At 44.6% G+C, this 60948-nt stretch overlaps 1 protein-coding gene across 5 annotated transcripts; it reads left to right on the top strand.

Annotated features, from left to right (window-relative positions):
- Positions 1-10582: 10582 nt before the first annotated feature.
- Positions 10583-39081, top strand: Zmat3 (zinc finger matrin-type 3). 5 transcript variants are annotated; one of them, XM_036191208.1, is made up of 7 exons: positions 10583-10808; positions 12527-12635; positions 15028-15353; positions 34062-34181; positions 35814-35980; positions 36098-36198; positions 37781-39081. In XM_036191208.1, the coding sequence occupies exons 3-7, from the start codon at positions 15084-15086 to the stop codon at positions 37993-37995; spliced, it is 873 nt and encodes a 290-aa protein (XP_036047101.1). In that variant the 5' UTR covers positions 10583-10808; positions 12527-12635; positions 15028-15083; the 3' UTR covers positions 37996-39081. The 5 variants fall into 5 exon arrangements, with proteins under 5 accessions (XP_036047101.1, XP_036047104.1, XP_036047100.1 ...); XM_036191209.1 differs by lacking the exon at positions 10583-10808 and adding an exon at positions 10853-11151; XM_036191211.1 differs by lacking the exon at positions 12527-12635 and having other exon boundaries at positions 37784-39081.
- Positions 39082-60948: the final 21867 nt, after the last annotated feature.

The following is a 60948-nucleotide window of genomic DNA, read 5'->3' as shown; positions in this document are numbered from 1 at the left end:
GTTCATTGCAAAGTCATTGGTCTGGTTTAAGATTAGAACTTCAAGGCCAGCCTGAGCTACATAGAAAAATTGAGGCTACCCTAGTCAAATGAGATTCTGTCTCTGAAAACACACACATACACACACACACACACACACACACACACACACACACACACACACACACATACTGTTTGTCTCTTATACATTCACCTGCCATCTCTATCTGTCTGTCTGTTTGTCTGTCTATCATCTATCTACTTATCTATCTACTTACCTACCTGTTATCTACCTAAAACATGTTGAAGACAAACATTGTTGATATAGTTTTCCATGTTTGTTTAATACTTTGGATTACAGGAATATTTGTGAAGTCTTGTTTATTTTCAAACATCTTCACCAAGATATGTGAGCTTGTGTCAAATAGAGTAGTAACAAAAACAAAAATAAAATTTTGTGGTGTTTACCTCTTGTGTTTATTATATATGACTGCATCATTTACTAAGAATACCTCATTTAACTTTTTTGACATTCTATTTAGATCTTTTAACAGTTGCATTTTCCTGAAAATAGTAATGTTCAATAAAAAATGAAATTGGAGGGTTAAATGGAGAAAACGGATTCCAGCCTGGGGCTGCAGCTCAGCTGGTAGGTAGCTCACCTGCCCTGCAGGGACGTTGGGTAAAGTGGACGTGTGGCACATCCCTGGAAAGCACTCAGGAGACAGGAGCAAGAGGTCTACTACTCACAAGAGTTCAAGTCTAGCCTGGGATATATGACCCCTGTCTCAAAATAAAAACAAAAAAGAAAGACAGGAAAATTGATCCCAAGAGTAATGGATGATTTTAGACCTTTCAACTTACATGTGATTAAAAAAAAAAAAAAAGGTAAAATAGCTGGTCAGTGGTGGCACACACCTTTAAACCCAGAGCATGGGAAGCAGAGGCAGGCAGATCTCTGTGAGTCTGAGGCCATCCTGATCCACAGAGGGAGTTCCAGGACAGCCAGAGCTGTTACACAGAGAAACCCTGTCTCATAAAACCAAAACCCAACCAAACACAAAACCAAAAACTCAAGACCATAGTGATTTAGAGAGTAATCTGGGGGAGGAGAACCTTTTGGCTGGCAGATTAATTCAGGCTTTTGCAAAGTGCATGGGTGGAGCAGGAAGACAGTACACATAGGGATGTGAAACTGACCAGCAGTTGCTCAGTGCTTTGGTGACAGTGCAGATGGCTACTTGTGAGTATTTCAGGCAGATGTGTAAAGAGTAACTTTGATAGGGTCTTTTTGGTAACTACAAAAGCCTTTGTTGCCACAGTGGGAGAGCAGAAATAATTGAAAGCCACACTCAGGGCTTAGAGTCACCAAATTTCAAAGATAATCGCATGCTCATCTCAGGCAGAAATGCCCTGCCAGAAATGGGGTTTTGGGTGGAAAAGTGAAGTTATGACATGCCATGAGGGATTCTGTGGATAGCCGAAGGAATTTGGGTTCAGACTTGTCTCCAGGCTCCTGCTCTTGTAATCTATTCCTACATGGAAGGACCCTGCAGAGGTCACTTCCACGTGGACAAAAGAAGACCCCTCAGGATCTGTCTTTTGTTCCTTTCCTGGCTGTCAGGCCAGTAATTAAGGTCAAATTACAGAATAACTCCTCTGGACCATGATTGAAAGTGACAAGGGAAGAAAGATCACACACTGGAAGGAGCTAGGTCAAGGTCGTGATCAAGGTCTGTTGTAGAATATTATTTTAAGGTATGTTACATTTGTTTATGCTCTGGAACATTTGTTTAATGATGCAAAGACGTGTTGCAGTCCTTTATGTTGCATTTGTTTAACTCTGTGAAGCTGTGTTACTGTGCCTGTCTAAAACACCTGATTGGTCTAACAAACAAAACAGCCAAAAGAAAGGCAGGGAAAAGGATAGGCAGGGCTGGCCGCCAGAGAGAATGAGTAGAAGGAAAAATTTGGGAATGGAGGAGGAGCAAGAAAAGAAGAGAGGACACTAGGGGCCAGCCACCCAGCCCTACAGCCAGCCATGGAGTAAGATGTAGTAAGAGTGAAAGTAAGAAAAGGAAAACGCCCAGAGGCAAAAGGTAGATGGGACCATTTAAAGTTAAGAAAAGCTGGAAAGAAACAAGCCAAGCTAAGGCCAGGCATTTATAATTAATAATAAACCTCCCTGTGTGATTTATTTGAGAGCTGGATAGCAGACCCCCCCAAAAGAGTAAAAAGGTCCCCAAAAAGACCAAAAACAACCAACAGTGAAGGTCACCAGAGTTAAGGACAGGGTAAGCAAAAGCTTATTATTATGGTCTTGAGGTCAAGCTGAGTACTGCCTGGGCTCACTCCATACTGTGACATAGTAGCTTTCTGCTGAGTGTGGCAATACACTCTAATCCCAGCACCCTGGAAGCAGGTGCAGGCAGATCCCTGTGAATTTGAGGACAGCCTGGCTTATATTGTGAATTCCAGACCAGCTAAGACTACAGAGCAACCCTGTCTCAAAACACAAACAACAATAATGACAAAAGCAGCAGATTTGGGGCTTTGCCTTGCCCTGAGAGATCCCGTCTTACAAGTAGCTTTTGACACTGTTTTGAGAGCAAACATAGAAGCAGGATGACTCTGCACCTCACGTGCATGCAAACACCTCCATCTGTCTGCCTATCCATGAAGTACAGAGTCGATAGATAACTTGTATAGTAAGTGTGCCACCGTAAAAACTCATCAGGTTTGAACAGGATCATATATGCACATTGGGCATCAAAATGGCACTAGGGAAACCAGGCCTGAGAACTTGTAGAGCGCACGCTCCTGAGAAATGGTGCACTCCCTCAACCAAGCCTCATGATGAGTAGCACAAACCCACTGACAGTGACGACTGACAGGCAGAGGGCTCCCACTGCACAAATGCCTCAGCTCTATTTGGTTACCTCAGTGGACTTGGCTGACTCCGGTTGCTATCTGTCTGTCTGTCTGTTCGTTCATCTGTGTGGCCCTTATTCATCCTGCCCTTCATCTGTTTGGCCTCTGGGGCTTCACACCTCCTTTCTGCAGCTTAACTGGATCCTGTAGCCTGAATTCTATAGCAGAACTCCTGCAGATTCGTTATCTGATTTTTGCAGAGATCTGCTCCATTGCTTATCAGCCTTCTACTGCCTTTGGGCTAGGCCTCCTGGGACTCTTTGAATTCAGTCACAGCTTCTTTAACCCTTCACAGTCATTCTGTAATGTACATGTATACATATATTCATACAGACATGTTTACTGTGTGACATGTAATATATGGCCTGAGAGTTAATATTAGTAGTTAAGATTAGAACACATCCATGTTAGACACAGTCATCACTTTGGACCACACTTTGAAATTTTTTGTTTTTGTTTTTGAGACTCTCATATGTAGCCCAGGATGGCTTGCAACTCATTGTGTAGGTGATGGTGACCTGAACTCCTCCTGATCCTTCTGCCTCTACTTCCAAAGGGCTTTGTCTATAAGTTGTTTTAGTAAGGTGAATCTTTAGGATGAAGCTAAAAGCATTAGGCATATTTGGGAAGATTATCAGTTGGCAGACACCCCCCCACACACACACAGTGTGTGTGTGTGTGTGTGTGTGTGTGTGTGTGTGTGTATGAATGTATAACAAAAATGAAACCTGTATTTTTTGCCTATTAATGGACTGCCTTATATACTTTTGCATTTTCTGCATTGACAATAAACTGTCTGCTTTCCTGCTTTTATAAGACTTGACATATACTACATGGCATGGTGTCTTAGTCTGTTTTCTGGTCATATAGCAGAGTACCCAAAAATTTAGAAAGGAAAGAAGTTTATTTAACTCATGCTTCTGGAGGCTGGCAGTCCGAGATCAGGGGTTCTCCCTGGGGAGAGATCGCCATGTGGAGGAGTGGAAGGGGAGTGAACAGGGCCGAAGGAAAACCCAACAGGGTGGGGCTCATTTCGTGAGAACCTGTTACGCTGGTAACTGAGCCAGCCCTGTGAGAACTGCTTTTGTCCTCCTTCAGGACCCAGTCAGCCTTTTAAAGTTCCGCCTCAACACTCCCACAACAGCTGCAGAGTTTCAACACCAGTTTGGGATATACACTGTTTTCTAAGTTAAGGTGGGTAGCTTTAGAACACTAGCTGGATTTCTTGATTACAACCTGTGTCAAGAAATAAAACTCTGTTAGTGACCCAGAAGCCCCCCTTACTCCCTGTCCCAATCATTCCCTTACTGTACGACTGACAGTGACCATGGTCTCCATTCCTGTGGTAATGCACTTTTTCTTTTCATTATAGCATGTCAAATAGGTATGTGTGTTTGCACTTTATAATTAATTTAGTTTTGTCAGTCTTTAAAAATCATTTTTAAGATAAAAAAAAAATCTCATTTCCCTCAGTCTCTGTCCCTCCTTTTCTGTGTAAATTAGTGAGAAAACTAGGTCATTGTCCCACAATCTGGATTTTGCTGAGTATATGCCCATACACAGTATTTCTTTAACATTTAAAAAAAGTTATTATTTTGTATGTTTGGGTGTTTTGCCCACATGTATGTCTATGTACCATGTGTGTGCCTGGTGCCCCACAGAGGCTAGAAGATCCCCTGGAAATGAAGTTAAAGATAGGTCTGAGTTGCCATGTGGGTGTTGGCAATCGAACCCAGGTTCTCTGGAAGAGCAGCCATCTCTCTAGGCACCATAAATAGCATATCTTTGTTCTCTGCATTTCTTGTGCGTGCATGCAAATCAGAAGTCAACCCTCAATGTCGTTCCTCAGTCATTGGGACCTAGGGACCTAGGGCTCATTGATTCATTGGGGCTGAATGGCTAGAGAGCCCCAGAGATCTCCCTGTCTCTACTTCTCTAGTGCAGGGACAGCGAGCATGCTCCACTAAGATATTTTGGAGGTGCTGGAGTTTCAACTCACTACTTTATGCTTGGGCAGCAGGCACTTTACTCCCTGAGCCATTTCCCTAGTCCTGACTTCCTGACTTCTATCTTATCTTGCTTCTTATCCATCCGTCTGTCTGTCTATGTATGTATGTATGTATGTATGTATGTATGTATCTATCTATCTATCTATCTATCTATCTATCCACCTATCTTCTATGTATGTATGTATGTATGTATGTATGTATGTATGTATGTATGTATCTATCTATCTATCTATCTATCTATCTATCATCTATCTTCTTTTTCTTTTTTTGAGCTGAGGATCGAACCCAGGGCCTTGTGCTTGCTAGGCAAGCGCTCTACCACTGAGCTAAATCCCCAACCCTATCTATCTTCTATCTACCAATCTATCTATCTATCTGAGACAGGATCTCTTTACATAGCTGTTTTGGAACTCATTATGTTGACCAGGCCAGCCTTAAACTCACTCAGAGGCCTCTGTTTCCTAAATGCTAGGATTAAAAGTGTGTGCCACCATGCCTGGCTACATTCCTTGTACTCTTAGGTTGAATCTTCACAACTGACACTGCAGGGTGTGTTGGTGGGAGCCTTTTTTCTTTCCTCTCTTCTGTTTTCTTGTGGTGTTCACAGTGGTGATGACCACTATCAGAGGTCTTGGCTACTCCTCCCCTTCTGCTCAGGATCTTTTTCTTTTCTTCTAACCTATACATTTGGATTCCAGCTCCAGCATTTTCTCTACAGTTTGGAGAGCAAATCTGGGCTAATGAGTTTTTGGACAGGGCAAGCTCATCCACTGTACAAATCTGTGCTGAGAGTCCCGTCAGCTTCTTCAGTCTCAGCCTGACCACGCCACACAGTCTTTAGTCGTGATTGGGTTGTCTCCATCCTCAATTATATTCCGAGGCTGGGAGGATATATCAGTGTGGTCATTGGCTACAGGCTACGGCTTTGCTACCTACACGACCCAGCTTTTAATCAGAGGAGTGGAAGAAGGGGAAGTTTTCCTCTGCTGTTGACACTCTTCCACTATTGCCCTACATTTTTTTCTTTTCCCTTGGGGAAAATGTTATGAAGACACTTGAAGGACTGTTTTGCTTGAATTGAAACTTTTGGTATATCATGTTGCTATTACTGTAAAAGAAGAAGTGGGCCTAAGAGCAGCTAGAATATTTTGGGAGTCTTTCTCTGATGCGACAATGAAAAAGTAATATTGAAAGGCATTGTGTATTGTGTCTTGAGTATGAAAGTGAAGGTTCATGGGTCTCAAACTCCATGCAAACTTCCACACAAGACAGGGAATTGACCTGACATGCACCAATCCTTGGAGATGATAAAATGTTTCTTCTCTTCTGATTATGGGTCCACATGAAGATTCCTGGTGTAGACACCCTAAAAGTTCAAGCCAAGCCATCCAAAGTATGTTAGAATATATTACTGGTAAACAATCCAACACAGTAGATTTTTGCTGTGTATTGTTATATTTTGAGATCGAGTCTTGTGTAGCCCAGGCTGGCCTTGAACTGGCCGTGTAGATGATGATGACCTTGACTGCCTATGCCACTTCACCCCCTTTGTCTTTTTTAAAAAATTATTTTATGTGTATGCGTGCTTTGCCTGCACATATATAGTGTATCACATGCATGCTTGGTTCCTAAGGAGCCAGAGTAGGGCACTGGATCCTCTGGAACTGGAATTACAGATGGTTGGGCACCAGCAGGTGGGGATGGGAACTGGACCCTGGTCCTCTGCAGAAGCAGCAGGTGCTCTTAATGCTGAGTTGTCTCTCCAGATCCTTTATCTTTGTTTTAAGATGGGAGTTTTCTCCAGACAAATTGTTTCCTATATAATAGTTACATTAAGAGAGAACTTTTCAAGTGCAATTGTCAGACATTGTAATCCTATTAAATGGCAGAGGTACAGTAATTCCTTGTTCATTCATGCATTAGTTGAATAATATTTGTTAGTTAACTGTGGCCATGAATTAGACTGGTTGTGCAGTATCAGCTAACAATATTCAAGTATGTGAAATGATTTTTCTTCCTTTTCTCCTTCACCCTCTTGATATCTGAATTGGACATGGTGATGCATGTCTATAATTCCAGCACTCAGAAGGCTCAGGCCAGTTGGGTGATAGCACAACCATACCTCAAAGAAAAAAACTGAAATGGGTCTTAATGCTAAGGGCCCTCTTTTCCCATGGAGAAAACCTTACTGTAGAAAATTCCCCATGTGCTTCTCTTCCTCATAGGTCTCTTCTGCCCTCAAGACAGTTGTGGGTCAGGAATAACCACTTGCAAAGGACCTATCTCCTTTTGCTCCTCTGAGGAAGGCTTGTGGATGATTTGAGAGGGCCAGGGCAAGGTGGAAAGCAGGTGGCTAGGGGAGGCATTTTAGTGGCCTCAAAAGTTCACATCTGGCATGCTGCTTTGAGGTAACTGATCTGTATCTTCAGCTTTGTCCTTTTGCCACCGTGACCTGTAGGGTCATTGGTGATCTAGCGTCCCTTGCAGCTGCTGTGAGTGGGCTTTAAGGTGCAGGTACTAAAGAAATAACTAGTTTGGAGACATTTGGTTCTTCATGACCAAACACTAAGCTTGAGCTATGCTGCTTTCTCTGAGGGCTTATTGAGGTAGAAACCTCAGGACTTCAGCCACGTTTCACTTCTCCCTGATGTGCCAGCTCAGGTGCCCTGGGTGCAGATCTCCAGGTCTGCCTAGCAGTTCCACTACTTCTGTGTCTTTCCAGAGAACCTCAGGAACTTCTTGTTTGAGGGAGGGGAGTAGAAACGAGATCTTTCTCGGGGTTTATAATTATAACACCTCTAAGTGACAAGATTGACTGCCCATATTTGTGAAACAATTATTACCATTACTATTACTATGTGTGTTAGTGAACACAGACCTGTTGTGGAGGTCAGAGGGTAGTTTTGGGGAATCATTTCTCACCTTCCACTTTGAGGCAGGGTCTCTCTCTTTTCTCCTACTGTGCTGCATACTCCAGCCCAGCTGGTCTGAGAGCTGTTTCTGCTTCCCATCTCACCATCACAGAGCTGGGATTACAGATGCATGCCACTGTACCTGGCTTCTGTGTGAGTACCCCAGGGGTGGAACTCAGAACACCAGGCTTGGTGCATGCCACTGCACCTGGCTTCTGTGTGGGTACCCCAGGGATGGAACTCAGAACAGGCTTGATGGAAAGCGCTTTCCCCACTTTATCTTGCTGTCCCCAGATTATATTCTCATTTGGAACGATCCATCTCCATTGCCACCCATCACCATGCCAAATGCCTATGCAGGCAGAAATGGCCATATTGACTTGAAGTTTAGTGGCAGGAGTGACTTTGGCTATTGGGATCTGTGTGGACGGACCATAGCACATCAGGAGGCTGCGGCTACCGATAGTTTGTGACTGCTTCTTTTGCTTTCACTCATCGTGTGTGTGTGTGTGTGTGTGTGTGTGTGTGTGTGTGTGTGTGTGTGTGTAGTGGGTAGCCATCCCAGCATTGGCCTGGAAGTTCCAACCCCCATTGAGGCTTCGGTAATGGTCACGCCCACAAGGCAGGGCGGAGGAGGAAGCGGAAGACCCAGGATCGAGAGGAGGGCTCTCTCTTGGTTCTAGGACGCTGGCGCAGTCTGGCGGTGTTCTCTGGAGAACTCTGCTCGGTCTACCTCCTGCGTCCACGCCCTGCCTTGTGGGCGTGACCATTACCGAAGCCTCAGTTGGAACTTCCAGGCCAATGCTGGGATGGCTATCCACTACGTGTGGGCGCGCTGAAACTGGTAAAATTCAGTGATGCTCAACAAAGGCTCTGATTTATGGGGCCACTGTCTCTGCAATGAGAATTACATGTCTTTGGATTGCCTACCTTTTACTGGGCCAGGGAAGGAAATGCTTTAGCTGTCTGAGGTAAGTGTAAGGTCAGGGGTAGCAAACATGGAATATTGAGTGTACGTGCGTGTATGAGCTAGAGGATGAGGTCCCTACATTCAGTTTCTAGATTTTTATCCTGACATCAATATATGCATAAAACCATAAAATATAATCTGAAAACTCCCAAGACCTGTTTCATCCTGGACTCAAGGAGTTTAAGGCAGATGGTGTATATAATAAATTAAAAATGTAGCTGGGCAGTGGTGGCGCACGCCTTTGATCCCAGCACTCAGGAGGCAGAGACAGGTGGATCTTTGTGAGGCTAGCCTGGTCTACAAAGCGAGTTCCAGGAAAGGTGCAAAACTACACAGAGAAAACCTGTCTCGAAAAACCAAAAAAAAAAAGGTGAGGAATCATCAACATGGTGGGTTATCGTGCAGTGCATTGAGAACACCATGGGAGCTTGTGAGAGGAGTGGACAGGGAGAAGAAAGGCATTGGATGCTCAGGACAGGCGGAACTAAATCACAGGGGTAAAGTGAGATCATGGGCCTGGGGGAGACAGTACACAGACTGCCAATCTGATGGCATTTAAAACCATTTCTAGGCTTGTGGGTGGGAGTGTTTCTACATTAGATTAACTGAATGTGGGCGGCAGCATCTCATAGACAGGAAGCAGCTGAGCAGCTCCTCTGCCTTCCTGACTGTGGGCATGCATGACCAGCTGCACTCTCTTGCCCTCATGCCTTCCCTGCTGTGATGAACTGCATCCTCAAACCGTGAGCCAAAACTAACCTTTCTTTTCTTTAGTTGTCTTTGTTAGTCATTTTATCATAAGACAGGACGTGTAACTACTATGGGCCTATGAGTGGAAATGAGGATTAGGGCTGAGAAAGGTCAGCCAGGGCCCAGGCATGATCCCAGCTAACAAGTGTGACTGGTAAAGTCCTGGGACTGGTTGAGACCTTATAGGAAATGCATGTCTACTCTGTTATTTTAAAGACAATGAAGCCACTCGATATTTCCACATATACTGCTCATGCACTAGACACATCTGGATGGTGGGTTACTTTTCCCAATGGCTGGTGCACATTAGCTTGGTGTGTCTGCTGAACAGCCCTCGAATATTCAAAGCAAGTACTGAGTTGTTATTGGTATTGGATAGCGCATGCTCCAGCCACAGAGCCTTAATTTCCTGCATAAGTTGGCCCGCTACTAGGGCACATCTTACCATACCTCCTTGGCATTTTAGTTTATGATTACACAATAACCGCACACAGTGTAAAAGTACTTGATGCTGCGAAACCATACTCTGCTGATGGTAAATGGAAAAATCTGTGTCATGTCATCCAAGGAGAAAAACCCAGACACCATACAAGTAACCACATGCAGAATTAGAAGGTACTATGCCAGCAGGACCCTAGGGCTGCAATCCATCTTAGCGTCTCTCTTGAAGATGTCCCAGAGGCGTCTGCTGCCCGTCCGGTCCTGCAGGTGAGGTTGCCAGGGTCACGAGGCAGTATCCACTCCCAGCCTCGTGCAGGTGAGCGGAGGTCCTCTGTGCGGGTTCTGCAGCCCTGGGAGGCCTGGGCCGCGATGCTTCCCTACATCTCTGGGCGGAGGCGCAGGGAGTGTAGTTTCTGAGGTCCCAGACGAGAGCCTCCGCCCTCCTACTAGGCTGTGCCAGCCTTCTGCCCGCATCGCTTTCAGGGTAGGCTGGGGCAGCTCAGAGGAGCCATCTGTGCCGGGGCAGTGCACCCTCTCGCGTCGCCGTCCGGCACCTGCCCGGCGCCCCGGGTCTGCGGAGCCGCCGCTGCCTATGCACATGCGCAGTGGCGCCGCCGGGAGCCCTGCCTCCGCCTCCACCGCCGCCGCCGCCTCCCGGTTCCGCAGTCACTTCCTGCAGCTGTTTCCCGGTGGCTCCGCTCCGACCGACTTTTGACAGTCAACCTCCTGCAGCCGAGCGGCCGGGCGGCGGCGGTGAGCGCGGAAAGTGGTCGTGGAGCGGGCAGCTGCGCGCGGCGGCTGCGGCCTGCGGGTTCCGGTGAGTGCGGAGCGCGGGTCAGTCCGCGCGGCTGCGTCCGTGTGCGCGTGTCAGCCTCGCCCGCGGCGTCCGGCCGGCCACCGAGCCCGAGCCCGCAGCCGTTCTCGCAGCCGCTTCGGCGACTCGGTGCTCCCCGCCGGCATCGGCGCGGGACCCGAGTGCGTGTGTGCGCGCCCAGCCCAGGAATGGCATAGGCGGGGGCGATGCTGCAGGGGCGCAGCTTTGAGTCCTAGCAGCAGAGCCTGGGTCGCCACGGCCTCCTCCGGGTCTCAGCCTCCTTCTGGGATGTAGAACAGCCTCGGGGGGCTGCTTTTTCTGCCTGCCGCGTTGTGGTGACCTCTGAGTAAGGTTCCCTCTTCTCTTCTCTTGAATACCCAGGGAGAGCCTTCCCTACTTTACGCGGACACCGGGAACCTGTTCCTAGATTTTCTTCTTTTCCCTGGGTCCGTTTCTGCCAAGGGGAGGGCTGATTGCACTACAGCCTGAGAGGAGCAGGCCCAGCCCGGCCATGGAAACGTGTGCTGTGGTCTTTCATTTTCCTTAGACCGGTACATGGTGGACCTGTGATTTTTTTTTTTTTTTTTTTTTTTTCTTTAGTGTCTTCTTAGCTTCCTTCCAAATTAGGACATCAAGCCCTGTGCATCCTTCTTGTGTGCTATTGCTCGCGTCCAATCGGATGGATTTTAAGATCTGAGACGTATTTTTGTATCGGCTTCTAAATTAGTCTCTTAAATTAATGCAGCAGTTTGAACGGATCCGAGTGTTGCCGGTCTCTCTATTCAGTTTGTGCATTCACTGAAGCCTTGTTTTTATTTGTTTATTGCCCAAATGTAATACCTGTTGTGATTGTTGCCTATAGATTTTTTTTTTTTTGGAGAGGGGGTTAGCCTTATGTTGATTATTAAATATACCAGCAATTTTTTGAGGTCTCTACCCTTTCTTTGAACATTATGAAGACAAAATGTAGTAATGGGCAAGCCTGCACTGTAAACACCCCCACCCCACCCCCACCGGTGTTTTGCCCTGGAATTAGGCCTTTTGTGCCTCTGCCCTGCGGAGGGCCTTGCTTCTGCTCCAAAGCTGTTTGTCACAGTGGGGCAACGCTTGCTCGGGTTTCCTCAGGTGGGAGTAAAGCGTGCAAGAAACAAGCCCAGGCATGTCTTGGCTGTAGGCTGCTTCAGTTCCCTGTGTATTTTTGCTGATTTTCTTTATCCGGATGTTTTGGTACCCTGCGCTGCCCTTTCGCCATGACCTAACAGCATCGATGACCCACAGAATGTGTGTGATAAGTTAGTGAACGACACGGTCAGTTATGACTGCGCAGTTAAACTATTTTAAAAGATGGTTTTATTCCTTTAGTTTCCTTACCCACCTCCCCAGCATCCATAACCGTCATTGCTTTTTGGATGCCTTTTATTTAGTTGGGAGAAATAATACTGTTTCAGAAAAACTTATTGTTTAAATGTTCCGAATTTGTATCACTTTTCTTTGTGTTTCCAGAGATATGGGCAGTTGAATATTATACTTTTCTAGCTATTACGATTAATGAAAAGTACTGTTAAATTCTACGACTAACCATCTATTCATCTTGCTATTAACTTTATGACTTCCCAGTCAGTGGCTCCTTCTCACTGTGTGTTTACCAAATGTACTTTTACTTTTTAAAGAGTCATTTTAGTAAACCTGTTACCACCCTAGCCTACACCTCTTCATTCCAGACAGAAACCTCAGCAGCTGAAGACACCACATCCTATTGACCAAGAAGAGTTTTAACAAGAGGGAGAGTGGAGGAAAGTGTAGACTTTGAAATAAGGCTTCTAATTTTAGGTAATTAGAATCTGAAGAACTCGAAGGGTCTTTTCTGTGGTGGTCAGAACTAAAAGATGACATCTAATTGGGGAGCAGGAGGAATCAGGGATAAAGTTGAAGAGGGAGTGGGACATAGTGGGTGTTTTCTGAAGGAAACAGAATAGAGAGTGTTAGGAATCTCTGCTCTGGCCCCACACCTCCTATTCCAGACCCTGCTTTTCAGAAAGCCCACCAGGGGTCAGCTCCGCCACCAGAGATTCTCAAGACCAAGCTCACAGGGCATTTAAGCCAGGGTCCCTAGACCTGCCATGTTATTTTTCTCTCCTCCCCCTAGGATCATGGGGGTGGGGTCGAGGTGGTGGGGGTGGGGTGGAGGGGGGAGTGCTTTGCTCATTACTTTTGATTCAGCTTGATCTGATTTATTGCCATCATGGAGGAAGAACTCAGTATCTGGTATGGAAACTTCTCAGAGAGTGCCTTGGTTTCTTTTTTTGTTGCCAATGTAAAATATCCTGACAAAAGCCACTTAAGGGAGAAAGGGTTTGTTTATTTTGTCTTACAGTTTAAGGCATAGTTACCATGGTGGTGTAGCCTAGGCAGCAGGAGCCTGAGGTCACACTATCATGGTGGGGCAGTCTCATGGGGCCCACAGTTAGGAGAGCAATGTGAGTGCAGTTCTGTCTCCTTTTGAAGCCGTCCTGAACCATGCAGTGGTACTACCCACTTTTAGGATGGGTCTCCAGCTCAACCTAATTAAGAAAATCCCTTTAGGCATGCCCACAGCCAACCTAGTCTGGGTCACCTCTCATTGAGATGCCTTTTCTAGGCAATTCCAGATCCTGTCAAATTGACAAATGAAGTTATAACCATCACTGTGTACGTCATTATTTAGGAAGAAAGGGGAATGATACAAATGGCCTATATTTGTATCATTATAGGGCTTAGGACAGTGTGGTCCATTACTTGGTTGGATATTTTTCAGTCTGGATGCTTTATCTTGATTGGATGATTTACCTCCTGATGGAGAGAAGATATTTTTATTTTACAAGGGCCTCAGGACTAAGGCTGTATAGAGTCACAAGGCCTTTACACAATGCCCTGAGTAGGGTTGATGCCCTCTGTGCTCCCAAGGCTGGCCTGGGTATGGATTATTATGTTTTTGGCACCAAACAGGTGGTTGTATGCAATGGAGGACGTGGGCGTAGTGTTGCCAGATTATCCTTTCATTGCTAGATTCTGTGAAGCTTTTGATTTGTAAATATTGACAACTAATTCAACTTAAAAACAAAAGCAAAACAGCACACTGTGCCATCGGAGGGCCACAGGCTGTCAACTCCACCTTGCAGAGCTTAGCTGTTGTTGGCTGCTCAAGAGGAGCACCTCTCTTCCTAGATTTCACCCACCTTTCAATAGTTGTAGAAATGCCTTAAGCTCTGCTTGTGGCTGGGTGTGGCAGTGCAGGACTATCTTCTGGCTCTTGGGAGGTGGGGACAGGAAAGTCAAGAGTCAAAGTTCTGAGCATAGCATATTTGAGGCCATCCTGGGCTATGTGAGACCCTGTCTTTAAAAGATGATGGATGGTGATGTGGCTCAGTGGTAACGTGCTTGCTGTCCCTTAGGGGTGTGTGTGTGTGTGTGTGTGTATGTGTGTGTATATGTGTATGTGGTGTGTGTGTGTGTGTGTGTGTATGTGTGTGTGTATGTGTGTATGTGTGTGTGTGTGTGTGTGTGTGTATGTGTATGTGTGTGTATATGTGTATGTGGTGTGTGTGTGTATGTGTGTGTGTGTTTGTGTGTATATGTGTGTGTGTGTGTATGTGTGTGTGTGTGTGTGTGTGTGTGTGTGTGCAGGTGGAAGAAGAGCTCGTGCCTGGTGCACACACATAGTCACACACAGTGGAAACAAGACAGAATACCTAAAAGAAAAGAAAAGAGATTCTTAGAGGTGACAATCTTTCCTACTCTTTGACATCCTTTGGGTGGGAAGAGTTTCTTACATGGTGGGTTTTCTTTTTTTGCTTGTTTATTTGTTTGTTTTTGTCTAGTTATGCATATTACAATCAAGGGTATTTCAGCACTCCAGAGGGAAAGGGTTCGGATGACCTTTGATGTTGAATTCCAGCCATGTGACTTTTCAACTTAATTGGACATGGATGCAGTGCTGCTAATGCCTATGGCCAGAGGGATGGCATTTGGAACTGAGCCAAGCAAAATCAATGCAAATCTCTGAGCTATTCTCAGAGGATAACCTTATGTCAGTGGGGATAACCAGACAGGGAAAGTCTGCTAGGCTAAGGTTAAGGAGAGATGTCCCCAAAGGCGGGGTTAGAGAGGAGAAAGACTTGGGTGTCCTTTCTAGGTCGTATTGCTGAGATCTTGTTTTTTTTCATTTTCTTCCCTGGTTGTTTAGGTTTGAAGACTCCACCCCTCATCACCACTGGATTATGCCCGGGGCTTTCCTGCCTGATGATTCTCTTGCAGCAGGCCGGGCTTCCTCCACCTAAGCGGCCCTCGACCTCTCCTCCTATGTCAGTGGCTGCCAGGTCCACAAGGACCTTGCAGCTTCCACCACAGAAGCCTTTTGGGCAGGAGACATCCTTGCCTCTGGCAGGGGAAGAGGAATTAGCTAAGGGAGGGGAGCCAGACTCTGCCCTGGAGGAGCTGTGTAAGCCCCTCTTCTGCAAACTCTGCAATGTCACCTTGAACTCTGCTCAGCAAGCCCAGGCACACTATCAGGTAAGAGAAGAAAAAAAAGCAGCTGTCAGTGGGGTGAGCTTTCTGGGTGCTGTTTGGTTAGATGGTGTCAGTGGGGTAAATGTTCCCAGTGCTGTTTGGTTAAATGGTGTTAGTTGGATGAGTGTTTTGGGTTTTGGTTGGTTAGATCATGTTAGTGGGTGAGCATTTTGGGTGCTGTTTTGTTAGATGGTGTCTTAGGTTTCTATTGCTGTGAGGAGAAACCATGACCATGGCAAGTCTTATAAAGGAAAACATTTAACTGGGGGTGGCTTACAGTTCAGAGGTTTAGTCCATTATTGTCATGGTGGGAAGCATGTAGCATGCTGGTAGATATGGTGCTGGAGAGGTAGCTGAGAGTTCTACATCTGGATTAACAGGAAGCAGAAAGAGCAGTGCCACACTGGGACTGGCTTGAGCATCTGAGACCTCAAAGCCTGTCTGCAGTGACACACTTCTTTCAACAGAGCCACACCTACTCCAACCAGGCCACACCTCTTAATAGTGCCACTCCCTTTGAGCCTATGGGGGCCATTTTTATTCAAATCATCACAGATGGTGTCAGTTTGGTTGGGGGGGCACTGGTTGGTTAGATGGTGTCAATGGGGTGAACATTTTGGGCACTGTCTGTCCACAAGTTACCTGTGCAGCTATGACCAGTTGAGAGCGCAAAACTCAGAAGGGGCAGAGACTAGTTCCATGTTGCACACCGTGGGTTCTGCCCGTGGTTCCAAGGGGAAATGTACTATATTAGTTCAGTGCAAAATTATTCTGAAGTTTGGACAACTTGCATCAAGACCACCTACCACACAGCTCTTACACTTTTTACTTCAGACTTTTTCTGTGGCTCTTATTATAGCTGAGGCAAATACAGGTATCTTTTTATAAGAGAATAATATGGTACTCAATTACTGAGTCTTACCTTCATCAAAAACATACCTTAGTTTCCTTTAGTCTTCTGAGTGAACTGATACTGAATATTTAGGTTTAAATAATTTTATCTCTGTAGAATAGCTTGTGGAAAAGGCCATTATAAAGTATGTCATTGCCTAAGAATAAACGGGGAACTAGGAGAGGATGTAGGGTTTGTTTTTAAATTTTTATTTTAGTTTTAGGTATGTGTTTGTGTGTGTGTGTGCTGTGTGTTTACACATGTGTATGTTGGTGTCTGCAGCAGCCAGAAGAGGAGGTTGTTTCCTTGAAGGTGGAATTGCAGGTGTTATGAGCCACCTGATATGGGTGCTGGGAAGCACCCACCAGTCCTCTGCAAGAATTGCAAACACTCTTAACTGGGGAGCTATCTCTCTCCTCTAGTATTTCTTTTTATTTTGTACTGTTGTCTGTATACAATTTGATGTTTTTCCTTTTTGGAGAAAAGAGACCTGAAAACAGAAACCTTCAAATGGAGGATATCTCCTGGACCACTGTTGATTTAGTTTTTATTCCTGCTGAGACCACATGGCAGAAAGCTGTTAGCTATGAAGTATTTCTTCTCGCCTGAAACTGTACTTTTCTGTTGCGACCTCCACTGCCTTCAGGTGGACCTGACTGAGGTGATAGAGAGTGGAGAAAAGACAGGCACTGTTTGGAAAAGTTGGGCTCCAGTGGGCAGATTCTCTGATGGGAATGCATGAGAATGCAGTAGCCAGGAAACTCAGTGTTAGAGCAGGAACAAGGCGGAGGCAGGTTAGCTACCCCTGGGGTGGGGGGACTCCATAGGAGAGCAGTCTCAGGCTGCAGTCATCATTGTGATTATTTGTGCACACCCTGCAAACATGGGTGCTCACATTCAGAGGGCTAGGAAGGCCTTCTGCTCTGAGGCAGGCCTGGCCGAATTCATTGCGGCAAATCTTAGCACAGCCTTGGGTAGTCAAGGCTTCAGGGTTTCTTTCCTATTTTCTTCTGCAGTCCCATCTCTCATCCCTGTGTGCTACTCCCCATGAGATGGCAGATTCTGGGGGCTGCTTTTCCTGTCTTCTGTTCAGGTGGCATCTGTTATGATGATCCATCTCAAACAGACATAAATGTAGCTCACCTCTGCCTTTGTTCCTGTGATCTCCGTTTTCCATAAAGAGTCACTTGCAAAAGTCAAGGATGAGTTGTATAGTTAAGATTTTCAGGTCTCTGAAGCTCTTCCTAGATTTTTATTGGACATACACCTGCTTTTGCCTTTGCATAGTCATTGCCTTTTAGGGAAAACAAGGCAATGTGCGGTTTTGATGTGTCTGCATGGGTTATCCCTTCTACCTCAGGTTGTTTTTGTGACTCTTGTGTCTAAACGGTGATAGAACGAACCTCTTGCATGTTGTATGTGTTTGTACATGTTCCTGTGTGTGGGTGCACATGTGTGTGACTGTATTTGGAGAGCAGAGGTCCATGTTGGGTGTCTTCTTCAATCATTATCCACCATATTTTCTGAGATGGGGGTCTCTTACCATACTCAGAGCTCCCTGATTTGGCTAGGCATTCTAGGGAACTGCCTGTCTCTCTTCCTCCTTAGTGCTAGCTTGGTCTACACAGCAAGTTCTAGACTAACTAGAGCTATTTAGTGAGATCCTGTCTAAAAACGAGCAAACAGAAACTAAATGTGTATGTCAGGGATCTGAACTCAGGTCCGCCTGCTCATGCACCAAAAGCTTTATTGACTGAGCCTCTCTCTGGTGTCTTAAGATTTGGATTTCTTTCTTCCTTCCTTCCTTCCTTCCTTCCTTCCTTCCTTCCTTCCTTCCTTCCTCCCTCCCTCCCTCCCTCCCTCCCTCCCTTTTTGTTTGTTTGTTTGTTTGTTTTTCGAGACAGGGTTTCTCTGTGTAGCTTTGCACTTTTCCTGGAACTTGCTTTGGAGACCAGGCTGGCCTCAAACTCACAGACATCTGCCTGCCTCTGCCTCCTGAGTGCTGGGATTAAAGGCGTGTGCACTGCTGCCCAGCTGAGATTTGGATTTCTATAAGAAAGTAGTCAGCGTGAGAGTGAATAAGTAATCAGAGCGTGAGCATGTGGAACAGAGAATGTGACCCACCACGGAAGGAAGCCATTGCAGTGTTAGCCTGGAGCGGGGCATGGTGGCACCTGTAATTCTAGTCCTTGGGAGGTGGAGACAGAAGGAGCTACAGTTTAAGGCATTCTTGCTACATAGTAGCCAGGAACTGCAGAGCAGCCTGGGTACTTGAGACTCTGTTCTTATAAAACACAAGAGTCAGACTGAAAGATGGATCAGTGAGTAGGTCTCAATGGGTGGTGATAAAAGAAAGCTCTTAGAGGCAGGGTGACACCCATGAGTGAGGACCCACTGAGCACTAGTGGCTGAGGAGCAGTGAGTGCAGACTGGCCAAACCAGTGGTTCACAAGGAGATGGCAGATGTAAAGCTTTATTTCAAGACGAAAACCCCTGCCTTGTAATTGTTATTTCAGGGTGATATCATGGGCATACATCTGTTATTTCAGTCACATGCTTGTAAGTGGAAAGTCCCTGTGTGAATGCACAGTTCACTCCCTGAATTACCTAACCCTCTTTAGTGAGCTGATGCCCTTGAAATCGAAGTTTCATGTTGCTCAGTGTGGTAAACAGCCATTGTTAACTGGAGTTCGACTGTATCACATTCCAGTGCTCAGGATACAGTGGCGATGGCTCTGTAAATACTCCCCTCAGCCTCATCTCCATTTCTCCTGACATCTTGATGCTCCCAATCAGGGCCTGCCTTCTCGAGCCATGGGTGGTCATCACAGATGGTTTGTACCCCAGGCTGTTTAGCCTAGTTGTTTAGCTTCGAAGCAGCCTCAGCTGAGTCATTTATTTTTTAATGAGGCTATCTAATTTTCTTGTTTTAAAATTATGGCCTTGGTTATAACTTAATTTAAAATCAAATTTTTGGAAGATAAATGAGTTTTCGTTTCATTGAAATTTATCTGCATGCTCAGATTACTTAGTGCAAACCTGGCATGAAGAAATATAATAGGATTTCATCAGCATAAATACCCAGAGGAAGAGCTGCTTTGAGAAGGAGAGTAACAGAAAATATTTGTACATTTATGGATGTATGTGTGTGTATGTGGTCAAACTCAGGTTATCAGACTTTATCTGCTGAGCCACTTAAAAAAAAAAAAGCAAATTACATGAATAAAGTTTACTAAGTGTCCACCTTGAAAGTTAGAATTTATCTGCTGATTTGCATAGTCACGTGAACAAGACCTGGTTACATGGAGCACTTTTCTGAAGGTTATCATAGAGGTAGATAGTGCCTGGTGTGGTACTGCTGAGTGTTGTGTTAGCCACGTTGCTGAGAGAAACCAAGAGTGGTTTTAGACCTCGGATGCTAATGCAGCGGTCTCCAGTCGTAATACACAGAATGTGGGCTGGGGAGACGGCAGATGGGGAAATGCTGTGCCAGCTCAGAGTTCCCATCCCAAGCCTCCACAGAGAAGTTGGGTGTGACTCTCACCTGTAATTCCAGCCAGGATGGAGGAGTGGGGGTAGAGGATGCCAGGGACTTGATGCCCAGCCAGTCTAGCCAAAAGGGCGAGCTCCAGGTTCAGGAGGAGATCCTACCTCAGACAATAATAAGGTGGAGAGCAATGGAGGAAGACACTGCATCAACTGGCTTCTGCTTATTCAGTAATGTACACATGCTGCGGTTGGATCTTCCGTATGTATTAAAATAGCGGCAACTTTCCCATTTCTCTTCCCTCTGCTGTTTTCAGAGTTTGGCCTGGTATGATTGGACCATAAAGGCCTTTACTTCCTATTCATTCTCAGCCTGCAGGATTTTGGTTCCATTACAGTACTCAACAGATTTATACACAATTTAACATCAACCGTCCAGGATTGCATGGATGTCAGTGTTTCTCATCTCAGTTGATTTTTAATTACAAATTAACTTTATTATTTTATGCGTATGTGTGCTCTGGCTGCATGTATATTTGTGTACTATGTGTTTGCCTAGTGCCTGCTGAGGTCAGAGAGGATGCAGGCTTCCCTGGGACTGGAGTTACTGGGGAGTGTGAGTCACTGTATGGGTGCTGGGGACCATCCTTGGGTCCTCTGCAAGAGGAAACACTCTCAGCTGCTGAACTCGCTCTCCAGCCCTCAGCTAATTTTTATGTTTTCAAATTTTTCTTACCCAAATGAACTAGGAATGGTCAGAATACTCTTTGGGTTTGGGGTGGTTTGTGCATTTTTCTAAGTGGTCTAGGATTTAGGAATCATGACAGATCTGGGCTGGAATCCTGATTATTGCTTTAGACTAGAAAACCTTTCCCTAGTCAATATCTATAAAGCACCAGCTATTATTTTTGCTTGCAGGAGTGTGAGAATTGAATATTTTATGTTAGTAAGTACTGATTTGTTGAGATGGGTTCCTGTTGTTTAGAATGTTTTGTTTAGTTTTTCTGTTGCTGTGATATAACACCCTGATCAAAGACGGGTGGGAGGGCATTTATTTCAGCTTACCGCTCCCTGGTTACACTCCGTCACTGAGTGAAAGTAAGAACTGAAGCAGAGACAGTGGAGGAATGCTGTTTATTGGCTCCATCCTCATGGCTTGCTTAGTTTGCTTTCTTATACTTTCTACACCCCAGGATCATCTGCAAAGGGTGGTCCCTCCCTCAGTGGGTGGGCCCTTCTGTCAATCATGAATCAAGAAAATGCTCTATAGACTTCTGTACAGGCCAATCTTCTGAAGGCATTTTCTCAATTGAGATAGTCAAGGTTGTGTCAAGTTGATGAAAAACCAGCACTTGTCATTTAACATACATCACTTTTTAAAACATAACCTGTCTTTTCTTATTCATCCCCACAATCTCATATTAATGTTATAATTTAAATTATGTGAAAATGATAGTATAATGTGAAAAGTCCCTTAGTCTTTAAAATTTTCAATACTTTAAAGGTCCAAGGTTTTTTTTGTTTTTGTTTTTAAATTCAAAGTCCCTCTAAAATAGCTAAAGACTTTCTGAGATGAGCCTCAGAGCTGTGGGTTCCTGTAAAATAGGAAAAAAAAACAAAAACAAAAAAAAAACAACTTAATACTTGCCTACTCCCAGAGGAAAGAATCAGGGCACAGTTAACATTCAAAATCAAATCGAGATTGAAGTCCAACAGCGTGAAGCTCTGCGTCCGACATCTGGGACTCATGGTCTTCTGGGCTCCAAAGGCCTGAGCAGCTGCAGGTCTCAGCTCTGCTGTCCACAGCACATATGGCTTGTCTCACAGGCTCAGGCGGGCTCCAGTCCACAGCTGCAGCTGTGGTCCTCCCATGGCACTGGCGTCTCCAAAGTGCTGGTGTTTCCACTGGAGATGGACCACACCTTCACCAAAAGCCTGTCCTGGGCTCTCTTCAGAGACTTTGACTCTGCCACATGGTGACACACCTCAGCTTCTCTTCATGACCCTTCAGTCCTGGAGCTTCTGCTACAACTGAGGCTTCACCTTCACCAGTAGCCTCTTCTCACCTCTCACAGTGCCAAGCCTCAGCTGCTCCCTTTGACCCCTTCATGCCATCAAGACCAGCATCACTTGAGAAAGTTACACATTACCAAGTTAGGCTGCCAGTGCTAGGTACTGACCAGCATCCAGTGTCCTAACAAAAAAAAGGTTTTACATTAGTGGTTCTGGTCTCTTGTTTATCACACTGAATTCTTCAGTTTCAGCTGACCAGAGCTGCAGATTCTTAAGTCAGAACAACGAATATCCCTGATAGAGATGGTTCCCTCTGAAATTCACAAGCCAGGCCTCCATCCTCTGCGTTCATCTCAGCATCAGCTTCTAAGTTCCCATAAAAGTCCTTCCACAGTCCTCTCCAGAACAATATAGTCAGGCCTGTCACAGCAATACCCCACTCTTGATACCAGTTTATGTCTTAGGTTTCCATTGCTGTGATAAAACACCATGACTAAAATTAAGTTGGAGGGTGGTATTTCACCTCACAGCTCCCAGGTCACATCTGTCACTGAGGGAAGTCAGAGCAGGAACTTAAGGCAGGAACTGATGCAGAGGACATGGAAGAATGTTCCTTATTGTCTTCCTCCTCTTAGCTTGCTCAGTTTGCTTTTTTATATACCCCAAGACCAACTGCCCTCTGTTGGCATCGCCCCAGTGGCCTGGTCCCTTCCTCATCAATTGTTAATCAAGAAAATGCCCCATAGACTTGCCTGAAGGGCCATCTTAATTAAGGATTTGTTTAATTAAGATCCCCTCTTCTCAGATATGTCTAGGTTGTGTCAAGTTGACAAAACCCAACCAGCACAAATAAGGCAGAACCATATTTTATTTTTTGCGTTAGAAGAGCTGTACTAAGTGAAGAAATGCAGTGGTCTCATTGTTGCAGCTGCAGTGATAGTGACTAGGATCTTGTATAAGTAAATAAAACTTCATCCCTAGTCTTTCTCCAAAGATGCTGTCCTACATCTAGACACCAGTTTATCTGTTTGCTTGGGCAGCTCTGGTGATTAAACCTAGTGCCCTGTACATGCTAGGCAAGTACTTTACTACTGAACTACATCTCCGGCCTTTTAAACCTTTGATTTCGAGACAAGATCTCACCAAGTTGCCCGTTGGACTTGAACTCACAGTTGTCCTGCCTCAGTTCCCCAGCAGCTGAATTACAGGAGTATATATAGGTCCTACACCCTGAGTGAGTATCGTAAAGGGTCCTCATGAGAATAATTCAACCAATAGATGAGGTCATAGAAAGTGATCCTTAGGTACAAATGTGATTTTTACTACGCTGGAAGTCTGTGAGCTTGGTGCATTTACCTGAGGAGGAACCCTTGCTAGTTCTCTGGTTCTGCTGTCTGGATCACCACATGGCAAGGGCTTCCAGTCCTTGCTTTGGCTCTGTTAGGGGACAGCAGCTCTCTTTATCCAGTTATTATCTGGATCCTGGCAGCCTGCTGCCTCTCCAGCTGAGTCCATCCGCTTCTCATTTCCCCCTTCAAGAGACATCCTTGCTCGGAACCAGTTGGACTCTCCATCCTGTGCTCTGGATTTTGCCAGCTGTCCCCATCTTTTTACTTTCAGATTATATATTAAAAAAAAGGCTAGGTCTCTTCTGAATATATTGAAATACCAACAGCAACCTTCCCTTTACTTTTTTCTTTTTAAGAAAAATTATTGTTTATTCTTCAGAAATTTCATACATATACAATGTATCTTGGCCATAGCGACCCCAAGTTTCTCCACTAACTCCCCTCTGTCCCTTTTCAGCAATCCCTCTCCCACCTTCATGTCTTTTTTCTTTTTATTTCTCACCATTATTTATATATTTTTATATTTATTTACTTTGTTTTTTTAAAAATATATTTATTTATTAAAATTTTTTTCATTTTACATATCAGCCCCAGTTCCTCCTCCCTCCCCTTCTCCCGCCTCCTCACCTCCCTCCTGCTCTACCCCATCCACTGCCTCCCATGATAGACAACAAAGTCTGGCATACCAAACTGAAGGAGAGCCTAGCCCCTCCCCATTGTATCAAGGCTGAGCAAGGTATTCCACCACAGGGACACCTCCAAAAAGCCAGTTCGTGCACCTGGGATAAGTCCTGGTCCTGCTGCCAAGGATACTTTGGTTTTTTTAAGACTGTCTCACTTTGTAGCGCTGGCTGTCCTGGAACTCACTCTGTAGACCAGGCTGGTTTTTAACTCCCAGAGATTCACCTGCCTCTGTCTCCCAAGGGATGGGATTAGAGGTGTGTGCCACCATGGCCAGCTCATTATTTTTAATACATACTGTTTTATTCATTCATTGAGTTTTCAGATCTGTATACACAATGTATTTTGATTATATTTACCTCCCATTCCTTCCTCGAGCCCCTCCCGACTTCATGGATTCTTATTTATTTATTTATTTATTTATTTATTTATTTATTTATTTTCCTTTTAAAAAATGAGCTACTGATGTGTTTGGGTATGGGGCCCAAACTGCATGTCCACTGGGAATTGGACGACTTCATAGAGTCCACACATCAGAAAAAATGACTCCACCCCACCAGAAGCTATCAACTGCCAATAACTTCTCAGCTGCAGGTGGGAACTTGTGAATCTCATCACATCCATGCCGGGATGTTAATTGGCTCGATCTGGTGTAAGTCTTCTGAAGGTAGCTACAGCTGCTCTAAGTTCCTGAGTGCATGTTCAGAAGGTGACATTTCATGGCTCTCCTTCCCGCTCTCTGGCTGTTAAATTCTTTCTGCCCCTCCCCCTTTCCACCATATCTCCTGGTTCTTTAGGGGTCACCAGTGATTTTGTAGGCCAAATCTAGTTGAGTCTGTCTTAACATCTTGGTGACATTTGATACTGGTAACACTTTCCCTCTTAAACAATTTAAGAAAATATCTTTTTCCTCAAAGTCGTGTCTGTGGAACCAAGACCTTACTGTGATGACACAGTGGGATGCTTGCTGACGTTTTCCATACAGTCTGTCTTTTCTTCTTTCTAGCCCTCAGCTTGGACTGGCCGCAGTTTTATGGTTTACACTAGGAAGATTGATTATAATTTTGTCTAGTCTATTATCAAAATAAGTGTTTCACGCTCTGTTTACAGGTTGGTTCCAGCTGTTGAAGACTGACCTTGGGCCTTGGCCTCCTTGTGAGTGGAGAAACACTGTCCAGTGCAGCTGTTTCCTTCTGTTTTCCCCTAGGGTCGGACCCCAGGTACTCAGGTGTTCACGTGAATAGCATCGAAATCGCTCACAAGGATGTCTTCTTTATTTTGATCCATATGTGTATCATAAACTTGAAATTGTGTCACTTTTCCTTGACTTTCTATTAGGTTTCTTGAAAGCAGGAAGAAGAAGCATGTGCCCTAAAGAAATCCTTTATTCTCTTCCCTCCCTGTATCACCTCTTCAGTCTTTTCCTGTTTTTAATCATGTGTGAGGCCCACTGGTTCGCCCTTGTGATTTGTATGGGTTGTTTCACATTTGGATCCTGACTCCTTGTGTAGCCTTTCCTATTTCCGGGAGTTTTTAGTTGCTTTTCTTTTCCTTCTTTCTCTGATATCATGTTTGTTATGGGCCCCTTCACAAACTCCCACCCATATTATCTCAGAGAATCCTCCTTTTTTAATGTACATCTCTATCTTATGCCATTTTTTTTTTTTACCCTTTTGCCCTCTGGGTTGCTCCATACCTGTCAACTGTTCCTCGGCCAACTATTTTCTAAATATTATTTTCTTTTTTCTTGCTCCCCACCCCCATTTTGTTTATTCAGAGTATAATATAGTCACAGTGTCCAAGGAAGAGAGAACAAACATAACTGTGTATCCTGTGTTCATTCATTTTATGTTACCTTGACTCAAGCTGGAGTCATGTGGGAAAAGGGCCTCGCCTGAGAAAATGCCTCTATAATTGTCTGTAGGCAAAGCTGTAGGGGGGCATTTTCTTGATAAATGGTTTATGTGCAAGGGCCTAGTGCTATACCTGGGCAGCTGGTCTTGAATGGTATGAGAAAGCAGGCTGATCAAGTCCTGGGGAGCAAGCCAGTGTGCAGCATCCCTCCATGGCTTCTGCTTCAGTTCTTGCTGACTTCCTCAGTGATGGACTATAAACTATAAGATGAAGTAAATGCTTCCTTTTTTAAGTTGCTTTTGGTCTTGGTGTTTTATCATAGTAATAGAAACCCTAACTAAGACACCAACAAACCTCACTTTTAAATATGAGGGAGTAACAGGAAGTAAAGATTTCTCAGCTCTTATATTTCAAAAAAGTGTCTGCATTTTGTTTCATAGTGAAACATAGCTTAGCTCTAGGTTGATAATTAAAGCCCATTTTGCATTGTTTAGATTCATCTAATATTGAAGAGAAACCTTCCTCCAGGTTTTTTTCCTATTTTATGCAGAGAGCTTGGCAGTGTGCAGGTAGACATGGTGGTGGAGCTGAGTTTGCTACATCTTACAGGCAACAGGAAGCTGATTGACAGTCACACTGAGGGAAGCTTGAGCAAAAGAGACCTTAAAGCTCACCCGCTCAGTGATGTACTTCCTCCAACACACTTCCTAATAGTGCCACTCCCTGTGGGGGCCCTTTTCTTTCAAACCCTGTAAGGTTTTAGACTTCTTTTTATTTGTTGAGTCTGAAATTTCACATTGATGGACGTGTCTGTGTCTGTGTCTTTAAAATTTGTTCTGGACAGCACTAGTGGATCCCTTCCATCTATTTTTATCCATTGTCTTAGCTTTAGAGATGGTTCAATTTTTTAAAAATATATCCTCTATTCCCCCCATCCCCCTTCTGGGAACCTTATAATCTCTGTCCCTTGACTGATGGCTTTCTTCTTGCACCCCCACCCCATTTATTAAAATATAGTGATATACTAATAAATACTTTATATATTTTGGATTTTTGACTGCTATTTTTATGCAGTATCTCTGTTTATCCCTGGGGGTACCATTCTATGACCCTCCTCCAGGGTTGCCAGGCACTGTGGATGGTACCACTCTATATGTATTATGTTTTCCTACATATGCATTCACAAGTTTAACTACACATGTGTGCACATGACTGTAACTTCTGTAGTTTGAGGGTGGCAGTGGTTCTAGCATGAACTTTCTCATTGTTGATTATATTTTTACTCTTACTCTTTGGCTCTTTGGGGAGCCTGTCACCCAGGTCCCAAGTAAATACACAGAGGCTTATTCTTACTTATAAATGCTCGGCCTTAGCTTGGCTTGTTTCTAGCCAGCTTTTCTTAACTTATCCCATCTACATTTTGCCTCTGGGCTTTTACTTTTCTCTATTTCTGTATATCTTTTCTTTCCTTCTTTTTTTTTTTTGAGACAGGGTTTCTCTGTGTAGCTTTGCACCTTTCCTGGAACTCGCTTTGTAGCCCAGGCTGGCCTTGAACTCACAGAGATCCTCCTGGCTCTGCCTCCCGAGTGCTGGGATTAAAGGCGTGCACCACCTCCCGGCTCTTTTCTTTCCTTCTTACTCCGTGTCTGGCTGTGTAGCAGCTGGGTGGCTGCCCCCTTCTTTTCTGACTCCTTGATCCTCTCTTCCCCAGATTTCTCCTCCTATTTATTCTCTCTGCTGGCCAGCCCTGCCAATCCTTTTTCTTTCCTAGCTATTGACCATTCAGCTCTTTATTAAACCAATCAGGTGTTTTAGACAGGCAAAGTAATGCAGCTTCACAGAGTTGAACAGATGCAACATAAAATAATGCAACACATCTTTGCATCATTAAACAAATGTTCCACAACATAAATGACTGTAACACACCTTAAACTAATATTCCACAACACTTTTCTTCCTTCACAATTCATTGATAAATCTGTCCTCAGCATAGATACAAGCCATCCCGGAACATTATTTTTCCTTCCTTGTCTAGTTGAGAACTTTTCCTTTTCACTTCAAGCAAGTGCTTACCAGCTTCTCTCTGTCTTACATGAATGCCAGCATTGTAGTGCTTATACCGTGGTGCCATCATTAAGTGAAATGAGGTTCCTGGCACACAGGTATTGTGATACAGTGACATCCATCACCCGGTTGGTGACTAAGGACTGAGGTTACAGTAGCAGGTTGAGCATAGGTAGACCAGAGGAAAAGATGAGTCCCATCTAGGCAGATGAAGCTGGGCATTTTACCACACTGCTCATAATTACAAGCATTTAAAAATGTGTGAATCTCTTTTCCTGGAGTTTTCTGTGTAATATAGTGTGATATCAAAGTGAAACTGAGGGGTGATGGTGGGCTGCATTACCTGTTTCTTCCTTTCTAATTATTACTTCATTTATTTTTAATTTTAGAAGTGACCTTGATTTGAAATTCTATCTTGAGTTTTATTTAATTATTTGTTTTTTTTTGAGATGGGGTCTCATTATATAGCCTTGGTTGTCCTGGAACTCAGTAGGCCCGTGCGGGGTGAGGGGATTATCCACCACCCCCACAGTTCCCCAGAGTTTTCTTGAGTGTGAGCAGCAGGAAATATTAGATAGAAGGATTTGGAGGGTGGAGATAAACAGGTAGAAAATAAAGGATAGCCTCGAGAGGGCCGGAACCTTTTCCAACAGGCCCTGATGTCTCTGCCCTAGGGTATTTATAGAGATGCTAAGGGGTGGAGCAAAAGACCTGCCCCAGCACAGCCGAGTGCAGACTGTCTCAGACACCTGCACTCGGCCCGTGGTCCAATCATGCATCCATTCTGTGCAGACCTGCTGGGTAAAGCCACGAGGAACCTGGAAATGGACTCCCACAGACCCAGTTGTCCTTGTATCACAGAGATCTGCTTGCCTTTGCCTCCCAAGTGCTGAACTTAAAAGTGTGTGTCATCTTACCTGGCTGGTTTTATTTTTTAAATAGTGAGGTTCTCCTGATTAATTATTCCTTTTCAAAGCATCCGTTTTTAATAGGATGTCAGTTAATAAGTGAACTTGAGAGTGACACTGGTGTTGATTTTTGTAGTCTCACGTGTCTGATATGTGATATTAGAGAGACATCCATTAGTCTTTTAAGGATGGCGATTTTTGACACAGCACCTTCAAGTCAGTCTGTATCAGGTAGTTCAAACAGCTCCTTGTGCCTGATGTTGTTTTTAATGCTGCAGGATGGTCCCTGGGTGCAAGGGGCATGATGTCATGGATTCTCCAAGTGGATGATTGTCCCCTGTTGTGGCACTTTCTTAGGCTCTGGAAAACATTATTACTATTTTTAGTTTGAGTCGTGTTAGACTTGTGCTTCATCCAGTTTCCCCAAGTAAATAGTCTACATAAAAGTACAATTATCAACACTAAGAAACAAATACTTTGTGGGGTATGTGGCATGCAGATAAGCCTAGTACTTGGGAGGTGGAGACAGGGTGGTTTCATGCTCAGCTTGGCTTCCCAGTGAGTTCCAAGCCAGCCTGAGCTACCTAGCCTGTAGAAGCAGCAACAAACTCAACCGAAGCCAACCAGAGAGCCAACACTGGTGGAAACCTTGTGTGCTCTGCGCTTAACTGTTTCTGTTTCCCCTGCTGGCTACACCTAGCCCCTCCTGCCTCTGGAGTCCAACCCCAAATGAAAACTGACGTGTAATTTTAATGGTTTCTTTAACTTGGACAGTCCAGTCCTCCACCACCTCCTCTTCTTCCTCTTTGTCTTCTGTAATGATCTTACAGTTTTTGAAGAAGTGTTATGTGGAGGTTCCAGACCTTGCCTTGTTTACCTGAGTTCAGGTTGTGTGTTTTTTGGCTGTAGTACTACAGACACGATACTGTGGGTCCTTCCTGCTGCATGAGTCATGAGTGGTTCTTATGGTGTTAATTATCTCTCAATTAAGGTGGTGCCTACAAGGATCTCCTTGGAAAAGACACTGTTTATCTGTTGACTAAGGATCATATGGAGACCATTTTGAGACCACATGTGCGTTTTTATTTCTCATCACACTTTAGGTGCGTTACTGATGATTCTCGTCTGCAGTGACTGTTAATTACAGTGGGGCTTGCCAAATAGTGTTGACGGGAAGGGGTGGTGATGGGGATGGACCAGGACTTTGTTCCTGTGAGGCCTGTGCTCTCACCACTGAGCTGTGCCCCAACCCCTTCTCAATTCTTTGTTTTGAGATACTCCTGTGTTTACTGCTCTCGTTGGCGGCATGAACCTGGGAGAGCAGGGCCCAAACACAAGGCAGACAAACATCTCGTGCAATAGCCAGCTTTATTTAGAGAATCAGACAACATACCCTCTGAGTGTTACAAAGGGTCGTTGAGTGAAGTGTACAGTCACAGTGGCAAAGACGTGTTTTTCATAGAGGCACATGAATAACATCAACTGAAGTCAGCTCACTCCACCCACCACACCTGGGAGGGGCACAGAACACAGTCCAAGAACAGTTCTGTGTTTTGAAGGAACTAAGGTCACAGACGCATCTTCTTTTCTTGGGGTTTTCTCATAAGCACTCGGAATTCCCCTCCCATGACTCCATTCTTGGACTGTGTTACCTGTTACCCAGGCAGGCCCGGAACTTGTGAGACCTCTTTCCTCAGCCTCCCAACTAGTGGGATTACAGGTGTGACACCATGACTCTTTTGTTTGTTTGTTTGGTTTGTGAGATAGGCCCTCACTACGTAGCCTTGCTTGGCTTGGAACTCACTATGTAGACAAGGCTGGCCTTGAACTCACAGAGATCCACTTGCCTCTGCTACCTCAGTGCTGGGATAAAAGGCATGTTCCAACACGACCATCTCCCATTATGTCTTTAAAAAAGTGTTCCAGTGACTCCATTTCCCCTTGCTCTGTGTCTCCCTCCTCTGCCCCTGCGGTGGCCCCTTCTCTCGGGGAGCTCTTCTGGGCAGTCTATGCTGTTCCCTCCACTGCTTGCTTTACAGCCTTCCTTAACCCACCCCGCTTGACCTCTCCTCTAGTGTTGCTCCATGGAAGTGACCCCTTTTGATCTGTGTCTTTTCAAGTCCCCAGCTCCCTTGGTTCTGACTTACTCACCTTGGGTTCCTGTCCTGTCTGTGCCCTCTTGTTCTCCATGCGTTGTCTCACTGCTCTAGCTAAGACGTCAAGTGCTCTACTGAACAGGGATGGAGAGTGTGGGCAGACAGGGCTTTGTTCCTGATCTTAGTGAAAGTGCTTCGGGACTTGTCCAGAGGTGACATGGTCTCACCTTTTCAGAGAAGCCTCCCTGGCTCAGGCAGAAATAAGCACCCCCATGCTTTCCTAGTTTTCATCTTCTTTTTAAAAGTTATTCCTGCCAGAATACCTGAATCTTTATTATTGGTTACCTGTTGTGTGTCAGAAAGCATTCGAGGCATGAAAGAAAGCAGAATGGGAGAGGTCCTTATTTTTAAGGACTCTACATTTCAGAGGAGGGAAAAAGAAAAACAAATCATATGATTTGGGGCTGTGGTGAGTGGTTCTAAGTTAAAGTGAAGTCAGGTGATGTGGTAATGTGATGGACACATTTATGCATGTGCGGCAGGCAGGGGCAGCTGTGGTCCATTCATGAGTCACGTGTTACGAGTTGACACTTCACGATGAGAGCGATCCAGCCTTGCAGAAGTCTGAAAGAGCTAGCTACTTCCTGGGCAGAAGCCACAGTAGGACAAGGGCCCTGAAGCCAGCAGCTCAGAAAAGCAGGCCAGTAAGACAGGAGAATGGCTAGCAGGGAGAGGATTTGGGGAGGTATGGGAGGTGGGTGGGTCAGGCCTTAAAAGATCTGGCAGTGAGACATTGGTAGATGGTCTTTGTGGTGCTGGAGAATCAAACTTAGGAACTTGCCCATGCTGGGCAAGCATTCCCCTGCTGAGTACATACCCAGCCAATACTGGATTAATATTGATTAAGAGAGGCAGGCTACATGGTTTGATTTATGCCTTCAATCATCACTGGTTTCTGAGAATTACAAAGGGTGGAGCTGTGGCTGCATGTACAAGGTGCTGGTAGTTTGAGTCACTATATAGCTGGTGTAACTGAGAGAAATGGAGTGGCTGGAGAGGTGTTTGGAGGCAGGCCCACAGGACTTGTCAGTAGATTAGGTGTGCCAGGTTTACAGAAGTGTGGATTCAAGCTCAGGAGGGGCCTCAACACTTTTCTCAAGCAATGGGTGGGTGGTGGCATTTATGGACATGTGGAGGACTTGGGTGGTGATGAAATGCCCTGTTAGAAGGACTCAAGGGTAAAGTTGATGTTCCTTTTAAGACCCCAGAGTGTGGCTGACAAGAAGGTATTTGGGAATGTGAGTCTGAAGGTCAGAGATGCAGCCATATTCTGGGGACCCCTAAATTTGTTCATTGTCGTAGTGCTGGGTTGTAGCTCAGTTGGTGAATGTGTGCACAAAGCCGTGGGTTGATCTGTACCACAAACACTAGATGTAATGTGGCACACCTGAGGTAGAGGCCCGGGGATAATGCTCTCAAGGTCATCTTCAGCTCTATAGTGAGTTCCAAGCCAGCCTGTACTATGAGAGACTGCCTCAAAACAACAGCAAAGGACACGCCCACTCCCCCCCTTTCCCACATCTATTCATTGTCTTAGAAAGCTGTGAGGCCAGGTAAAGAGCTAGAGTTGAAGCACAGAGAGAGGAGAGCCAAGGGTGGGCCTGGGGCCCCGCAGAACTCAAGGTCTGGTAGAGGAGGAGAGGGGGAAGAGGAAAGAGAGGGCCACAGAAAACAGAATGTGCCGAGAGGGACTATTTCCAGAAGGAGGGAGATCAGTGGTGGTATGCTGCTAAGAGCTCATTGAAGGTACAACCATAGAGGGACCGTAAACTTGACTCTGGTAATTCTTCAGGGATGGTATAGCTAGAGCATTTGGATGTCAGGGGATGGAACTTAGCTGTCTTTTGGCTCTGTGCTGGTCCTTAGGAGTTAGCAGGTAGCAGATGGTAAATGTTGGTATGTAGGCTTAAATTTTACAAGATGGTTTAACAAGTGATGAACTGTCTCACCCTTACTCAGAGTGCTTTTAAAGATTTTACTTTTATTTATGTGTGTATGCCTGCATGAATGTATGTACATCGTGTGTGTAGGAGTTTACAGAGGCCAAAAGAGGTCATCAGTCTCCTAGAACTGCAGTTATTGTGAGCTGCTGATGTGGGTGCTGGGAACTGAACCCAGGTTCTCTATAGCAGTGGCAAGCTCTTTTCATTTCTGTGCCATCTCTCAGCCCCACCAGAGGGCTTCTGAATGGTGCCACCAGTTTTTATTTATTAGCTCAAGGAATATAGTTGTGTGAATTATAACTAAAACAAACAAACAAACAAACAAACAACAACAACCAAAAAAAAAAAAAAAACCAACCCCAGCATGGTAAGAAAGACCATTCTGACTTGGCAGAAGTTCATAGTGCAGCCACAAGTCACCATGATGTGTGGTAAGGGCTGTGCTGAGAAGGTTTCAAGCCGTGGCTCTGCTGGTGTTTCCTTCTGAAGGTGTGTGCCCACCCCACTGTGGTTCATCCTCTGTGAGGCATGGGTGATCCCAGCAGATTCTTACAAGGTTTCTATGAGCAGTGAATGAACTGAGGCTCATCAAAGTCCTCTGTATGAAGTGATGCTGCGTAAGTGCTATTTTTGTAAAATGATTGGATTAGCATCTCATATTCTGAAGTCAGTTAGATCAGACATCGTAAGGTCTTATGGACACAGTGGTGTGTGAATGGGGACCAGCTTCAGGGAGGATGTGGCACTGTGGAGTGCAGGGCTTCTCTAGAAACTTAGAAGAAGTTAATTTTTTTGGCCTCTGTCTTTCATCTTCTCCAGATGAATATAACTGTTCTCTTAGAACCAAATGATAGACTATATCCTGCTTAGTTATTATTGTCACCTTGACGCAACCCCTGGGAAGAGGGAACCTCAATTGAAGAATCGCTTCCATCAGGTTGATCTGTGGTCATGTCTGAGAGGTTATCTTGATTGATGATTAGGAGCTAGGCCACAGCAGGTGGTGCCATCTTTACCTAGGCAGGTGAATCTGGGCTGTATAAGAAAGCCTGAACATGAGCCACTGAATAAGCCAGAAAGCAGTGTTCCTCCATGGTTTCTGCTTGAGTTCCTGCCCTACTTAAGTTCCTGCTCTGACTTAGTGATGCACTATGACCTGGAAGTGTAAGCTGAAATAAACCCCTTTCTCCACCAAGTTGCTTTTGGTCATGGTGTTTACCATAGCAGCAGACTCTAGCGTATGGTAGATTCGCTGGAGTCAGATCTGTCGAGGGTCTGTTGTCCTGGGTGTTCAGGAAAGACTGCATACCTGTGTGAGTGTGCTGATTGCCTCTGATAAGCTGTCCTCTTTGTGTTTACCTCTAGGGTAAAAATCATGGCAAGAAACTTCGAAATTATTATGCAGCCAACAGCTGTCCTCCTCCAGCCAGGGTGAGCAGTGTGCCAGAGCCTGTAGCCACACCCCTCGTTCCTGTCCCTCTGCAGGTGAGCAGCACAGTGTGAAGAGGCTGTCACATACATGTGGTCATGAGTACAGGTCCTGTGACTGTGTCTGTCAGGGCCAGTCTGGGCAACACCCTGAAAGGTTCTTGGTACTCTTAACTCCTTGAACTGTGTCTGCCAACACTTTTGAACCTTGAGATCTCTCATTGGACTTGACCGTGATGTGTGAGATGATGGAAAAATATTGTTATGTCTATTTTTATGTCTTTTAGAATTCTAGGTTAAATGACCATGTGATGATATCTAGGCTTTGCGCTAGGGGAAAGAATTTAAGGGCTGGAGAGATGGCTCAGTGGTTAAGAACATTTACTGCTTTTGCAGAGGGACCTGGATTCTGTTCCAGGCACCGACATGGTGGCTCACAATTGTCTGTAACTTGAGTTCCTCGTCTGTTTTGAGGGCAACACGTACACGTGATGCACACCATATGTGTAGTCAGCAAACTTGAATGCATAAATTAAAATCTAAAAGATTCCACTAAAGGATTACTTATCTTGAGTGCTTTTGATACTGTCTTAAATCCTGCACACTAGATAAGTTTATAATTGGCTTCGCTCTAGTGCTGGTCCTGGCCTCATTTAGTATTTGCCTTTACTTGGAAGTGTTGGCCTTATTATTCAAAGCTTGGTCCATGGGCCAGCAGCATGGGCCTCATGGGGGCTTTATTAGAAGCCTGGAGAAGCTAAGTAACTTTCCATGATGTTGGGTATTTTGAAATGTTGCAGAGCAAAAATTTTGTGTCATCTTAACCTGGTGTTTCTAACTACCAAGGTATAATGTTACTTTCCTGAGTGGTTTTCTGCTTAAAATGTGTGTAGGTAGCCCTGCTGAGCCTCCTCCTCAGACTTATAGGAAATAAGATACATTAAAAATGGCAGCAGGGGCGCTTCCAGCTGAGTGGTTTTTGCATTATAAATTCCTTCAGGATGGATGCTCTAGAGTCCGGTGGCTGTTCCCTTCCTCCTTAAAAAACAGCCTGGCTCACCTTGTTAGTTTAGCACAGGCCTTTGTGAAATACTGTACTATCCCGGGAGAACCTTCTCTTCCAGGTCAGACAGTGCTGTTTCTTGAATTGTTCTAGATAAGGTATGGTCCCCACAGTCTTAACCATGTATTCACTTGTAGTCCAAGTTTGCTCTGTAATTTTGGTTGGCCTAATGGAGTTTATCCTGACAGTGTTTGGTTTCTTTTAAAGTGTTGTCTGGCTTTACTAGGTTTTTTCCCTGGTTATATAGCCACGGGTGGTTTGGAGAGTTGGTAGGACTAGAGCTTCTAAACTTTGCAGCTTTGGGTCTAGGTGGGCTGCTCAGTATACAGTTGGTGTTCAGTAAGTGTTTATTGGGGGATTTTGAGCAGACTTCCTTCTCTCTGGGAAGATTTTAACCTCACTTACTTACTGCCTCCTGCCCTAAATGTCTACACTTTGAAAACATTTCTTCAGGGGATATAGCATCACATTAGTTGGGTGCTTTGGTTCATAGGTAATTGTAATTTCTTGCCCTGGAATTACTTTTTTCTTACAACTGCCTGCGGCCATGCCCTAGGCTTTGACTGTTTCTTAGAAGGATCTTGGAGGAGCGGGAAGGTGTAATGCTTCTGTGTCTTTGCTGGCAGGTGGGCTCCTGCAAGCCGGGGGGCAGAGTGATCCTGGCCACAGAGAATGACTACTGTAAGCTGTGTGATGCCTCCTTCAGCTCCCCTGCGGTGGCACAGGCCCACTACCAGGGCAAGAACCACGCCAAGAGACTTCGTCTGTCTGAAGCTCAGAGTAACTCGTTCTCGTAGGTGTTGCCATTGCCTCTGAGGCCGATGGTTATGTGAGAGCAACCTGTTTAAAGGAGGAGATGAAAGGGAGCCTTGTTTGGATGTCTCCCTCATTTCAGATTTCTCTTCTCCAGGGACTCTGCAGAGGCAGGGCAAAGGCGCACCCGGAAAGAAGGGAGTGAATTTAAGATAGTGGCCACCAGGAGGAATATGTCCACAGTCCAGAACAATTCAGGTATCCTGCATGCTCCCATGTGTCTCTCAGGTGTTCGCAAACCTGCAGTTGATAGCAGTAAAGAGCCCCAGAAAGTAGGTTAGCGCTTGTTTTACCGAATTGCCCTTCTGGCTGTTTAGGCTGCTGTTTATTTCTGGTATTCTTTATTTCTTATTCAGTATATTATTTATCTTGGTTTTAAAATCATAGCGTTTTCTAATTCCTTATTTTTAAAAAAAATATTTGTCAGAAGAAATATGTAAAGCAGATCAGAAACTGGGCTTTCTGAGGGCTGGGAAGCTGGTGTAAGTCATGTAAGCATGAGGACCTGAGTTCGATCTCAAGCCAGACACAGCAGTTCACACCTATAACCTCAGGTGGAGATGGCAGGCCCCTGGAGCTCACTGGCCAAACAGTCTAGCTGAATCAGCAAGCTCCAGGTCCAGCAAGAGTCTGTCTCAAAGTATAAGGTGGAGAGAGATTAAGGAAGATACTTGACATGTTCCCACTAGGTTCAGTTTTCATCTACGGGAGGGGGCGGGGGAGATATAAAACAGCAGCGATTTTTAACCAGGTAGTAAATGAGAATTATCTATGAAGTTCGTGTGATGTGCACATTTAATGGAGTGTTTATGGAAGTGTTCTGTGTTCATCCTAGTCCGGGCAACCGCAGCCTCCAACACTATGCATGTCAGCAGAGGCTGTTTGTATGGACAGTAAAACAAAAACAGTTCACTGAATATCAAGTGAAAACAGAGACAGAAAACCCTGTGGTCTGATGAGTGCAGTCAGCGCATTACTAGTAATAACCAAAGCCGACCAACGGACAGAGATGACCAGGCTGGATTTCAAAAGCTAGTTGAGACGAAGGAGCCTCCCACAGCTATGTTAATGTCAAGGAAAATGCATTTTAGGATGTGGGTGGCAGAGATTACGTTCTGGGTGTAGAGTAATAAAATTACAGAGACAGGGCTGAGGTGAAGGGTCTTACTATGTTGCTTGCACTGGCTAAAAATTGCTACAATCTTTCTGCCTCAGGCTCCCATGTACTGAATTACAAGTACAAATTACCATGCTTGGCTACAGTCTTTAAACATTGTATTTATTTTTAAGAGCCATAAGCATTTAGAACCTGGGCTTGTCTCTGCAGCAGGTATCCTGATACTAGCTGGAGAATCATTTTATTTTTATGGGTTGAACTTGTATACACATGTAATTAAATCCACCTCTCCTTTATTTAAAGTTAGAATCCGAATTGGAATTAGAATTATATATTACAATAAGAACTGGTGGATTGTTTTTTACTAAATGGGCATCCTGAGTATCTGTATGTGCGTGCGTGCGTGCGTGCGTGCGTGCGTGCGTGCGTGCGTGCGTGTGTGTGTGTAAAGGCTAGAGGTCAGTTTTGGATCGTCTTTCTCTCTTGCTCTCTACCTTATTTTTTGAGCTCACTGATTGACTGGGCTAGCTGCTAATGAGTTCCAGCGCTGGGGTCACAGGCACAGGCCACAATGCTTGGCTTTACGTGGTGCCGGGAGTCTGAACTCAGGTCTTGCAGTCGTCTCCCAGCCATTGACTACCTCACTTTTGCCTCTTGCTTCAGCAGGTCCTTACTTCCATGCCCGCTCTCGGCAGAGAATCCCGCGAGATCTCGCCATGTGCGTCACTCCCAGTGGCCAGTTTTACTGCTCCATGTGTAACGTGGGCGCTGGTGAAGAGGTGGAGTTCCGGCAGCATCTGGAGAGCAAGCAGCACAAGAGCAAGGTGTCCGAACAGCGGTACAGGAGTGAGATGGAGAATCTGGGCTATGTACAGTGACGGCCGCGCTCATGGACAAACTAGTCCTGCCTGTTTTTGCCTTCTGTCAACCTGCCTTGCTTTGTGGTCCCCTTGATACATACATTCCTCCATTCCTCTGCTTAGTATGAGTAACCTGCAGTGGTGCCATGAGCCGTCACGTCGGGGTGGGGGAGGGAGGTGTGCTTCTTAGGTCACGATGCTCTTTTGGGCCAACGACTTACAGTATGTGAGCTACCTGCCCTGTCAGAAATAACTTCTTATCGTGGCCAAGTTCTGTTTAACCAGGAGTAGCCTGTTTGGAGCTATGATCATTTAAAAACGGCATCTATTTTGCAATTCTAGTTTTATGCATATTAGAGGAAGACTTGATTTGAGTTTGTCCCTCAGATTATAGTGGAAAGAGATAAGCAGAGAGTCCCGTTTCCTGCGCTCCTGGGGAGCCAGCATCACAGTCCGGCGCCTGTGATGAGCGGTTAGGGTGTGCGCTTGGCTCAAAGAACAGTGCGTCCCCTGTGGTGTGTGTGTCCGTCCGCCATTGACATGCAGGTGTTTTTGACTCCAGACACTTGCAGAATGCTCATGTTCTTTTGAAGACGTGATTTCATCTCCAGTTGTGACCTGCACACATTTGACCTCCTCCTCCTGAGCTCGGCTCACACCCTAGCTGTCCTGTCCGTCTGAGACCCAGATTTGACTGTCAAATGAGTTGAAGATGGATATTCTTTTTAAAAAATATATTTTTCAGATGATTCAAGGAAATGCATGGGTGTGTTTGAGATTTCCATTTGGAATTATATTTTCACTGGTCATTATGTGAACTCCTGGGATAGTCATTATCTTGTGGCTGTTTGGTGAATGTCCTGACACTGCCGCAGCAGGCGATGAGCACTCCTGGAAAATACCGCTCTCTGCTATTTCTTACGGGGGAAGTTTTCTTTTTTAAAAAGCTAATCAAGTTTCAGTGTCATTTCCAGTAGAAGAGCACACAGACCTTGTGTTTTCGTCTTTGCCTCATTGAAGAGACTGAAAACACAGACGGCTTTGGTGTCTAGTGATTCTAACGGGATTCTTATTTTTTAAATAAAAAGCCATAGTGTTTGTCTAGATCGACTACCGGAGTATTATGTGAACTTGTGTTCACCCTGTTCTATTTTCCACTTTGGTTCATGTGGTAAGAGCGGCACGCCATGCTTCGCAGGGCAGCATGCTTCTGCAGAAGGTTACAGCAAGCAGTGGTTACCACTATGACAAAGGCACATTTTATGACTTACGTCACCACTGGAGACCTCGGTAGCCTGGAGAATTCTCCAGGCTAACAGATGGAGAGGAAGGAAGCGCTCGCCACTCCTCCTTTCCATTCTTGCTCCAGATCAGTTGAGACAAATAATTAAAGGTTAATTTTATGATTAGCTTCTAGAATAGTACCCACTTACTTTCTCCTGTTGAGATGCTGGTTTCTTGAAAAGTAGAGCTGTTTGGTTAAGTATTTCCCCCCCAGAACAGAAGAAAGACAGTGTTCGCTTGAGATTTGATCTCCATTTGCAACTCCTCATTCCAGAACCCCTTCTGTGGCCATCTACAGACTTGGTCAGTTTAGGGCAAGTTAGGATGTATCTTGTTAGCCATTTGGTTGCTCATTTTGCTGCTAAATGTAATTCTTTGATAAATTTAAATATTGTGCCGGCCACTTGGTTCTGTGATTGTTTAACAGTCTCATTTGCTCTCTCTGCAGGGGTGTGTGTCTGTGTATCCCTGTGTTTGTGTCTGAAGATACATGCTTCCCTGCCCCCTAGTTTTATGTAATACCCCAGAGAGAATTTCACCTCATCTTTATCTCAGAATAACATTGAAGATTCTGGGTATAGACTTACATTTTATAAAAGTGACATTCATCTGCTTTGAGTTTTTCCTCTGGGAATGAAGTCAAAGGATGTGTCCCCCGCCCTCCTGTATGTATCCTCTACTCTTGTATGTCCCCCATCCTCCTGTAAGTCCTCCACTCTCCTGTGTCCCCCCACTCTCCTGTGTCCCCCCACTCTCCTGTATGTCCCCCACTCTCCTGTGTCCCCCACTCTCCTGTATGTCCCCCCTCCCTCCTGTATGTCCCCCCTCCCTCCTGTATGTCCCCCATTCTCCTGTATGTCCCCCACTCTCCTGTATGTCCCCCACTCTCCTGTATGTCCCCCACTCTCCTGTGTGTCCCCCACTCTCCTGTATGTCCCCCACTCTCCTGTATGTCCCCCCTCCCTCCTGTATGTACAAACACAGTGGACTTAAGGGCTTGATGTGTTTTCAAGCCTCGTGAATTCAGGTTTCTAGTCTCCCAGTGCCCTTAATGGATGTTAGGGACACATACGTGTGGTTTTCTTAGAGAGAAATGTTAGATTTATCGTGTTGTTTCTATATTTCTTTGCACTAAAAAGAGCGACGCATTTGTTCTACGACACTCTAGTTCCAGGTTGCCTACAATAATTCAGCTCGTTTCTAAACCCTGAAAGTGGACAAGTAACTGCCAAGATCATTGTTAGAGGTGATGCAGATGTCTAAAACACTCCGACTGTCTCTGGGGCAGCGGATAGCAGAGCTATTGAAGCTACATGGTACAGTTTCTCATGAAATGAACTCTGTATGTACCTTGTCTGACCAAGCTATGGCGGCATCTGAGTTAGTTAAGTGAGCTCTCTTGGTTTTATTTTGTGAAGCTATAGGACTGGCCCGCTGGTCTCCAGGAACCGTGAACCTCATGATATGCCACAGTCATGGATGGACAGAAGTCTAAACAAAGGAAGCCTTAGTCCAGAATTGGTAGATTTCAGTTCTATTGATTATTTGTAGCACTGCTGTCCATTCTTGTGACTGTCTCATTAGAGGCCAGTGGGAACACCGAGATCCAAGGCTGTGAGGAAGTGTCCAGTTTCCATCTAGATCCACATGCCTGCAGAGGACATTACCTTTGAAGTCCTGCTACAGCCCATGCCCTCTGACCTTTCAGACCTCACCAGAGCAGGAGACTTGGCCGGTCTGGATTGGTCTGTGCCCTGCCACTTGTGAACATGAGCCTGTTGTTCTATGCGTGTGTGCTTGCCTCTTACACACTGAATTCTGCAGATTTTCACACCATTTGTCTTGGAAAAAAAAAAAAAAAACCTTCTCATCAGCTCTTTCCCTTTCAGTTTACTGTGAGCTTAGAAGTCAGTAAGTGGTTTCGAAGCCTTGGCAATGAGTGAAGGACAGTGGCCGAGAACTTGTGCACATCCTGTGATCGGAGGTGAATCCCCACCTCCCCAACAGAGCTATCCTGCAGAGCTTTGGGTAGCCTTCGGCCTACAATCTGAAAAAATTGTGCATGCATCTATATCTCCAATTAGGTCTTCCTGTGTAGATAGGGTCTAAAAATTGACAGTAGGTCTTAGGGCTCTTCCGTCCTGTGTTGCCTGGGACTCTGAGGACAGGGATGGTGAAATGAGTCTGGCCAGACAACAGGTAACTTCCACACAGTACTTTCTCTGTGGAGAGGCTTGAGAACAGCAGGTGTAGGATGGAATCTTCTTGGTTCTGTAAATGTCAGAATTTAGCTGGAAGTATTTGCTAGCGGTGAGGTGTGTGCCCAAGCAGTGGGGTGTCTTTACAAGTGGGGAAATATTCTGTTGGCATATGCAGAAGTTTAATGTAGAAATTTGAACAGGTGTTTTAAAAAAAAATTCTACCTGCCCCTCACTTTAAGTCCCTCTTAGGAGTTTTATATGTGATTTAAAGAAATGCTTTGTTGCTTTTGTGTTTTGGGTGAGAGAGTCCGCTGTGAGCCACCTTGTCAGTAGCCACCGAGTGGACACTAGCTGTGTAAATAGCTTCTCATGAGACATTTATATGGATAGTGTATGGTGACATTTCCTTCCCATTATCAATAGAGACTCTTTATGAACTCCCTTTCTCTGTAGTTACCAAAAAAATAACAAAAACAAAAGCCCTGGCTTATGGTCCCATGTGACCTTGTGTCCGTTAAGCCCAAAATATGAGTGCCTTTAGCAAGCGTTAGCATTTCACAGAGGATAGAAATGACAGAGTTTACTGCCATTAACCACAGTTCATAAAACAGCTTGAAATAGTAAAGGTCCCTGTGAATTCTGTTCTGTGTCTCCCCCCCGCCCTTTGTTATTGCAATCTCAATTTGTTGTGTAAAAACCGCACTCTGAGTAGGAACCTGGTTGCTGAGGCTGGCTGTAGTCCCCCGGGTGGCCTATGTCCTAGTTGCCGAGGCTGGCTGTAGTTCCCTTGGCGGGCTATGTCCTGGTTGCCGAGGCTAGCAGTTTGCCTGGGTAGGCTATGTTTGATGATGTAGAGGACTCAGCTTGAGATGCTGACATTGGAAAAAACTTCCTACGCTGATCGTCCCAGCTTGGTTCTTTAGAGAGGAGAGAGTTATGTATCTGAACATAAACTGCATTGAGGGACTGGCGGGGACAGTGGCTCGGGTCACTCTATACATCCACAGGGTCATCTAGTGCAGATGGAGGGGCCTTTCCAAGCAAGCTTGAGGCCTTTGAAAACAGTTTCCTTACTTTGATTAACTGAAAACTTTAAATTTCCTGAGTCTTTACAGCCTTTCGAATATATGATAAAACTAATTTTGGTGTAGAAATAGTAATGCTTGCCCCAACATTTTATCATGAAGAGTTTCAGATATTTGTTCAAGTGAAAACATTCGGAGCATAGGTAACTCTGTCTTTGTCTGTCAACATTTTCCCACTGTCTTTCCATGTGTCTCCCCATGAGCTGTATTCCACAGTAGTCATCTGCCCATCAGGACAGATGGCTCAGTGTCACTTTCCAACAGTGCCCATACTCTGGGTGCCATGCACTGGGACTTAACATTTAAATGTTAGTACCTTAGGAAAGCTGCGTGTGTAGGTCATAACTTGAGCCAGTGAGCAGTCATGATTCTCTTCTGTGGACATCAGCCTTCCTTCTTTCTGTTCTTGGGTGTGCTTAGAGTCTCCAACAAGTCTGCACCAGGTTTCCTGGTGCTCAAAGCTTACTTTGCTGATGGGACTCGTTGTGACCTCTTTGGGTACTGTGACCACTGGCCTTCTATCATGTACATAGCATAATTAGCACTAAGACAGCAGTCCTGTCCACCGAGGGGTGGCTGAGCCTTGGAGCAGTCTGTAGCCAGTCATGCTGAGGAACACTGCCCTCTGCCTCCATCCTGTGCCCATCTGCTGTGGACAGCTCTGTAGAGCTGGACGAGGTTTGCTCCAGGTCAGGGAGATGGGATGGGCAGATGAATCAGAGCCCAAACTTGAATGTTTCTGGATTTTAATCTTAGGATCCAAAGTAACTGAACACTTATTTGGGGCTCTTAGAAGGACTGTATTTATTTTTACGAATTAGATTTTTATTTTTCGACATTTCACAATTCTTTTGACATAAAGATATCCTTGTGGTTGTTTGTTGTTGTTTTGTTTTGTAAAGTTCCATCTAGCCCAGGCTAGTCTTAATTCTACCTACTATGTAGCTGAGGATGACCTTGAACTCACAATCCTCCTGCCTCCACCTCTTGGTGCTGGGATTACAGGCATGTGCTACCATGCCAGGCTATAATCGTAGTTTTTAGGTCCAAAGCTAAAGTCTCACTGCACTATTGAACACAAACTAATGCAGGGTCTGTCTGATTCTCTTGTCTTTAAACGGCTTTCATGATCGCTTTGTCAATGTAAGTGCTCAAGTAACCCTCTCCCTAGTGGAAATGGTGTTCTTTATCACTGACCACTCTGTACCTGACGCTTTTTTCTTTTCTTTTTAGAGAAAATGACTCCATATGTCAGGATGAGTGATACTGTCGTAGGGCAAAGCCCATACTTGGGAACAAACCTCTTGGAAGTGGCTGGTCATTGTTCTGCCCTCTTTTAGTCCCTGAATACCTGCCAAAGGTTCTGTAAGCCAGTGCGTCATTCTGTAAGAGTCTCATGTGGACTCTCTGCTCACCTGTGGTCCCCAAGTCAACTGCAGTGACCTGGAGCGGGTTAGGTGTGTTGTCTTTGAAATGCCTTACTGGGTATGCCAGGCTCTGCTGTCTAGCATCCCAGCTGTTCGCTGAGACGCACACATCCTCTCTGGGATGGGTGCTCTCATTTCGGAAGCAAAGCTGATCTTACTTTCAGTATCAAGGGTCCATCTTAATGCAGTGACTGTTTTACGTTAGAAATGACGTAGAAAGCCACGAGACAGTATGGAACCCTTCATGTGATCACATGGCAAACTATAAAGGTATTTTTGCTGTTTCAGTAGAAAGAATGCAGCTAAGTGCCAGTCCAAACCAGGAGATTGGGGCTGTGCCGTGGAATGCTCTCCACTTGTCACTGGGGGTTGGAAATCTGAGCAAGCCATTGGGCAGTGGGCCAGTCTCTGGAGATCTCCTCTTCAGGGACTACAGAGCCGACTGACATGTCACGGGATTCAAACCAATCAACTGTGAATTGTGAAATTGAAATTACTCTCTTAGTTTTATTTTCTTCTGCCTATTCAATATAGAAGTCTGAATGTTATTTAAGCTTCTGCCTATGTTGATGGCTCATCTTGGCTGTATATTCTCATGTATGTGCTGATTTCTGATAAAGGCTTGATGATACTCTAACAGGCTTTTTGTGTTCAGTTTAATAAAACAGTTTTTGAGTCTTGTCTCAAAAGTGCTTGGTTATGAGTTGGAGATCAAGGGTACTAAGTGGTTAGCACACAGGTGTTCTTCCCATACTGAGGATGAAGTCTGTGAGTTTTCCATTCATGGTGGCATGTGGTCTACTACATGCTTTCCTAGGCTGAGCACACTGGATTCTCGGACTTGCTCTGGAATTGGCCTAGCTGTCTACACTGGCTTCCTCTCCCTACCTCCCAGATCTTGCCCGGGACTGATGTGTACTCTGTTTTGTGGATACCTTTTCATATCTATGTTCCCTTCAGATTCTGAGAAAATGAACCCAGAAGAGTGCTGGCCACTGCTTCTTGAAAGAAACGTATCAGAGATCAGACATTCATCTTTTGGGTGTTTCACCTATAAAGTGCGGCTACATATATAATCAGTGTGGAATGCATTCACCACGGAGCTACAGTCTTTGGAGTGCTGTGGGTTATATGGAGCATGCTTTTGAATTTAAATGCCCATTTGAAAAGTAGATTATAAGTTTTAAAATGGCCACTAGGGTTTTTAAAATTAGGATGCAGGGCACATACACTTAGAATCAGCAAACTCTGTGTCCACCTGGAGAAATGTTTCTGAATGAAGGGGATGGGTCACATTGAACTTGTGACATTCTTGAGGCATCAGCAGATATTATTAAATCATTTCCCAGAGACTGTGAATGTAAAAGACAGCTGTGATGCACAGCATCAGCAGCGCCTCGGCCACAGGAACTTGGCGGTTTCTCATACCCCCCCGCCCCCATCATGCATGGGTCCATCTTTCACAGCTGCTTGTGTGGGGAAGAGCAGCAGTGAATGCTCCCAGGCTGTTGCTGACCTGGTGGGAGAGAGTGAAGGCCACACACAGTGTTGATGAAGAGGTTTGAAGACTTTGTTTTTTGAGCTGAAGCTCAGGTCAGGAAGATTTATTCCTGTTTGTGGGATACTGAAACTATTGAGGAAGATGAACAGTTTACTTCTGTGTAAGGAGATTATCAGTAGGACGGTGACAAAGTCTTCCCAACACAAATGTCTCCAACACACACATGTACCCCTAACATACGTGGACTGTACCTTGGGAGCCCCTGGAATGCATTTAAGGTGGCATGCTGGTGATCCAGCGAGCAAATGTAGACCTGCCTTTGGAAGGCAGAGTTGATATCTTGAGCATGGCATTTGGGTCTTTATGTATGTAATTAGACCATCAGATGTAATTAGCATGGCAGCCTTCCCCCAGACGAGAGCAAGATGGCTTTCATATTAGTTTAATTTTCTAATCTTTGCTTAGCCAGCGGCTCTTTTGCTCTGATTTCTACACGTTTACTAGGTTACAGACTTGGCCCATAGGTATCTATCGCCACCTTGTGGTGTCTTCAAATATTGCCATTAGCTGTTGTGATGAACTTCATTCAAACCAGGATTTTGGTTAAAAACTTGGAGGGGTTATGAGTTACTGGTAAGTGAAGAAAAACTCAGATCTATTTGAAAATAAATCAAATCCAGGCATAGTGTCTTTAAGAGTTATCCATGAATATTTTCCTTGATTGAGCTGCTAAAGTGACATTGTGGGAGAAATACTGAATGCCTATTTTATTTAAAACACAAAATTCTTTCAGAGTGCCCACTTTATTTAAAACAAAACAACCTCTTGTGTCCACATTTTCCTGCATGTGGACAAGAACTGAGAATAAAGCAATGGTAAGTGCAAGCTGCACAGGGGTAAGGAATTCAAACCTCAAAAAAGGCCGTTGGGAGTTAAAAAGACGTCACGGCAAAGTGCTGAATGAGTAGCCGGCACAGGAACAGCACACAACTAAGTTCAAGACACAAAGCTTTCCCCAGATGGAATGGATTGGGGGCAGGAACAGCATAGTTTCTGCTTAGTGAGCTGCAGCTCAGGAGACAGTTTTAAGTATCCCAGATGTTTGGAAAAGGCTCAGGCTCACACCTGGTGTCTTCTTTGCTTCAAGGCCAGTCCTGGAGTCGTATGAGGTGGGTCCAGATAGTCCTCATTCCTTCCTTTGGACTGTAGGTGATTTAGAGGAGTATCTTCAAAATGATTTTTTTTTGGACAAGCTAGATCTTGAACTTACTCTAAATTCTGTTTCCCCATCCCTTGACCAGAGCAGTCACAGTGTCTAGTTTCTTGAGTGGTTTCTGGAGATGTTCAGTGCTGATGAGGTAGCCTGTCTCCACTGTTCTTTTTGATGGCCACCAGTATGCAAACAGCCAGCAATGTGGCTTGACCTGTTTTCTCCCTCCCTCCCTCCCTCCCTCCCTCCTTTCCCTCATTCCTTCTTTCATGTGTGGTCTTAAATTTTAGTTTGAGGAATCCCCCTCCTGATGAACACATAAAATTATTGTGACTTTTAAAGTTAAATTTTAAAGGTGTAACACATGCATGACAAAATGGATCTTGGGGCTGGGCGGTGGTGACACATGCCTGTAATCCCAGCACTTGGGAGGCAGAGGCAGGTGGATCTCTATGAGTTCGAGGCTACCCTGGTCTACAGAGCTAGTCCAGGACAGGCTCCAAAGCTACAGAGAAACCCTGTCTTGAAAAAACAAAACAAATGAACAACAACAACAACAACAACAAAATGGATCGCTTTCATCACTTCTAGTGCACAGGTGGGTGGCATGAAATTCGTTTGCTTTGTTGTGTGACCATGATCACAATTCTACTCCAGAGCATTTTTCATCTTCCCAATCCAAAACTGTTCTCATGCACAAGCTTCCTGTAGTGAATTTTGTTTGTGCTCTAACAAATAAAGCTTGCCCAAAGATCATGGTGGAGCTAGCCATTAGTTAACCATAGAGATCTGGAGGTTTGTATAGACAGGAGACAGGAAGTGATATGGCTGGGTGGAGACAGGATCTTGGCCCCTTTTCAGTAGGAGGATTTGGAGAGGTAAGAGGTAACTGTGGCTGTTCCTTTCCTTCTCCGATCTTTCAGCATTTACCCTGATAGATACCTGACTCTGGGTTTTTATTATTAAGACCAATTAGAGGCTGGGCGGAGGTGGCACACACCTTTAATTTCAGCACTTGGGAGGCAGACCAATTAGATTTCCCACTAAAGCTTCCATTGCCTGCTCCTCTAGGTTCTGGCTGCCACCATCTGTTTTCTATCCTTATGAATTTGATTGAAGAATCTTACATAAGTGGGATCCTGCAGCTCCCTCCCCCACATCTGTCTTGTTTAACTAAACATAATGTCCACAAGGTTCTTCAGCACTGAGCTGTGTGTCAAAATTGCCTTCATTTAAAAAGACTGACTACTATCCTATTGCATGTAGAGGCTACGTGTAGCTTACCTATTCATCCATCAATGGGCATTTAGGTTCCTTCTACCTTTTGGCTATTATAAATGACAACTTTAAAAATTTCAGTATGTGAGGGTGTATATAAATTAAGAAATAAAACTTAATCAATGCATGCAAGTTGGATAATTGAGTGAATCTGCATGCACACACCACAGAGCTCTGTGATTTCCTCAGACTTTGCTTTATCTTGTTCTATTTTTAAAGAAAACATTGCAGATTTGGAAGAGGCTCACTGTACACCCTTCCCCTCCCAGTTAAACCTGCAGTCTTGACTTTGGTATTTTGGTCTATACTTTTAATACCTATAGACTGATGCTGTATAGTCTGTTGAGCATTGTTATTTATTTCAATTGTGATTCATTGTTTGGACACATCGTAGTTCTTCCTCTGCCAGCAGGCATGCAGAGGCCAGTCAGTATTTTTTTTCATAGCAGATACTACTGTAATGCATCTAGGATACGTTTTTTATCCTTTTTAAGTTTTCCCCTTTTGAGACAGGGTCTCATGTAGTCCAGGCTGTCCTTAAGCTCCCTATGTAACTGTGGATGACCCTGAACTCATGATTCTGCCTCTACTTCCTGAGTGCTGGGATCACAGGGCTGTGCCACATGTCTGGCTTTGGTGATCAGACAGAGGGCTTGACTTGTTAGTTGACTGCTCCACAACTGAGCCACAGATAGGTTCTTCCTTCCTTCCTTCCTTCCTTCCTTCCTTCCTTCCTTCCTTCCTTCCTTCCTTCCTTCCTTTTCACTCTTCTGCTCTTTTGGGGGCCTGCCACCCAGCTCCCAAATAAAACACACATGGAGACTTATTATTTCTTATGAATGCCCAGCCTTAGCGTGGCTTGTTTCTTGCCACTTTTCTTAAATTATCCCATCTACCTTTTGCCTCTGCGCTTTTTCCTTTTCTTACTTCTGTATATTTTACTTTCACTCTTACTGTGTAGCTGGCTGTGTGGCTGTGTGGCTGTGTGGCTGTGTGGTTGGATGGCTGTGCGGCTGTGTGGCTGTGTGGCTGTGTGACTGGCTGTGTGGCTGTGTGACTGGCTGTGTGGCTGTGTGGCTGGCTGTGTGGCTGTGTGACTGGCTGTGTGGCTGTGTGACTGGCTGTGTGGCTGTGTGACTGGCTGTGTGACTGTGTGACTGTGTGGTTGTGTGACTGGCTGTGTGGCTGTGTGGCTGTGTGGCTGGCCCCTAGCATCCTCCTCTCCTTGTTATCTTGCTCTTTCTCCTTTTATTATTCCTGATCTCCCTTCTTTCCCCCCAGATTTCTCCTATTTCTTCTCTCTGCCAGCCCTGCTTATCCTTGCTATTGGCCATTCAGCTCTTTATTAGACCATCAGGTGTTTTAGACAGACAAGGTAACAAAGCTTCACAGAGTTAAACAAATGTAACATAAACGAACGCAACACAACTTTTCATCATTAAACAAATGTTCCACAGCATAAACAAATGTAGCATATATTAAAATAATATTCTACAACACAGATGAGAATCTCTCTTATTCATTCAGGCCTAAGCTGCCACCAGGGAGGACCATGTCTGGGTCCGTGGACCTGCTGTACCTGGGGTCTGTGTTGATGTCTGTGGCCTGTGTTACTTCAGGGAGCCATAGGAACCATGTGTGATGGAATCAGAGGGCCATGCTGAGCTGATCCTGCCCCTTGCTGGATACTGCAGCAAGAGAGCTGGCCTCAACCTTCATGGGAAAGCTAGCACCCACCTGAACTTGGGAGAAATCCCCCCCACACACACCACAGGTGAGGGAGAACTGACCCTGATGGCATGGGTGTAGGGGACTGGGAGGTGAGCAGAATTAGGGTTCATGATGTGAAATTCTCAAAGATTCAATAAATTATGTTAGGTAATAATAAAACCTCCCTTATTTTTCCTTTTTGTTTTGTTTTGTTTTTTGAGACAGCCCTGGATGTCTTGGAACTCACTTTATAGACCAAGCTGGCCTCAAATTCCAGAGATCTGCCTGCCTCCAGAGTGGCCCTTCTTTAAAGACCTGTCTTGTTTCTGTGTTGGTCACATTTGTGGAGACCCCTGGAGGCCAGAAGAGGGCACCAGATCCCCTGGAGAGCTACAGCACTTTAACTGCTGCTGACCCTTCTCTGACCTCCCTCCTAGACTCTTGTGTGAGGGATCTAGAAATCCCACCACCCGGGAACTTAGGCGGTAGCTGCAGGCCTTAATGTAGGCTTGTGGAGTTAGAACCTGTCTTTATTGAAGAGCTCAGGTGATTTGTGAGCATATTAAAGTCCTCAGTTAGTAGCAATTGGAACGAATGACCTGGAGACTTGAAGCAAAGCAGAAAAGTTTTCCTTAGGAAGTTACAACTTAATCACTCCACTGTGTCCCTGGGTATCTCGGGTTTGTTGTAAGCACCTTAGGTGGTTCTAATGTAGCTCAAGGTTTGGGGCGACTGACATGCCGATGGCACGTGTGTCACTCACTGGCTTTAATGTAATCTCCCCAAATCATGGCTTCACCTATAGGGAGCTGAAGCAAATGAGTAGTGGAATTTCTAATTCAGTAAATCAGTAGAAAACTTGAGCAAATATTTTGTCCTCTTTTAAGTACAATTAGCTCTTAGTTGACAGTTTGGTTTACTTACTGACACTTGTAAGACACTAACCGTGTCAAATGAGCTGAGAAGAGATGTGTTAAGGGCGCCATCTCACACAGTGTTTGTTGGAGAACTTCCCACGTAAGGGGATTTGGAAATCTTGAATGAAATCTATTTCAACAGAAGACCAGAGTGTATACACTAAGAACTCACCAAGGAAGGGTGAGGTTCCCTACATTATCAATGCTGTGTCTGCACCTGTCACTGAGGAAACTGAGACCCACTGCCTGGATGTGGTGCCGAGTGACTGGACTCGAGGAAGAGGATGGAAGCCAGTCTGTTCATGACTTGCAGGGATCTACCCAATGGCACATTATTATTGTGGTGAGAACAGGCCTTTCAATGTAGGCTTGGGCTATACAGGTACTCCATGTCTTTGAGAATAGAGCAGAACACATTCACAGCAGCTGCATCCTTTATTTCAAAGTCTGTTTGTGTGCTGTGCAGAGCTTTCTCAGACTGAGGGATTTCCCACTGCCCAAATAAACACACACACACTTTCACTTTCAAATATTCACGTTGCTTTCCACAGACTCCCATTTTCACCATCTCATTTTGTCCTTCTTAGAGGTAACTGGTATTGCTAGTATAGTCTGTGGTCCCTCTGCAGCTTCTCCCGTGTACTTCTAGAATGTTTTTACATGTTACTGTGAAAGAATTTCTGAGGCTTGTGCTTTTTGTATCTATCATGGTGCTTCTTATGTGACTATTTTCTTGCCAGCCTCCACCCACATGTTACATTAGCAATGCATTTACTCACCCAGGGCATGGCTTTAAAATACAACAACAACAACAACACTTTGAGGATTAGATCAAAGTAGGAAATATGGAGAGTTCATTCATGCATAATAGCACAGTTTAAAAGACAGCCCACCCTTGTGGGTACCTGGTATTATTTATAACAGACACTGTGGAATCAGCCTAGATGTCTATCAGCAGATGATTAGATAAAGAATGTATGGTGTGTGTATTTAGTGGACTTTGTTCCAACTGTAAAGGTTAACATCATGTTGTTTGCGCAGAAATGGTTGAAACTGGAGACCATCATGTTAAGAGAAATAAATCAGAATCTGAAGGGAAATATCATATGTGGACCACTTTACCCATCATCAATCCAGCCATCAACCTATCAGCAGTCATCATCCATCCATCCATCCATCCATCCATCCATCCATCCATCCATCCATCCATCCATCTATCCATCCATCCATCCATCCATCCATCCATCCATCCCTTCATCTATAAATCATCTGTGTATCATCTATGTATCTATCTATCTATGTTTCTCTCTTTCTCTGTCTCTGTCTCTCTCTCTCTCCCTACCTACCTCCTACCTACCTATTTATGCCTACTATTTAGCTACCTATTTCTATAAAACATAAAATAGAAAGGGAGTTATTTGGGAAGAGGAAGAGGGACCAGCATGAGTGGAGGCAAGAGAGGGTATTGGGGACAGATAGAATCCAAATACATGCCATGCCTGCATGAAAATATAAGGAGGGGCTGGGGATGTAACTGACTAGGCAGAGTGCTTACCTGGTCTACACAAAGCCCCAAGTTTGACCCCCATCCCTACAGAAACCAGATGTGCTGGCATATACCTGTGTTCTCAACACTTGGGATGGCAGAAGGACCAGAAGACATTCAAAGCCTCCCTCAGCTACATAGCAAATAGGAGGCCAGCCTACAATGTGCGAGACCCTGTTGTTAAATAATTATAGGAAGTTTTCTTAAGGTCACAGACCAGATACTAAGGACTGAGTTAGGTTGCCAGATGTGCTTTATTAGGCCCTGAAGTGTTCTAGGAAGGGCAAGGGACTTAACAAGAAAATGAGGATTTCTGTTCTACTGGCCCACATCTCCAGGTAGGTAGAATAAAGGGTTCAGGTCATGCACTCTCTTGGAGATGTAGGCTCACTGCCACTTGGCAGCACTCCTCACCAGAGGTCACTTTCTTAACTGAGCTGGGACAGCGCTGCGGCAAACTTCCTGCCCTTAGCTTTGCTGCTGAAGATGTAAGCCTAGAAGAAGCAGGACTGTGGATGGGGACTCCACTTGTAGGTCTCAGGGGAGACATTCCCACAGGTCTCAGAAGATTTGCAGCTCCCCCTGCAGAGGCCACACCCACATGCTCCTTTGCACTGGCTGGCTCATCTGTTCATGCTCATCTTTGCAAACTACTCCTAAAATAAGCTACCTGTGCCTCATCCCTGTTTCTGGCTCTGTTTTTGGTGGCAATCACCTTTTGTGTGTGTGTGTGTGTGTGTGTGTGTGTGTGTGTGTGTGTGTGTGTGTGTGCGCGCACACACACACAGTATCCCTTGGATATTGAGGTCCTTAGTCAGTGGCATCTCTGTCTGTCTTTTTGTTCTTCATGTGTTTGTTTTACTTGCACTCCCAGGGGCTTAGATCTTTCCTTAGAGTGAGTAGAAGAACATCCATTTCCACTGTAGGTGGATTTTTCTGTCCCACCATCTAGCTCCCAAATGACCATATGGAGACTTTGCATTAGTTATGAAAGCTCAGCTGATGGCTTAGGCTTGTTTCTAACTAGCTCTTATAACTTAAATTAACCCATTTCTATTCATTTACTTTCTGCCTCGTGGCTTTATTACCTTGACTTTGCCCATGCTGCTTTCCTGCTTCCTCCATGCTGGGCTGGCAACTCTGCATCTCCACCTTCTTCTTCCCAATGTCCTCTCTGCCCCTCAAATCCTGCCTAGCTACTGGCCATTCAGCTTTTTATTAAACCAATCCGAGTGACAAATCTTCACAGTGTACAAAAAGATTATTCCATAATACTCCACCCTTGCGGGAAGCAGAGACCTCCCTCTGCAAGCTCTTCAGCTACAGATGCCACTAAGCAAGCGTGAACTGTGAGCGACACTCATATTTCATTGTAAAGGTTCACTTTGCATGATCAGCTCCCTAAACACTTGTTTGAGCCCAGGGCTTGGTCAGTACTCAGGCTGGACTAGAACTCACTGTGTACCCTAGGCTGGCCTCAGACTCATGGTAATCACCTTGTCTCAGTCTCTGGAGTGTTGGGAATTACACTTGTGTGCTACCATCCCTGGCTTTAAAACACCACATTCAGTGATTACACAATAGAATATTACCTTTATGGGCTGTGATTTATTCAACCAATCTCTTATTTTTTGACATTTAGTCTACTTTCAATTTTTTATACTGCAGCTAATACTAATGCGTGCTTTTTGCTCTCTTTTCCTGTGGGTTTTCTTTTGAGGGGCTGGGGGAGTATCTAACTGGGTTCTCTCTCGGTCTAGTCTCTAGAAATTTCTCTGTCCTGCTTTTTTTTTTTTTTGCCATAACATTGTTTGAACTCTTCAATATTTTTGCAGGGTTTTGAGGAAGGATTTATTAGGCCGGTAGGCAGAAAAGAACTTAACTGCCCACAATAAACACATGTTTATAGATTATCTGTACTGAACTTGACTCCCAGTGCAGCCTGGAAGAATGCTAGACTCACCACTCTCCAGAGCTGGATGTTATTTAGAAATCTCTGCTGGCTTTGAAGGCAAAATGAAATCCTGACTTAAAAAATATAATTTCTTTTATTAATAGTGATCTTGAATTTTATACACTGTTAATTCAAGAAACTCACCAGTACTGTGGAGATTTAAAAATAAAATAATCACATCCATAAAATTTAAAGCTTGGTCTCTATACATAAAATATATTTATTTTAAAATTACATGGAACACATAAATATACACACACAAATGGGAACACAGGAAGGTGTGGCGCAAAGCCAGTTAAACTGGGTAAGACTTAGGTCACATGAGTGAGGGCAGCCTGACTGTGACTGTTGGTCTGTGTCACCATTGTATGACACTGGTGAAGAGGTCTGTGAGGACCTAAGCTTTTGCAAATACGACTTAAAGGCAATAATCAGTATTGTCAGTTTTATTTTATTTTTATAAGTGTTCTTTTCAGGTATTTGAATTAATCTGGCTCTTGGACTCGTTTCTTAGAAATTTCTCTGTCTTTACTTACTTTTTTACAGAGTCTTACCATGAGGCCCTGGCTGCCTGGAACTTGCCATGTTGACCAGGCTGGTCTCGAGCTCACAGAGATCTGTCTTGCCTCCTGAGTGCTGGGATTAAAGGCATTATTACTACTGTGTCCAGCCAATGGCTAGCCTCAGACTTCTGATGCTCCTGCCTCCATCTCTTAAGCAGCCCCACCTGCTTATGCCACCACAACTGACTATGCCTGGACCAGGTGCTTGTGCAGTCTGGTGTGGATCAAGGGAGGCCCGAGTCCCCTTAGCAGTTCAGCTAATGGCTGGGACACTGCTGATGAGCAATGCCATGCTGCTGCCACAAGCAACTCAGTCCTGGGTCTTGCTGCATGGGTCTCCCGACTCATCCACAGAGGACTGGAGTTCCCATTTCTCACTGTGTAATTCTGCGGAGTTATTCTCTGTTTCTTCTCATCTATCCCTGCCTGAAATCTGAATCTTGTTAGACTCTTGATTTTCCAGTGAGGATCTTGTAATTGGCCTCAGCACCTGTCACACTGGGGATAATGAAGAATTTTGACAAGGTGGTCTGTGGTCAAAAGGAAGAATTCAAAGAGCTCAGTGTGCAGCTCAGCAGTAGATTTTAGAGTACATGAAGTCCTAGGCCAATTTCCAGCACTACAGATAAGACCAGAATGAGTGCATAAAATAGCATAATTAAAGTTTATTCATTTTATTATTAAAAAACAACATGGTGTTTTGCCTGCATGTATGTCTCTGCACCATCTTCATACAGTGCCTATGGAGCCTACAAGAGGTCATGAGATCCCTGGAACTGGAGATACAAGTGCCTGTGAGCTGCCCTGTGGATGCTGGGAATTGAACCTTGGTCCTCTGGAAGAACAACCAATGCTCTTAACCATGGAGCCATTGATATAGATAAAAAGATAGATTATTGAATCTACTTATTAGAAAGCAACTAGTAGTTTTAAATATTTTACATTGGATTGGATTTTTGTATATTATAAACAAATTGTGTATATTGATACCAATTTGAGATTGATGTATTGTACATATATTTCTAATCTTGTTCAAGATATTGTACCTGTATAGTTCATTTAACAATGTAATACAATTTTCTAATCCTTGAAAGTTATTATTACCAACTAATTAGGATATAAAGAAATGAAAGTTAGTAGTTAGACATTATAATCGAACTTGTAGTCATATTAGGTATATTTTCAAGGTCAAGCAGAGATATATTTTAGATTGACAGGTCATCTTCAAACCATTCAGAGATCTACAGAATATGGCATTTAAAATGTTTAATATATAGATTTTTTTCTTTTTTTAAGACTATGAGACAGGTCTGCTCCTGGCAGCACCAATATACTTCAGAGAAGATATGGACATTGAAGGACCTCCACATGGAGTTAACTTTCATTGTGGCAGAAGTTAGCCACTGGGCAAGAAAGTGCCCTTGCATTGACTGCTGACAGTATGCTGTCCAAAATGGACAAGCAGGACTACTGATCCTTGCCAAGACAAGTGTGGTTGCAGCTTTGGCAACAGGCATCATCTGGGGCCAGGACAGTATGGCACCATCGCTGAAGTGTCTTTGCAATCTGGAAAAGGTACAGTGTCCCTTCCTTGGAAAACGGCTGAACAGGCAGTGGACCAATGACTTCTGTTGTGCAGTGTAATAGTAGCTGAAACAGTTATTCTTGAAGGATTAACTAGGCTGATGGAGTCTAACCTTTCAGTGGTAGACTGGCATTTAATAAAGGAGATGAAGTCACCCACATGTCAAGAAAAATGGGAAGCCAAATTCCAAAAATACCAGCAACTTCCAGAATTTAAAATCCTGAATCATGACATGACACTGGTGGAATTCAAGTTTATCTGGTACATGGAATACTCGCACCAAATGTGGGATTGAGCTGTAGGCCTTGTGTATATCCTGCTTCTTAAGTGAGTCTGCCAGATATGCTAAGCCTTTAGGCCATTATAAGTAAACAAAGAAGTTAGGCAACAGTAGCACACACTTTTAATCCTGTCACTTGGTAGAAGGAATTTGTCTGGATCTCTGTGAGTTCAAGGCCACACTCAAAACAGAGCCAGGTGTGGTGGCATATGCCTTAAATTCCAACACTAGTTAACCATGGAGGTCTGGAGGTCTGTGCAGACAGATAGAAAGTGACAGAGCTGGGCAGGAAGAGGAAGTGATGATGTAGCTGGACAGAGAGAGCAAATCAGATGGCAGAACAGCAAGGCATACAGGCATGGGTAGATAGTAAGTATCTCACATTTGGAAGCTGCTGAGTTGGTGAGGTAAGGTTAGCTGTGGCTTTCCTTATTTCCCTGATCTCTCAGATTTTCACCCTAAAACTGGCTCCGTGTTTTTTATTTAACAAGACCATTTAGAAATTCATCTACAAGTCATTTCTTAAGCCCTTAAAATGATTAAGTTTTAAAATAATAGCTTTCAAAATACTAGAGTAATAGTGAAGATGTATTTCACCCAAAAGAAACAGAATAGAATAATATTCTTAGACTGAATGTGACCCATCTAGATGTCCATCAACAGATGGATAGATAAAAAAAATATGGTCCATGCCTTAAAGAACTTATGACGTTTTCAAGAAAACACTGGAAACCATTGTGTTAAGAAAAACAAGCCAGGGTATTACAGAATACTCAGGTTCAATTGATGGCAACCACATGGCAGCTCACAACCAGCTGTAACTCCAGTTCCAGGGGATCTGATGCCCTCTGGTGATATCTACCACCTCCCAACATTATCATCAAATTATGACTCCACCACTGATGAAGGCAGAGCCCTCAGCTTCCAACCTTTCCTAAGAAGTTTTAACTGTCAACTTGACATAGCTAGGGTCATCTGAGAAGAGAATCACAATGGAGAAATTATCTAGATCAGATTGGCCTGTGGGCAGGTCTGTGGAGGACTGTCTTGATTGTTCATTGGTGTGGGAGGGCCAAGCCCACTGTGGGTGGCACTGTCTCTAGGCAACAGGCCTGGGCTATCTGTGTAAGAAAGTTAGCTAAGTAAGCATGACACAGGGGGCAGCAAGCAGCACTCTCCTGTGGTTTCTGCTTCAAGTTCTTGCCTGAATTCCTGCCCTAGCTTCTTCACCAGGAAGTGCAAACCAAAAAATCATTCCTCTGCCAAGTTGCCTTTGGTCGAGTATATTTATGACAGCAACAGAAAGGAAGGTAGAACTTGACTTCTGAACTCATTGCGTTCAGAGCTAAGGTACACGAGCCTTTCCAAACATGGGTCTTTCTATTACTTGTGTAGGAAGAGAGACTTAAACTTGCTGGTTCACAGTCCAGCCTAGATAGTCCGGATAAATCAGAACATGGGTGAGGGCATGGCCAGAAGACCTAATGACTGTACGAGCTTTCTAGAAGATTAGGCTGCACTGTACTTCCCCATTTTTCTTTCACAAAGTCTGTTTCCTACATGTGGATGGAAATGTATGATTGGTATGGCCATCTACGTTTATTTCTGACTGACTTTTAAATGCTTCAATTTATCTGTACCTTATCTGCTCAGCTTATTTTGGGGGGAAAAAACCCACATGAACACATGGTCAGGTGCCATATTTGATGGGGTGATCAAGTAATCAGGTGATGCCATCTTAAATAAGGGCAACCAGGGGTCTAGCCATCATCTTGGCTAAGGTCAAAATAGGCAGGTCATATGACCTCACTGTCACCTTCACTAAGGGCAGCATGGGTGGGGCACCTAGTGCTCAAGCCATCAGTATAAAGGGAGGTTACAGAATCGCCTCCTGCCACACATTGTTTCACTATTGTTTTATGGGCCAAGGAAAAGTCCTCCAGCCCTGGCCTGGTGTTCGCCAGCTGCTTCTCTCAGGCTCCAGCCATTTGGCAGGGTAGAAGTCCAGTTGAGGCCTGCCATTTGTTCCTCTGCAACTGGTCATGTGGGCAGGGCCCAGAGACGTATGTGCTCCCCTCCAGGGCATCAGCAGAACCACATGCAGGCAGTATCATTATATTACGATTTTAAATTTCAGATTATAATATTAATACAATTTTGATACACTTTGGGTCACAAGCTCAGGATTTTAAATTTTCCTTGGCTACTCATTACTTTTCCATGCTTTTGAATTTCAGTACTGATTGATAATACTAACTTATCTAGAACTTTAATTTTTCCTCACTTGTCTATTCCTAAGGATGGTATTTTTTCTTTCTCCTAGTCTTGGGACTCCTGCTCTTCCCAATTATTAAGACCATGGGCCAAAATGCTCCAAATAAATTCATAAATTTTAACTCCCATCTCCAGTCTATATCTCAGCAGGCTGGCAGAAACACTGAGGCAGCAGCTATGGACACAGCCTGAGCGCTTTCCCTGCTACAGACGTCAGCAGAGACTCTTGTCTATGTGATGTGGACCAGCCCAGCCAAACATAATTGTTCCCTGCTGTGGTGATATATTGTGTACCCTAATAAACTTATGTGGGGATCAGAGGACAGAGCCAGACTACATTAGACATAGAGGCCAGACAGTGGTGGTACACATCCTTAATCCTATCACTTGGGAGACAGAGATCCATCTGGATCTCTGTGAGTTCAAAGCCATACTGGGAACAGAGTCAGGCAGTGGTGGCATATGCCTTTAATCCCAGCACTTGAGATCTCATGCCTTTGCTTGGAAAGGACACATGCCTTTAATCCCAGGAAGTGACATGGCTGTATAAGGCCTGAGGAGACAGGGACTAAGCAGCAGTTCAACTGAGACCCTCAGAGGCTTTCAGTCTGAGGAAACAGAATCAGCTGAGGAGTTGGTGAAGTGAGGTTGGCTGTGGCTTGTTTTGCTTCTCTGATCTTTCAGTTTTCACACCAATATAGGCTCTGTTTTTTTTATTAATAAGACTGTTTAGCAATTTGTATTATACCCTGCCTCTACAGCCAGTTCAGATGGCCACATGCCTAGGTTCCCTCCTTACCTTTAACTAGACAGAGTCCTTCTAACCACCTACACCCTGTTTCAGCTTGAAGTAGCTATGGAGAATACGTTGTCCTCTGCTCCCTGTTCCCAGGACAGGCTAGAAGGCTTGGTTAAGGATGGAAACCCTGGCATGTAGCCCACCAAGAGGGTACTTTTCCTTTTCTCAGAGAGTCCTTTTCTCAGGGGCTGACTCACCAGGCCCTTTTCTCCAGTTCTCAATTGGCCTTGGACTCTTTCCCTTTCACTCTTCTTTGCCTTCTCAGGAGACAGCTTAAGAAATAATTATCTCTATATAAGTCATTCAGGATTATAATCTAGCTGTACTCAAAGATCAGAACTACAGCTACAGGGCCTTAAAAATGGTAAGAGATTCAGATATCACTGGCAGCAGCTTAAAGAATGTCTCTCCTTACTCAACATCTATTCAGCCTTAAGAATGTGAACCTCCCTGTCCTTGCTAACTTCATTAAGCTGTAACTAACTTGGAAACCTGTATATTCAGACTTAAGTTGTATATATGCTCTCAAAGTTATAAACACATCTAACAGATTTTGTTCCCCCAGTCCTCAAACACCTGTAGAGATCTGAGAATATGGCATTTAATATAAAAGCCTTTTATAATAAAGAGACATGTCAGCTCCTGGCAGCATCCTGTATCTCCTCCAAGAAGACAGATGGCTGCAGAAGAACTTCCACCCAGAAGCTTATGAAAAAGATGATGATGCGGCAATAAGCTGAGATTCTGTCCAGACTGTGAATAAGTGGAACAATGGAGGACTCATTGCCCATACTGCAAAGTCAAGGTGGGTCAGTCTCCCCAAATCTCTACTTCACAGAAAAAAAATCTGTCAGATCTTCTGGGCCTATCATCTGAACAAATGCTGCCTTTGGGGCTTCTGCCCCACCCCAACCATCACAGAGAGACTTGGGATTGCTGCCTAGGTAGCTGGAAAGCTGTCTCACTTCTTAAATTTATCTTTCTCAGATAGGCCTCATTCACAGACTTCATGGTACAGGATAGGCTGGTTTCAGATATAACTCCAGAGGTTCAAAGTTTTAATACTGATAAATGTGGCTTTGATAAACTGATAGAACATTGACTACAAAGAGTTTTGAAGAGTCCTTAAATGGATTTTTAACCCTTTTGCCATGTTGTAAGTCCATTCCAGCTGTCTTAGAGATACCTACAGGCTCCTGGGAAAAGTTCTGCTACTGCATCAAGAAATCTGATCTGATGAAAACTAACAATCTCCAGAGCCCATTTCTGACCCCACCTATTTTTCAAACATATTTTGCAGATTCATTGTTCACCTGACCTCCAGAGAAATAGCAGATGCCATGGCTTCTATACTCCT

This window comes from Onychomys torridus, chromosome 6 (assembly GCF_903995425.1).
Source record: "Onychomys torridus chromosome 6, mOncTor1.1, whole genome shotgun sequence".
NCBI lineage: Eukaryota > Metazoa > Chordata > Mammalia > Rodentia > Cricetidae > Onychomys > Onychomys torridus.
This window is presented reverse-complemented; position numbering and strand designations above follow the sequence as displayed.

Bases quoted from the DNA above. Each gene is read 5' to 3' on its own strand.
- Zmat3 (XM_036191207.1), top strand. From the start codon at position 15,084: ATGATTCTCTTGCAGCAGGCCGGGCTTCCTCCACCTAAGCGGCCCTCG. The intron at 35,981-36,097 runs GTAGGTGTTGCC...TCTCTTCTCCAG, and splicing joins GCTCAGAGTAACTCGTTCTC to GGACTCTGCAGAGGCAGGGC. The intron at 36,199-37,780 runs GTATCCTGCATG...CTCTTGCTTCAG, and splicing joins CACAGTCCAGAACAATTCAG to CAGGTCCTTACTTCCATGCC.